The sequence below is a fragment of the Solanum dulcamara genome, chromosome 10, assembly GCF_947179165.1.
Source record: "Solanum dulcamara chromosome 10, daSolDulc1.2, whole genome shotgun sequence".
Classification (NCBI taxonomy): Eukaryota; Viridiplantae; Streptophyta; class Magnoliopsida; order Solanales; family Solanaceae; genus Solanum; species Solanum dulcamara.
The window spans coordinates 15,872,135-15,944,223 of NC_077246.1; the positions used below are offsets into that span (position 1 = coordinate 15,872,135).

General features: G+C 35.0%; 2 protein-coding genes across 2 annotated transcripts; one reads left to right on the forward strand and one right to left on the reverse strand.

Annotated features, from left to right (window-relative positions):
• The first annotated feature begins 21,029 nt into the window (after positions 1-21,029).
• LOC129870723 (ABC transporter D family member 2, chloroplastic) lies at positions 21,030-32,913 on the forward strand. Its single transcript, XM_055945571.1, has 10 exons — positions 21,030-21,368; positions 21,456-21,651; positions 21,747-21,814; positions 22,178-22,504; positions 22,625-22,789; positions 23,640-23,868; positions 26,985-27,223; positions 27,927-28,245; positions 28,543-28,814; positions 32,489-32,913. The coding sequence occupies exons 1-10, from the start codon at positions 21,174-21,176 to the stop codon at positions 32,672-32,674; spliced, it is 2,196 nt and encodes a 731-aa protein (XP_055801546.1). The 5' UTR covers positions 21,030-21,173; the 3' UTR covers positions 32,675-32,913.
• Positions 32,914-33,007: 94 nt separating this feature from the next.
• Positions 33,008-36,873, reverse strand: LOC129870724 (putative clathrin assembly protein At5g57200). The gene is made up of 15 exons (XM_055945572.1): positions 36,793-36,873; positions 36,597-36,666; positions 36,270-36,367; positions 36,030-36,168; positions 35,525-35,652; positions 35,357-35,449; positions 35,230-35,280; positions 35,062-35,127; positions 34,890-34,955; positions 34,705-34,785; positions 34,537-34,617; positions 34,263-34,445; positions 34,012-34,087; positions 33,774-33,895; positions 33,008-33,620 (listed from the first exon to the last, which is right to left on the reverse strand). The coding sequence occupies exons 1-15, from the start codon at positions 36,871-36,873 to the stop codon at positions 33,216-33,218; spliced, it is 1,740 nt and encodes a 579-aa protein (XP_055801547.1). The 3' UTR covers positions 33,008-33,215.
• Between the last annotated feature and the right edge of the window lie 35,216 nt (positions 36,874-72,089).

Here is a 72,089-nt window from a genome sequence, read left to right on the forward strand (position 1 = left end):
TCGCTTCAATCCTAACTTTTAGACAACGAGATGGTGAAAGTGGGCTTGAATTCCTCCGATTGGAACCTTTCCTGTGCTGAAATTTCCTTCTCCCTCCTTTCCCAAGCCTAGAGAAGCCTTCATAGGGTTTTTGGGTTACCCTCACCTCTTTTTGATACTTAGGGACAAGAGGAGAAGATAAGAATTTACGATAATAAGTTTTGCCCCGATCATCTTACTCTAGCGGCTCACATCCCGCTAGAGCGGCGGTGCCGTAGCAGGATTATGTCTGCTCTGATAGGATAGTGTGGGTCTAGATGGCAAAATTTTACAATTTTCTATCTCTCTTAGTAATGATGGTTCGGATTGTTACAAGTCCCTTGATTGTTCTTCTTCAAGTTTAAGATTTTTCATCAAGATTTTTGGAGCTTTTAAGGTATTTAAGGCTAACACAATGTTGGACTAAGTTCGTCCACGTGCCCCTTCATCTTTATTGATTCGAGTTGAGTTGAGTTAGAGTTTTTGAGTTCCTTGAATTGAATTCTTGAGTTATCTATTGTCTTTTGGGGTTCATTGTACTGATTTAAATATGTATTGATGTTTTTCATAGGTTGAGTATTCGATTTGGATGCATGTTCATGTCTTCATTCACGTGAACCCTAATTTAGGATTATATTTGATTTTGAGCAATGATTGTACAAGAGTTTGAGTTTCCACATAAGTTGATTTTCATTATTTTGAACATAAATATTTTGAGCATAAATGATGGTTTTGAGATAGAGTTTTAATAAGTTGTAATTGATTTTGAGAATATTTTTTCTGAAAGAACTTGATGATTTGAGCATGAGCAAAGCCCAAGTTGAATTGAAAGAGTCTTTAAGATTATAACAGTTTTGATCTTGATTTCACTATGCATTATTTTGAGTGGAGATTGCATGTTTTAAAGAGATTTAAAAGAGTTGAGTATTTAATCTCAATGAGTGGACTTGAAAAAGAATAATGATTGAGATGAGATTGAGTTTTGATGAGAGTCCAATGAGACTAGTCAAAAGTTTTGATTGAACTGATTGATTTAAGTTGCATGAGCATAGTGAGTTTTGAGAGTAGTATCGAGCACCGAATTGAGTGAGAGAAAACTCAATAACTACATAGCCAGCGTAGGAGAGGATTGAATCATTTAAGTCGGATGTTTTTCTTTTTATTGTCTTGACAAGATAGGACTTGATTGATTGTGGATCCAAGATTGTTAGATTCTTCCTTGACCTAGGTAAGTATTGTTTAGTTGTACATCACCTACTTATAGGTGGTGGTATTGTTATCGGTTAAAAGAGGCTCCCAAATTGTGCATGAAAGTATATGACATGTTTTGAACAAGTTGCATATTACTGAGTCTTTCTTAAAGCATTGTTATATTTTATACTTGTATATCATATTGAGTTGGGTGAGTTTCATTCTATCTTGAGTACCTTTGATGTATTGTTATTTCATTCTGCCATATTACATGCTCGTACATTCTATGTACTGATATCTATTTGGGTCTGTATCATTTTATGATGCATGGACAGGTATTAGAGATCATCAATAGACGTTTAATTAAAGATCTATTTCTTTCCTGATAATGATAAGACCTCTTTGATTTCGGAAGGATCATATTATTTTATCTATTGCTTATGAGTAGTTTTTTTGAGGTAGCCATGAATCTGTCATTGGCACCGTCTAGAGAGTAGAGGTAGAGGCTTTATAGACTAGATAGTGATGGTTGGTTTCGATGTCTTTAACTCTGATTGGTTTTCTTTCAAATTATGCTTCTGATTTGAATGATTGAGATTGTTGATTGGAATTGCCCACCTAATTGTCTTTTTATTTTAAGTATTCCGCTGATTGAATGAACGAACGGATGTGTAATCAGGCCAAGTGATTCGCTTGGGAGCCAGTGATGATTTTTGAGTGCCGACAACGTCTAGGATACCCACCAGGGCGTGACAGATTAAATAGGAATCTTACTTGTTTTCCCTTAATTATTAAGAAAAAATGTGATGGATGTCCACATATGTCTATTTAGTAATATATTGTTTAAATTTTATTCCTCATAAGTCTGCTTTAATGAATAGATTATTCACCTTTAACATAAGTTGTAAGCTGGATGCCCATTCCTGGTCATCATTTTAGTAGTTTCTACCAAACTTGATATGGTAGTATCTTATGTCTAAATAATGGTCAACCTTTCATAGTGATTAATCTTTATTTTATTTATTTTTTTGTTTCATGTACAACTAGAGAGCTGGAGTTTTCACTTTTAAACTTATTTTTGACCCAAAATCTTAGTTCAACAGCTATTAGGATCATCATAATGCTTGGAGTCTCATAAATTAGGAGTCCAACTTCTCTTAGCCTCTCTATTGTTTTGCTTACGCTGCTTTGACATATTAAATAATTCTTACATGTATTTATGTATCTCTTAAGTTTTGATATATTTAATCCCTTGTTTTTTTTATTTTGAGTTTTATTTGTGTGATAAAATAGTATTTGATAAGAAATTTGATAGTATGTTATAAACTCTTGGCAATATCTTTAGAGTCAAATAATAATAAAAAAAATCTTTTCTTAAAAAATAGGTTGACGTTTAGTTTACTTGTCAAATTTTTTTTTAGATTTTTTAACTTAAGTAAAAACAAAATAAGAAAACCTTTCGATTAGATATCCAAATGTATTTGAAAATAGTTTGAAGGCTAGAATAATTACCTTTAGAAATATATTTTTTTAAAACAAGAAGTGGTTGACCCCATATTTATTTGCAAATTTAATTAATCATGGAATAGGTCCCCAATAATTAGGCCCATTTTTGGTTCTTTAATTGACACCTTTTGTCAATAAATCTGATTTAAAATCATTTTTCAACATAAATATGATTCAAATAACTTAAATTCCTAATACATTATTGCAAGATATCATGTTTGTTAACAGGTTCAAAATGCAAGGTGTATATATATACATATATCATACACACAAGGTATATATTTTACCTTACACTATTTTTACTATACTTGATATATTATTTTATTATTCACAATATATTATTTTCCATATCTACTATCCCTTTTATAAATGTTATTTTGCCCTTTTTATTTTAAATTCCTACACTTTAATACACACATTATTTTACTACATATATATCTATTTTTATTTTGTCCCTACATTTCACCAAACTAACAAGCTCGTATATGTTTTAAACAACATACATGTATATATTTTACCTTATAACATATAAGGTCACAATTCTATATAATATTTTTATTTTTGATAAAACAAAATTCTTTTATTCAGTTATTTTCATTAAATTTCATTTTTAATGATTTTTTTCTCAAATTACATTTACTGTATATCACATATATTACTATATATTTACACACTATCTATTATTTTATTTATTTTCACATCTTAATTCTATGAATAAAATAACAAAATCTCATACCCTTTAAACTCAACTTTTATATATAGAGAAATTATAATTTTTCACATATTTCAAATACATTTTTTTATTCATTTTTACAATAGATATATTACTGTTAATTTTTTTGTAGATATTGTAGATATATATATAACATACCTTGTATTTTTATTTTATTTTTTCTCAAATTAATAAAACTTTTCTTGTTAATATTTTCAAAAGCAAATAAATGAATAAAATATCTCTAATCAACGGAAAAGGGCTTGAAATGCCCTCGAACTATTGAAAATGGTATAAAAATACTCATCATCCATCTATTGGGCCTAAAATACCCTTGACATCCGCCTTTAGGTCCAAAAATGACTTTTACTTTAACGAAAAAGGGCACGAGGAGCATTTTTGTACCATTTTAAATAATTCGGGGGCATTCTAGGCCCTTTTTCTGTATTTAAAATTCTATTAAATAAATTTCATTTATAATTAATTTTAAATAATTAAATTATAATCAGTAAATGGTTGTCATGTATTTAAAAAAATATTCAAATTATTGAATTAAAATTCTCTTAAATAAATTTTGATTTATAATTAATTTTAAATAATTTTAACATTATTTTAATTAAATAATTTGAATAATTATTTTAAACACGTGGCGGCCATCTATTGGTTACAATTTAATTATTTAAAAGTAATCATAAATAAAAATTTCTTTAACATAATTTTAGTTAAATACTTTAAATAATTTTTTTAAACACGTGGCGGCCATCTATTGGTTACAATTTAATTATTTAAAATTAATTATAAATTAAAATTTCTTTAACATAATTTTTATTAAATAATTTGAATAATGTTTTTAAACATATGGCGGTCAACTATTGGTTACAATTTAATTATTTAAAATTAATTATAAATCAAAATTTATTTAACAGAATTTTAATTAAATAATTTGAATAATTGTTTTAAACACGTAGCGGTCATCTATTGATTACAATTTAATTATTTAAAATTAATTATAAATCAAAATTTATTTAACAGAATTTTAATAATGGAAAATGGCCTAAAATGCTTTTGAACTATTGGAAATGGTACAAAAATGTTCATATGCCCTTTTTCGTTAAAAAAATGGTCATGAATTTAAAGGTGGATGTTAATGGCATTTTAGACCCAATAAATAGATGAGGAATATTGTTGTTGTTGCTGTTGTTGTTCCAATAGTTCGAGGGCATTTTAGGTCCTTTTCCGATCATTTTTCTAAAACTAATTTTAAGGACTATCTTCGGATAGGCTCTGAGGGATGCTTAACACTTTTCCCTCAAGTAATCAAAACCCTTACCTAGAATTTCACTGGTTTCGCAAATCAAAACAGAGTTTACATCCACATTTTTAAAAAATGGTTTTCCTAATTTTTTTCTTAAAATTAGGTGGCGGCTCTAAATAATTTTCAAAATCAGAGGTATAGCTACCTTATGTTGCGAACTATTTCGACCAGTTCGAAAATAGGTTGCGACAGTAAATGCATCTGACATTTAAATTGTTATTTTTTGTAAGTGGATGATCTCCTGGACCTCCTGCTCACATATAGGGGTACGTAGATCAAAATGATATAGTGATGAGACTTTCCACTCAATTTCCCTTTTGAGTTCATTTTTCTCTTCTCCTAATTGCGATTTTTTTTGCATCAAACCAACAATATGCAAATCGAGCAGTGAATAAATCTCATGGCAATGGTTCAAGGTAGCGAATTATAAAGGCTGAGTCAAACCCAACATATATGTCTAACCTTCATTGAGGGTCCATCTTAGTGCGTTGTGGTGGTGTTATTGGCATATTAACCGCACAATCAAAAATTCATCGATGAGCTATATTTGGCTCTTGATCAAATACTAATTGTGACGAAGAGTATTTATTATAATTAGTTGGTTTGAGATGAATAAGTGTTGTTGCACGTAAGATAGTATGACCCTAAACAATAGTGGGCTATTTCATTTTCATAAGTAGTGGTCTTGTTATCAATTGTAGACACTTAATAAATGACTCGTAAAGCCATTTTGAGTATGAACATGAGAAACATGATATTTAATTTTTATTTCAACTTGAAAAGCAATAATCATCAAAAGCTTGAAATGTAAATTCTCCAGTACTATCGAGGCGAATAGCCTTAATAGGATAATCTGAAAATTGCGCTCTTAATCTTATTATTTGTGCCAATAATTTCGCAAATGCCAGGTTGTGAGATGATAAAAGATATACATGAGACTAGGGGTGGGCATGGTACGGTATATATCGAATACCATACTAAAACCGAATTTTTTTTATATCGCAGTATGGACATTATGATATTTGGTATGACTTTTAAATTTTTTTGGTATTCAGTATGGTATTTGGTATTTAAAAAATAAATTTTGAAATACCATATACCATACCAAAGTTTTATATTAATATATATGTGTGTATGTGTATGTGTGTTATATTTCAAATTATTTTAAATATAAATATATATATATATATATATATATATATATATATATAAACATATAGTGTTGTCCTAAAGGTGAAAGATAAGACTAATTAGCACTGGAAGAAGATATCAAGGTGAACAATTGTTTACTCTTGAGAGTGCATGTTGACACTCAATTTTGACCGACTTATAACACATTTTCGGACTGCTATTTGATTGAGTGAGTATTTTAAAACTTATCTATTTTTTATTTTTGTGTTTAAGTTTTATCCAATTATTTACATATCTTGGTGTGCATAATTTATAAAAAATTATTATTGTTAATTTCATTAATTTTTTTTATTTGTATAATTATTTAACTATTTTATGAATTCTTAATTTGTGAATAATGATTTTCCGTACATTCAAATTTTAAGTATTTATTTAGTATATTATAATTATTATTATTATTATTGTGATTATTATTATTAGTAGTAGTAGTAGTATCATTTATTAATTTATGTATTATTATGGATTTTTAATTTAGAATAATTTTATATAAGTTCCGAATTTGAATTATTTACTTACTATGTATACATTATATAATATTGTGAAATATATTTCTTTTATATGAAAAGTTATTACTTATTTATTTATTTTATGTGTGTAGCATTTTTATTTTTTTGCTTTTGGTGCATAATGAGCAGCGTCTCTGAAGAGGAGAGTTCAAAATCATTTCGATTTGCTCCTTTACCCGATCATTTCATCGCCTAGTTTTTCTGATAAGCTTGCTGATCTGAGAAATTAAACCGACGGTCTCTCTAGATCTGCTGAGAATCATTATCCAGCGACAGAGATGGCGACTCTCCGACAACAGCTTGCTCTATTCTCTCTCATATCCAGCCTAGATCTATTATTATTTTTTTGGTGTGACTATTGTTTTCCGGTGTGAACAGTATTTTTCGGCAAGAACAATGTTCTCCGGCGTGAACTGTGTTTTTCGGCGGCAACCAGGTGCATTTCGACTGGAGTTGGTACCTCCGATTTCCATATATTCTTTGTTCATACACTTGTCGTTACATTTTTGCTAACTTTAGACCTGTGAATAAATTATTAGTTCATACGTGTTTTCGTGGCTTTGAATAGGAATGGTAGACTAGGGTCATGTTCTCGCTCGGGGACGGGGACGAGGGTAAGGAGGGGTAAGTGGATTAAAAGAACGTCTAGACTAAGGGTAGGTTCTTGGAACATTGGCACGCTAACGGGAAAGTCCATAGAGCTAGTTAAGATTCTTAAGAAGAGAAATATTAATATAGCTTGTGTCTAAGAGACCAAATGGGTAGGTTCTAAATCTAAGAAGGTAGATGGGTATAAGCTTTGGTTCTCCGATAGATCGAAGTATAAGAATGGGGTAGGCATTTTAGTAGACAGTGATTTACGGGATTAGGTGGTGGAGGTTAAGAGAATCAATGATAGGATGATGTAGATTAAGGTGGTCATTGAAGGGATAACTTTGAACATTATTAGTGCCTATGCGTCGCAAGCGGGCCTAGGCGAGGAGGAGAAGAGGCGCTTTTGGGAAGATTTGGATGAGTTAGTGGGAAACATACCGTCTACCAAGAAGCTGGTCGTGGAAGGGGATTTCAATGGGCACATCGAGTCTATTTCGAGGGGGTATGATGATGTGCATGGAGGCTTTGGCTTCGGGGATAGAAATGGAGGAGGAGTTTCACTTTTGGAATTCGCAAGAGCTTTTGGGTTGGTGATAGCCAACTTGAGTTTCCCAAAGAAGGAGGACCACTTGGTAACCTTCCGTAGTACGGTGGCTAAGACTCAGATAGACTTTTTACTCCTTAGGAAGGATGATAAAGGTTTGTGCAAAGACTGTAAGGTCATTTCGATAGACAACCTTACAACCCGACATAAGCTCTTGGTGATAGATTTAGGGATTAGGATGATGAAGAAGAAAAGGGTAGGGGATGATCGACCTAGGATCAAATGGGGGAGTTTGACCATGGCTAGTGCCCTGGAGATGGGAAAGAAATTGAAGGACATGGAGGCTTGGGATAGTAGCGGGGATGCGACCAGTATGTGGATAAGACGGCTAGTTGTATTAGGGTTGTAGCAAGGAAAGTGTTAGGAGTCTTGATAGGTAGTAGTAATCGGCATCGAGGGGACTGGTGGTGGAATGGAGAAGTGAAAGAGAAGGTGGAAGCAAAGAAAATGGCGTACGTAAAATTGATAGAAAGCACGGATGAGGTGGAGAAGTGGATGAATAAAGAACTTTATAAGATAGCGAGGAAGGAGGAGAAGTCGGTGGTTTTGATGGTAAAAATGGCAGCTTCTGAACATCTTTACGCTGAACTAGAAGAGAAAGACGGGGATAGGAAATTGTTTAGGCTAGCCAGGGCGCAAGAGAGGAGGGCACGCGATGTGGATCAAGTGAAGTGCATTAATGACGATCATGGAAAAGTATTAGTAGATGAAACTCTCATTAAGCAGAGATGACAGTCATACTTCCATAAATTCTTGAATGAAGAAGGTGACAGAGAGATTGTGTTGGGAGATTTGGATCATACAGCGAGGCGTCACGATTTTGGGTGTTGTGGGAGTATTACGATCGAAGAGGTTAAGGGTGCTGTGCGTAGGATGCGCTGCGAAAGAGTGACTGGGCCCGATGAGATCCCTGGGGAATTTTAGAAGAGTGCGAGCTCGGTAGGTTTGGAGTGGCTGACTAGGTTATTTAATATCATCTTTGAGACGACAATAATGCTCGAAGAATGGAGGTCGAGAGTAGTGATACCTCTATATAAAAATAAGGAGGATATCCAGAGCTGCAATAATTATAGAGGTATCAAGCTTCTAAGCCATACTATGAAAGTGTGGGAAAGAGTGGTGGAGATGAGGGTGAGGAGAGGCGTGTCTATTTCAGAGAACCAATTTGGATTTATGCTGGAACGCTCAACTACAGAAGCCATCCATCTTATGAGGAGATTGGTGGAGAAGTATAGGGAGAGGAAGAAGGACTTGCATATGGTATTCATTGACCTAGAAAAGGCTTACGATAAAGTGCCACGAGAGGTACCATGGAGATGTTTGGAGGCTAAAGGTGTACTTGTGGAGTACATTAGGGTGATCAAGGACATGTATGAGGGTGCCAAAACTAGGGTAAGGACAGTAGGAGGGGACTCAGAGCACTTTCCAATTGTGATGGAGTTGCATCAAGGATCGGCTCTTAGTCTATTTTTATTTGCCTTGGCGATGGATGGATTGACGCGACAAATTCAAGGAGAGGTGCCATGGTGTATGCTATTTGCGGATGACATAGTCCTGATTGATGAGACTCGTAGTGGTGTTAATGCTAAGCTGGAGGATTGGAGACGTACCTTGGAGTCTAAAGGGTTTAAGCTGAGTAGGACTAATGCAGAGTACTTAGAGTGCAAGTTCAGTGGGACACCCCAGGAGATTGGCATGGAAGTTAGGCTTGGTGCCCAAGCCATCTAAAAGAGAAGTAGTTTCAAGTATCTTGGGTCTATCATGCAAGGCAGCAGGGAGATTGACGATGATGTCACACATCGCATTAGGGCAGGGTGGACAAAATGGAGGCTCGCTTCCGAAGTGCTATATAATAAGAAGGTGCCACCACAACTTAAGGGCAAGTTCTACAAAGTGGTGGTTAGACCGGCTATGTTGTATGGGGCGGAGTGTTGGCCAGTTAAGACCTCTCACATTCAAAAGATGAAAGTTTGCTGAGATGAGAATATTGAGATGGATGTAGGAGCAACAGGATTAGAAATGAGGTTATTCGGGACAAAGTGGGAGTGGCCTCGGTGGAAGACAAGATATGAGAAATGCGACAGAGATGGTTTGGGCATGTGAAGAGGAGAGACATAGGTGACCAGTGCGGAGGTGTGAGAGGTTGGCCATGGATGATTACAGAAGAGGTAGGGGTAAACCGAAGAAGTATTTGGGAGAGGTGATTAGACAGGACATGACACAGTTACAGCTTATGGAGGACATGACCCTAGATAGGAAGGCGTGGAGGACCCACATTAGGGTAGAATGCTAGTTCATAGTCTTGTTATTCTTCCCTATTAGTATGCGTAGTATTGCATTACGATGCTTGCGCTCTAATTTCTATTATTTTTGTTATTATATAATACTTTTTATACTCTATTTTATTTATGACGCTTTTGTTATCTGTTATCTCATAGATCTTTGAATTTCTTAACCATATCTGACCTTTTTATTATGTTTGTATTGAGTCGAGGGTCTCTCAAAAACAGCTGTCCTACCTTGATAGGAGTAAGGTCTGCGTACACTCTACCCTCCCAGACCCCACGATATGGGATTTTACTAGGTTGTTGTTGTTGTTGTTGTATGTGTGTAGCATTTTTATTAATTAAATAGCAATCCATTTAATTTTTCTTCCCAATTATTTAAATCATAGCCCTTTTCACTCAATTTATGTCAATTCTAGCCAATTTTAGTGCAAAACTTATCAGTTCCAACCCATATGAATCTAATATGGCCTAATTTTAAATCTCAATTTTAATCTCATTCGTTCATCCTATATTGATCTATGGCAGTGATTTAATCTATTATTTTTCCTATTTTCAATATACCAAATATCCAAAACCCTAAAACTAATTTTACTCTTCTTCTTCTCAAAAACAAAGATCTCACCCTCTCTCTAAACTCTCCTTGCCACCTCCTCTTTCTCTATACTCTCCTCTCTGGCTCCGCCTTTCCCTCTCTCTCTCTGTACGCCCCTTTCTCCGGTGAAGTCTTATCGTAGAGACAAGCCAGCAATGCTGCCCTTTCTCCCTCACCACACATGCCACCGCCTTCATTCTCTCTTCCTCACTATACCACCACATCTCCTCCCTCTTGCCGGAAAAACCTCCAGCAACCAAACGCCACCCGTGTCTCTTCTTTTCTCCCTTTCCGTCTTCTCTATGATGCTCCGCCAGCGCCGGCGTGAACAAGACAGTCTCCATCGTCGTTCCACCATGACTAGTGGAGACCACCAGTGACGACGAAACCAGCGCCGTCCCTTCTCTCTTTCTCCGATGAAACCCCGAGCACGAATGTCTGACGAGGCTAGCAACCATCGACGCCGTCTCTTACTCCTCTCCTTTCTCCAGTGAAGCACTAGACTCCAGCGAGGTAGACGCTGCCTATAGTGACGATAACAAACACCATGGGTAAGGCTTGGTTGGACAAAGATCAAGATCTTGGCATACTAAAGACGGATCTTGATAGATCCGTCCGTGGTAAGATTCCTTTAAATCTTATTGCAATTACTTGCTACGTCTCTTTGTTTCTTTTCTTCAAATGAACTAAAAGACCTTGCTACTGAACTAGTTATTTCCAACAACATTCTGATTAGTTCATGGACATTTGCTACTGAACTTGTTATTTCCAACAACATTCTGATTAGTTCATGGATATTTTTATTATTTCAGCTTTTGCTAAAGTATAATAACATTAACATTCAATTAGAGCCTCATTACTTCATTACCACTCTGTTTTGAAAGTAATTCATGATATTCTGTACATTTTGTGATTAGTTTTGATCTTTGACTGGTTTAATTGGTTTTAACTGAATAGGAGCTGCTAGTATTTAGATATTTTGATATAAAACTGACTATTCATGAATTTCGGTCTATGTCATTTTCTCAATTAATCTTGCAGTCCGTTGAAATTATAAGAATATGTGTATTTAGCTTAATTATGACATAACTTGATTTGTAAATTAAGTTGAATAATTTCTTTACAATTATTAATAGTGGGTCCTCTTGGCATAACTTTTTGACTTTGAAACATCTTTTTGAATAAATCTCGGATCAAATCTTGGAAAACAGATGTTGTTTGATTTTGTTGACAAAACTTTGAAAATCTTGCTATCTTTTTTGGAAATTAATGGCCCCTCACTGACTTATCTAACAATTTTGAATTAAAATCTTTCCAGCTGTTTTGTTTATTTTCTGGACACAATCACTTATTTTTCATAAGTATAAATTAATAGACCCATCTTTATTTTTTGGGGAACAGACTGAAAAAAGAAGAACACACATGGCACATATAGAGTTGAGAAAGAAGAGAGAAGAAAACATTTTTACTTTACATTTTAACACTTCAATCAAAAACAAAACAAAGAGAAAATATTTCTTGCATACTTTAATATTATGTTTCTAGTTCTTGGCATCACTGTTCAGATTTTTATTTGCTTATTCCTCCTAATTGAAATATCCAGGTTAGTCCCAACTCTTCTTTACATGTATGAATTTATTATTTTTTTTAAAAATGTGTTCTTATCTTTGTTTTATTGCTTTGTTAAGGTAAAATTGTAAATTATGATGTACATCTATATTATTAGTGTATTGCTTGTATTTTTTATTTTATGGTTTAGCAGGGTTTGAACTTTAAAGTTCAACACACGAAGAATTGCGAGGGAAAGTTGAGATGCCATTATTTCGTTTTACATCTCTTATATTATTTTATTCACTTACCTTTTATTTAGTTTGTAATAATATTGTAAACTCTACTCTGCATAATAATAAATAATTGGGGACTGTCTAAAGGGGGAAGTGAACTACATGCTACTTGATATTTTTTATCGTAACTTATTTGTGTACGTCTGGAAGTACGCTAGAGTTTATTTGATTACCTAAAAGCTGTCATATCATCTCTTTATTAGAAAGCATGCCTATATTAATATTATTAAAATACTCATAATATGTGTTTAAATTCTGTCAACAATTATTGCTTTTTTAAAAGCATGCAATTTCTAGTGGTAGACATTATGATTAGGATTTTCATTGTTGTGGTGTTTGGTAATATTTTTAAAATTATTTTTTTTTTAAAAAAAAGGTAAAGTAGTTTATGCTTTAGAAATCTTGACCATAAGTAATTCTTTGTCTATTAAATCATAACTATAGGATCATTCATACAAGTCGCAGTATCATGTCTCGATAATCATACCTATATAAATATCATGGAATTATTCATATAACTTGATTGGATCAGATTAGCACCTTTGTATAAATCTTGCTTCTAATAATTTAATTCTTACCCTTAAATTATTTTTTTAGGAATCATGCTTATAGGATTTTATAAACATTTTTGACATATTAATTTCTATAGAAATCATCTTTATAGGATACTATAATAATTTTAACGTGTTATCCATTAGATATTATGTTCATAGGATTTATTTAATATTCCTTTTTTATCATGTTAAAATCATACATAAATCATGTTTATAGGACTTAATGAATATTTTAGTATTTTATAGGAATTATGCTTATAAGACTATAAATATTTTCATCATGTTAATTCATAAAGAAACTATATCTAAAGGATTTAATGAATGTTTTCAATATATACTTTATTTAGAAACCACTATGGGATTTAATTATATGTTCAACGTGTTAGTCATTTAGATATCATGCTAATAGGATTTTTACGTTAATATCATATAGCAAATCATGTCTATAGGGCTTAATGAATATTTTACTAATTATAAATCATATTTAAATTTTAGCATGTTATTAATATGTAATGAAAATTTTTCCGAAGGTTACTTTAAGCAAAAAATCATGTCTATAGGTTAAAATTGATCTAGTTAGTTAATCATGCCCAAATATTGGTGACATCTATTCTTGTCAATTTAGATGTCATGTTCATAGGATTTAATCTAATATTTTCAGCATTTTAATATGTATAGAAATCATGTTCATAGGATTTTAATAAATATTTATCATGTTAATATACATATAGAAATCATGCCTATAGAATTTTAATGAGTTTTCATATAGAGACTATGCCTATAAGATTTTAATATTTTTTAGTAATATTATAAATTAGAAATCATAGACATGGGATTCTATACTTTCAATATATTGCGTCTATATATTTTAATCAATAACATTTCCAACATGTCATTTAGAAATCATGATTATAAAATTAATGATAATTTTCAGCATGTTTAATAATGGATATCATGCCTTATAATTTCAATCAAATTTTAGCATATTAGTCTATATGAAATCACGTCCATAGATTTTAAATAATTTTCAATATGTTATGTATCTTAGAAATCATGCGTATAGAAAATTATAATAATTTTCAGCATCATATCATGTCATAAAATCATGCTTATAAAGTTTCGTTCATTTTCAACATAGTAATGCACATAAAAATTGTGTCAGGATTTAATAAATATTTTAATACATTATTTATGTAAAATCAATCTAGTGAGCACACATTTATTATGTCAAGACTTTTCGCTATTTATCTGTGTTTTCAAGCATGCTAATTAATTAATCTAGAGACTTACTTGAGATTCTATGTGCTAACTGTTCGTCCTATCTGTTTTGTTTGACGATATGTCTAATTAGGATGTTTATATTTTCTTTAGTCTAAAACCTATCCTAATAGTACGTCCAAAGCCTCTTGGACATTAAGTTGGACGTTAGACACCTTTAAGACGTTAGTTTTTTATTATTTTTTTTAGATTGTTTTAAAATTATAATAATAAATAAACCTAGAAAGGGTATGGGTAGATAGGTTCTTCGGAAATGATGGAAGTTGATCCAAGCAGAAAAACGACAAAACACTCTATTTTTATCTTTCGATTAATAAGCCGATGCTGATCTGAAGAATATAAGTACATAAATATTTATATCCAGTCTATTTTTAAATATTTCCGTTTGTATATATTTGGGGAATTTTAATGTTTTTTTAAAAAAAAAAACTAAAATGATTCCTTTTAGGCATCACTAATTTCTATTATTTCGCTTGCCTTTACTCTGATTTAAATTAGTTGATGGTATTTATTTATCCTGTATTAATTCTAACATTAATTGTTTAGTTTAACTTAATTAAATCCCTTGAAGAGATACTATTTTTATGATCATTTGTTTCATTTAAATGATTTATTTAAATTATCTCTCCTTTATTTAATCATTTTCATACCAAGTCTATTTCTCTTATAAATTATCCTAAATGTTTTAAAGTTTATATTCCTTTCAAATTGTTTAATGCTTCGATTATTGTTAAACACATTTTTCCAAAGTTAGTCAAAATTAGAGTGTCACGCCCCGAGAGGGTACCCTAGGCGTGGCCGGCACTCAGAAACCATTTCTGGCTTCCGAGAGAACCACTTGGTCTCATTACTCATTTGTTCATCAGCGGAAGACTTAATAATACTAATGTGGGCTTGTCATAATCAAAGGAAAAATAGATAATTCTTGGAAGAAATAGTTTCTAAGCAGAACTACTCCGATTACATCATCAAACTCTGTCTATGAAGCCTATAATACTCTTAGATGGTGCCAATGACATGTCCATGGCTACCTCAAAAGAAACATCACACTCAACAATAATAAAAGGATAAGGAGTTCCTTCGAATACAAGAAGGACTCACCAAATAGCTGAAAAGAAATGATCTTCAACGATGTGCCTGTTGAGGATCTCTAACACCTGTATCTGCATCATAAAACGATGCAGGTCGAATGACGTCAGTACGTGGAATGTACGAGTATGTAAAATGGCAGGAAGGTAAGGACAGGTATCAATAAACTCCTCTCGAGAAAACTCAGCTCAAAACTCAACATTATCTCAACATCAATATGTAATGCAAGTTTAAAATATAAAAATAATAGTAATAAACAATGCTTACTCAGTTGGGAGTTTCTCTAACCGACAACCATCATTTATGAGCTAGCGATGATACAACGAAGCGATGTCGTTGCCACATCCATCCAATACCTTGCCAGGGTAAAGGACATCACCATCTTGGATCCATTCATCAAAGTCCTCTTTTTGGGACTTAAGAGGCATAGCCTCTATTCTACGCTGGCTACGTAGTTCTGGGGTTTGAGTAAATTAAACTCTTACCCAACTCGGTGCTCAATACTACTCCCAAAATATGTGCTCATATTAAACTCATCATCTAGTCTCATTGGACTTTAATTTAAATCATCAAACTCATCTCATTTCATGTTCATCAATCATTATACTTCCAAAAATATCATTTTCATCTCATCAAAACATCTTGCTCAAAATATCATTTTCTCAAATTCATTCAAATTCAACTCTTTTGCTCTTTCAAAACTCAAAAAAATACATATATAGTATTAATTCATATAACTCTCTTTTTATCAATAAAAATAATAAAAAGCCAACATCTTTACTCAAAACATGTGTAAAAATATTTATGAACATCAAATCAATTAGGATTCATGGGAAAGTAGCCATGAACAATAATTTCAATAATATAAGAGATAACAATAATAATAATATTAATGCATAAATATATCTAACTCAATAGAAGAAGAATTAATTCATTTAGAATTCAAGATTTGGATAAAACTCAACTATAACTCAATTATAATGAATTTAAATATTGGGCGCATGGACGAACTCAATCCGATGCTATGAAAGCCTTACATACCTTAAATCCGAAGGTTTACTTCGAATTGGAATACTCTTGGATCCCTAGCCTTTTCTTCTCGCCGGAGAGTTTTGTGTACTACCCGGAGTATAAGAATAACCGGAGTAGTATTTTTATACTACTAAAACTAAAACTATATTTGAGAAGAAGTATATAGAGAGAAGAAATGCTTAAGAAAGCTTGATGAATAAAATGAGGAAATAAGGTGGGTATTTATAGGTGGGAAAGAGGGACCTAATAATAAATAAAATAATTATAAAGAAAAATCTGAAAATTTAATGGAATATATTGATGTCATGGATGATGTTAAATGGAGGACAATTTATGTCATGCATGATGTCAAATGCATCTAGATGTTTCCATGGTAGGTAAGATGAGTTCTTTTTAACAGAATACTCGTTTTCGAAGCTGCGTTTGAATAAGATAAATTCCTTATTAGGATTTGGTGTCTTCATAAGAATTGTAGATATGGAAGTCTAGTTTCATATAGTTCAAGAATCAACCAATTTGGAGCAACCTACAGTGAGATATGAATTTTCTTCTATCAACACTCAATTCCGTCACAGCACTATATCTTGCAAAGATTAATTTATTTGACCTACTTATACTCCGAATTTGAAGTTATGTTCTTCATGAAAGTTGTAGGTAAGGATGTTGTGATTACCCAGAAATTTGAATCACCTAATTTGGACCAACCCATGAAGAGTTATGCCCAAAATACAGAGGCTATATTATTTTCATCGAGAATTGAAATACCGACATACAATATTTTAGGGGTTGTTACATAGAGTTTACAAATCGTCGGATAACCGCGCATTAGCGGCCACTTTGAATGATTAACACCTTCTCAAAGTGGAAATAAGAACTCGTACCTTTTTTTCTGAATTTTTAAGACTTAAATCTGTTAGTGTCTTTTAAATTAAGTTGTCTTAATTTCTTTAAAAAAAATTAAGTGGCAATTTTTCTTTTCTAAAATTGATTTTTTTTCTCTATAAAATTGAAATTAATTTTAATCATCTTTTTTTGACATAACAGTGCACACTAAGCCTTGTACAGAACTAGTAGCTAAAATTCAGCTTGAAACATTTTTCAAAATATTTAAGTTATACTTCTTTATTATATGAATATCTATAAGTCAAAGTCAAACTAATTATGGTTACCGAACAACCATACCGTAAAATATCGAAACCGAAATTAAAAATACTGAACCATACCGAGCTAATTGGGTATGGTAATGGTATAGTACTTTTAGATACCGAAAATCAAAGTTACCGTACCGAATCTTTAAATACCATACTGTACTGTACGATGTCCACCCCTACATGAAGCCACCTTGAAGATGCATCTAATAGAATCATAAAATATCTAAACAATTCATTAGGTGGATGAATAGGTCCACATTTATCCCAGTTCTAAAAATTGGGGAATTTGATGCCAACCTTCAGTGATGAATGCCTAACAATTAACTTGCTTTGATAACAAGCAGCACATGAAAATTCATCATTTGTAACAATCTTCAGGTTCATTAATGGCTGCCTAGTTGAATTTTCAAGAATTTGCATCATCATTATTGATCCAGGACCATAACACAAAAGCATTTAAGTCAGTAAACTTCTGGTTTACGATCTAATGTGTTTCGATTGTACTAATTTCTACATAATATAGTCCAGAGGATAAAATTAGTAATTTCTCCAAAACTTATTTCTTGCCTGAGACACACTTGGTTATACCAAGGTATTCAATATTCATTTCATTTAGTGTCTCAATATGATATCCATTTTGGTGGATATTTTTGAAACTTAACAAGTTTCTTGAGAATTTAGAAGAGAACAACACATCTTCTATAATAACTTTTGTCCCCTTAGGTAGAAATATAGTAGCTCTTTCGAAAACTTCAATCAATTTTGAATTATCAGAAATATTAGTAATATTTGCCTTTTCTTTTAAGCAAGTAAGAAAAGTATTTCTTAACTTTGAAATTTGAGGCATATTCATATTTTCTTCAAAAAGAAGGTATAAACAAAGTAAACAATAATTTGATTTCAGCATCTAGTACCAATAACGAGTAACATTTGCCCGATATATTTAGAAAAATAAATTCAAGTTTAGAAATATTAGATATTATTTAAGAAAATAAAGTTCGTACCTTCGATACTTTTCAAAGTATTTGCTCAATGTGTCAGAGACTCGTGTTGATAATGTATTCTAAACGAAAAGACTATAAAGTGAATGCACTAGAGAAAAATATATATAGAGAGATTAATATCTTATTCAACTTCAAACTGATTAATTGAAATGACTTCCTATTTATGGAAGGATTGAAGCTGCCGACAAAGCTGCTTATAGGAACCTGTTTGCAGAGTTGCTTGTAAGCTACTTAAGGAATTTGTTTATAGAGCTGCTTGTAAGTTGTTTTAAAAACCTACTTGTAGAGTTGCTTATATGAGTAATAAATGAACATCCACAATTAAGTGTATTATAACATTGAGAGCCTGTTTGGATGGACTTATTTTAAGTAACTTATAAGATGAAAACTGTCATGACCCCGATCCGCAGTGATTGACACCACACTAACCCTCCGGTAGGTGAATCATTCTAAACAGCTAAAAAAAATAATCACAAAGTATCCCAAATTTAAAGATGTAAAATAGGTGTAAAACAAAGACAAATGTTGAGTTCCCATAAACTCAGAAATCAACTAGTTATCAACCCAGATTATGCGAAAGTAAATACATCCTAGGAACTGAAAGTCTTATGTACCAAAACTCTAACCAAATATCAGTATAAGAAAGGAAAACACTCCCTAAAAGAAGTAACAATACTAAAGCAGTGGTCTGAATATCTGAATCCCGGACGACGGACTAAGACAAATGAGAAAGTCCATGACAGCATGACAGAATAGTTCACTCTTAGACTTAAACAAGATTTTTATTTCTCTAGGCGGGATCTCTCTACAGCCGGCTGAATATGCCTTATACTCAACAAAAAACAGAGAAAGAGTGGTATCAGTACACAAAATAATAGTGCATTGGTAGGATCACGCGCTTATCTAGTAAGCAAATCATAAATAAGTAAATTCAACATAACGAGCATATACATATACAGAATAAGTCAACCAGTTTCATCTTCAATCATATTCAGCAAGCTCACAATCCAATATCTTCAACATACTATAACTTCACACAGGTTCCTCTCAAGGACCTTCAAACAATCAACTTCGTGTCGGAACATGACACCTAATCTAAATATGTGTCGGAATATGACACCCTATCAAAATATGTGTCGGAATGTGACACCCTATCTAATTTATGTGTCAAAACATGACACTCGATCCAAACATACCAAAATCATAAATAAATTCAGTATTTACAGCATTATATCACAAAGAATAGTTTCATTACCAAAACAGGCCAATAAGTGATCATTTCACACATAATCTAGCATATTTTCCTATTCATATACACATATGCATATCATGAAGCAATTTAACAACTATATGAAACACATATGGGAAACAAGACCATCACCTACATCAAATTCAAGCTTCAACAACCTTACAATGCAAGAGCTTTCCCATTCCGAGTTCGTTTCTCTCGTTCTTGGTCTAGAAAACAGTAAATACATATAAATGATCAACACAATGGCCTAACTATCATGAAATAAAATAAAATTCACATTCTAGGCCAAACCCATGATCCTAACCCCACCCTAGGGCTATTTTCTACCATTAATTTTCAGTTCAAATCCTCCCCCAAATGATTACCAACCATAGTTTCTAGGTTCTAGGAATCAAAAGATGAATTTAGGGAGTAAAATCCTTAACTTAAGCATGGAAATCCGTGGAAAATAGATAGAAATCGCCCTACGCCGCCTCATGAAGTCTTAGGAACAGTTTTTTGTAGAAAAAGACCGTTTTAGGGTTTTTTCGACTTAAGTCTCGCGACTGTCCCGCCCTGGCAGGATCATCCCGCTCTGGCGGCAATAATCCCCTTTGGCGGGATAGGCGGAGAAAAAGAGCTCGTAAAGACTCTCCAAGTCTCCCCTTTTATAACATACCATCTTCCCAAGACATATTAAAGTATACCCTTCATGCCAAATTTGATTCCAGAAGTTTTACTCGCTCGAATGCGATTCCGCGAAGCCGTAAATATTTCGTATCGTCTTGGCTATCATCTTATCCAAATAAATCGAAGATTCAATCTCCCACTATTCACCAGGTCACCCTAGAATTCGCCTAACTCAGAATTCATCCAAGTCTGGCCTAGGCTAATTTTTTTCGAAGTTACTACTTGAAGTTTTCTGGCCCGAAATCCTTCTCCATTGGCCTATTCCTAACGACGGGAACAAGTCATTACAAAAACTGTTTATAAGTTTTAAAAAATAAGTAGGTGCAGCCCAACTTATTTTTTTTTGACTTATAAGCTGTTTTCAACTTATAAGTTGCTTAAAGTAAGTCCATCCAAACAAACTCAAAAATTTATTGAGGGTTATTTTAAGTACAAAATAACTCTAAATTGGCTAGCCAAGTACTAAAAAATATTAAAAACAGCTTATAAAAGCCGTTTACTTTTGAATAAATGGTAGCATCCCCACTTTTAAACTAAAATAAAATAAACTAGATAGCTCGAAATTCGTACTACAAAAATGTAGAGTTAATGGGGGAACTAAATGGAATAATGAAAGGAAATATAAAAAGTGGCGTGGCATCATTAGAGCTGCGAAATTCATATGGACCGCGCAAATCAAAGCTATTTTGGATAAGAAAGCCGAGAGTTAACTTGACGGCAATGGAATGAATGTGTGCGCTTGATAAATAGCAAGCAGAAGAAGAGAGCTCATCTACTTCATCAATGGTGACCCAAGCTAAACTAGTAGTAGAATCTACTTTCTTCAACGTCTCCCCTGGTGTTGTTAGCACTTTGGTGGATAACAGTTTGAAGTTCAGTCATCGCTCATCCATAAGGTTTCAGACATTGAGCACTCGACGACGAGTTTCATTATCAACAGCAGCAGCAGCAACTCCGCCAGTTCCACCAGCCATTCAGGTTCATCCTCTTTTTTTTTTTTTTTTTACTGATCTGAAACTATCCAAAATCCAGAGCCTCAATCGATCTATTGCTAAAAATAATCAGGATGAGCAAAGAAAGCCGCCGGATCTTCAAACACTTATGAGTAGGTTCTGGAAGGTTGCTGTACCATATTGGTCCTCTGATGATAAAGTTCAGGCCAGATTGCAGTTGGCTGCTGTTTTTGCCCTTACTTTAGGAACCACTGGTATCAGCGTTGGTTTCAGTTTCCTCGGCCGTGACTTTTATAATGCACTTGCCAGTACGATTTCTTTCGCGATTTTTCCTTTTTTGTTGTTTTCGTTTAAGAATTTATTGTACTAATTATTCCTCCATGCTTGATCTAACTTTGCATAGATAAAGACCAAGAACAGTTCACCAAACAACTGTTATACTACCTTGCTGGTTTTGCTGGTGGTATCCCGGTGAGCTCATTGCTCCATATTTTTTAGGTATAGCTCCTCATAGTCTTTTGCAAATTTTCCGCAACCTAGTTTGGATACTTGGCATTCTGTTTTATAGTCAACGGCACAGTAGTGACAGTATAGATTAAAAGGGTATCATGCCTTCAGTAAAAAGTACACCTTCAAACTTTCTCCGGAAGGGCCACTACCTTTTATCACTATATACATGCATTTACTTTGTGTACTAAATGGAATGAGGTCTTGTGACCTCTACTTCCCTGCTACCACATTTCTAGGTTCCTTTTATGTTATTCTCGTTTATTAGCCATGGAGAAAGGCAACAAGAGTACATTTTCTAGTTTTTGAGCTCTATGTATTTTGCAGTTTTTCGTGTTGAGAGATTATGCACGAGAGAAGTTATCTTTAAGGTGGAGATCTTGGATGACAAGCTATTACATGGAACGATATCTGAAGAATAAGACATTTTACAAAATTCAGTCTCAGTCTACTATCGACAATCCAGATCAGCGAATTGTTGACGATTTAAGTTCCTTTACAGGAACAGCTCTCGCATTTTCATTGACACTCTTCAATGCTGCTATAGACTTGATATCTTTCAGCAATATCTTGTTTGGTATCTACCCACCACTTTTTGTTGTGCTTCTTGCATATTCACTTGGTGGAACAGCTCTCAGTGTCTTCCTTGGAAAGGTGCTTTTTCTGCTGTCATATTTCTTTTGAACCTCACAACAATACAACATTTAGAGAACTTCTAAGTTGCAAGACATTGTTTCTCAATTCTACAAATGATGGGAACTGTGGTTAATTCAGGGATTGGTGAGCCTCAACTTTTTTCAAGAGAAGAAAGAAGCAGATTTCCGCTATGGTCTTGTGCGTGTTCGAGAAAATGCTGAATCAATTGCATTTTATGGAGGCGAGGAGAATGAGATGCAACTACTGTTAAGTCGTTTCAGAAGCGCTTTTGAAAACCTAAATGTACGGAGGCCTTAGCAGTTTGTTTGGTGCTACACCTCTCTCAGTTTTTGCCTGCATTGAAGCATATCATGTGACCTTTGTGATTCAACAGTTGTTTCTATATTACTTCTGTTGCAAAGAATTGTTTTATGTCACACACTGAATAATGGGTTGTCTGAGAACCAATATTAGGTGAAGAAGTTGTAAGTTCTTTTTTTTTTTTTAATCTCAGTTTGTCTAAAACTTGTATAACCTTGTTAGGAGTAAGTTCCATTTTGTTAACATGAAAGATTTGAGAGTACGTCCATATTTTGTAAAAATTGAGGCTTTTCGCGGGCAATTCCCACCCATCATCCTGTTGATCTCAATATTAATACATCTATCAACTATGCCTCACTCCCAAACTAGTTGGGAGTTGTATGAATCCTCTGTAATGTTTCAGCTCTATCTGGGCACATGGATGCTTCCAAGTTTTTCTTCAGCAAAAGGATGCATTCCGATTTCTTGTCATCATATTGACCCTTAAATTGCCTTGTGCTTTTGCCAGCTAGGATTTTTTTCTAAGTAGCTCGCATTTCCAGAGGGTAGGTTAGAAACTTTTAAAGTATGTGTTATGTTGCAGGCAAAGAAGTGATCTATCTGAGTTGTGTCTTTTATATGAGATTTGCAATTCATCATCTCTAATTAATGAGAAGCAGTGCAAAAATCTAACTTCATATACCTCATCTTAGCATTCCCTTTAAACAATATTAACTTTCTTTCGCACATGTTGATGCATTTGAAAATGTTTAATGCTGTATGTTATTTACTTTTATATTTGTTTTCTAAGTGAATTTCAAATTGATTCTCTTGCTTTTTGATAATTTGACAGCAATTGTTGATATCTTCTAGAAACCTGGAGTTCTTCACCAATGGCTACCGCTATCTTATTCAAATTCTTCCTGCGGCAGTTGTTGCACCTATGTACTTCTCTGGAAAAATTGAGTTTGGGGTTATTAATCAATCCGTGTCTGCTTTTAATCATATTCTTGGTGATTTCTCTCTCATTGTCTATCAGTTTCAGGCTATAAGTGCCTTTTCCGCCGTCATTGACCGACTAGGTAAGTTATTTTGTTTCTGGATGGTGCATTCTTCTCCAAATACATGGAAAAGGTTTACAGAATATACTAATATTACATTGTAATCCCTAAGAGGAGCATCTACCGATCCATTTTGTTGGAGGGAGGGAATATACGTGAATATCTGGCAATGTGCAGGATCTTGACTTTTTCTTGGCTGATGTGACATGAATTTGTTTTGATTACACAGGGTTTACATTCTGTGTAGTTTATTCTGCCGTGTTAATTATCTGACCAACCCAATTAGCATCTCAAGCGCCTAATGTTCCCAAATTTTTTCTTTTAGTGCCAAGAGGGATTGTTTTACACTAAGACTCGGACCTTTGGAATTGCCAAAATTGTTACTTGTAGGCTTCTTATAGATGTCGGATAACATGTGATAGGTTACTTGAGAAACTTGACTTTCTCATGAGAGAGCTGTTTCCTTAATTTCTTGTCACCCACAAAATAATTATCATACACCCTACATGAGGCTGTTGAAATGTAGCATTTATCTTGGCCTACCCTAACTACCCTTGGGTTGAGTGGGTAACATGATTTATGGCAATTTGATACGGATTGAAATGAGACAGGCCAAAATGGAAGGATGGATATTGATGATTCATATAGCTGATCCCAACTTCTTTTTCTGGGATTGAGGCAGTTTTTCCCCATTTGATCAGGCTTTAGCCTGTCCCAGCTGTGTAGAACCAAAGCAGTTGGGGTTATAAGGGTTAAAAGCTGATTGGTTACAGTTTTTTAATCAATGTGTTTTATGTTTTTGCAACTCCTGCATGGGCAAGGACTTATTATATGAACTTCTTGTTTCTGCATGATAATTCCCTAGTTGTTTCTTGATATGTACTTGTTTTTTCTCTTTTCATAAGTAAGATGTGTTATTCCATTGAAGTAGCACCAAGAAGGTGTTAATCGTTTATGATGCAAAAGCTTAGTGTCCCTTTATAAATGAAGGGAGAGGGATTGTGATAGAGCGATAACTTCACATACATCTATTATTTTTCACCATAGTACCAGAAAGAATAGATACTTGTTCTATGAATGTGAATATGGACATCTTTACTCTCAAAACATCTTTTGATTTCTCTCAAGCCACAGAACTCAAAAAATGCTATCTGCAATTCTAGCCCAACATTTCTTTTCTGCTCCATTTTTGTCTTGTTTTCTGAGGCATTTCTGTTATTAATTCTTTTTTCTTGTGTTTGTTTTAAGTGATAAAGTAATCTTTGTAGCCCAAAGTTCTTTTCTGCTCCATTTTTGTCTTGTTTTCTCAAACATTTCTATTATTAATTCTTTTTTCTCGTGTTTTTAAGTGCCGAAGTAATCTTATATGTTAAAGTTACCGAAAGGTCCTTCATTTTTTTTAATATCCATTGCAATTTCAAGATTGATTCTTCTCAAATATGATATTTCTATTAAGAACACATCAATATATTCAAATTATGGTCTTCAAGTTTGAATTTATGTTCTATTGTTTTGTAACGGCAACATATTATCTTATTGAAGCAATTTACTTCCGCCTTTTTATTGTAGTATCTAGGGGAAAGGCTCAAACATGCCATTGAACTTTGAGAAAAGGCTTGTTTATGTCTGTTAAATGTTGGGGCTCACCTATGCCACTGCTGTTCAACAAAGTGCCCATTCATCTCATTATTTTTTAACGGTCCGTTTTGATGGTTTTAAACCATTTTTCCATGTGGCCTCTTATTAGAGGTCCACACCACCAAAATTAATGGAGGCATTGTTGGTGTTGCTACTGCTTCGAGAAAAATGGATTCGGCGTAGGTCCACCCATTGCCGCCACTACATGGAAGGGTTTGAGGCTAAATCATGGGAATGCAGATGTTATTTCCCATAGAACTGAAGACGATGAGGAGTTTTACTTTCCAAGAGAATCTTTAGATGGCAGAGAAAGTTCGATCAGAACTGGATCGGCGTCACATAGGGCTTTTGCCACCATTGAGGTGAAGAGTTTTGGTGGGTCGAGCTCATCATCTTCATACTTGTCTTCCAGTTCCACTTCGGGCTCACCGGTTAGGTCTTTTATCACTGAGCATTTCTCCGCTGGTGAGTTTAAGTCCAAAAATTTCACAGTCGAAGTCACTGGATCTACTTCTTGTTCATACTGCTCTGCCACCTCAGTATCCTTATCCTCCGTCTCTGCCGCTAGCAGATTTTATGCCGATATTGGTCATCAACGGGGAATCTGATTCACCATCTCCGCCTAGTTCATCATCTCTGGATAGATATTCAAGCAGAAGTATTGATACTGGTGGGAATAATTAATATTGGCCTCTTGAATTTTGGTGTGAAAAAAATGGTTTTGCAAAACCATCAAACCGGAGCGTTGAAAATTAATGGCATGAATGGGCACTTTGTTGAATGGTTGTGGCATATGTGAGCCTAACTTTTAACGGATGACATAGATGAGCCTTTTATCATAGTTCAATTGCACATATAAGTCTTTTCCCTAATATCTGTACAACTAGGCAAAGGTACAGAAAATTGAAAGTGTTGCCAGCTTGCTTTCGAGCTAAAGCAGAAAGTGGATGCCTTCAATTTTGGAAATGCAAAATGATGACATAGCCGATGTTAATAATGTGGCTAAATGCTTTTGATTAGCAAATTAGGACATTCTGGTGAGAAAGTCTTATTTTAAGAATCTAGGACTAGTGCTGAGGAAAATGCATAGTAAATCAAACTTAATGCTTGAATCCAAGAAGAAATATTGAAGCATTACTGGGATTGGACATAGAATGGTTATGATATACTATGAAGATAATATGCGAATAGGAAAACTAAAATGTTTAATAAATAAAAGAAGCTGAGCTCATAAGGTCTTCGGTAGTTGTATATATAAACTATAATTGCTTTTTCTATAAGATGCTTGAGAGGGATGTTAAATTCAATCTCTTGTCTCTTGTCATATTATGTTATAAGTTCTATGACTTTTCAATTGTTTCTTCCCTGAAATTTTATTTTCTTCAACTTTGTTTCTTCTTTTAGTTCCCCAGTTTTGCTATTTCCATACAACATGACCCACTGCCCTAAAGCGGTAATAAGCATTCAGCAAATCATTTTGACACCTTTAAAATGTGCAGGTGAATTTGATGATGTTTTGGATAGCAGCAACAGAAAAGGCGATCATGACTCCAAGGAAAATATCCAACTTAGTTTTTGTTTAATAAGTTGTTCCAATGGGCTACACACAAATGGATCTATGCCTCTTTCCAAGCGTGTAAAATTACTTCATGTTGAACACTTGACTGTACAGACTCCAAGTGAAGCAACTCTAATTAAGGACTTGTCTTTTGAGATTTTTGAAAAGGATCACTTGTTGGTGAGTTCCGACGTGTCCACTTTCAGCTTTTATGTCATTTGTTGCTCTGTTAGAGAAAGGAAAAATTGTACTGTTAGGGTGATGCATTTTTACACGTCATGGGGCAGAATGCAAGTCCTGAAGCATGGGGTATAAGGTCAACAATTTTTTTTTTAGATATTCCATCCTGTCTTTAAAGCAATAGTCTATGACTCCGCGACTTGCTTAAGGTAATGAGAGATCATTTGCTATTTTTGTTCTACCATTAAGAGAAGAATCATAAGACCTAATCCCAAGCGACACAACATATTCATCTGCACCTAAAAGGAATTCGGTAAGCAAGAGCTTATTTAAAAAAAATATAGATACAATGATCCATTTAACCATCTAGACATACGATATGTGCACATAATAGTATTCAAAGTCTACAACTTCTTAATTAACAATATAATATATTATACAAGTTATAGTCAAATTCATGGGAGAAGTTGAAAAAAATGTTTTATGGGAAAAAAAAGCAGACAATCTATTTGTATAAAGCGTGCATAGATGTTCTTGGGGTGTATTGAGCAAATAGTTCGAGGTGTAAAACGTGCATGGAACAAATACTCCAGTTTTAGAGGCGTTTTACCCCTTTGATAGCTCGGGTGGTTATTGGCTTCCATGCCGCTAGACGAACCCCAATTTGCCTTTTAAATGTTGCTGCTAATGGTTCTTTTAACAGGTTACAGGACCAAGTGGAAGTGGTAAAACTTCATTGCTGAGAGCTGTAGCTGGTCTTTGGAGTTTCGGGAATGGAGCAATCACAGTTTATGTCAGACCTAGAGGAGACCTGGATATGCCGCACTCTCCAGATATGGTTTCTCATCAAGTGACTTCAACTAATGAGACCATAGGGGATTCCACAGGACGTAGAAATACTGAAGGTGTAATTTTTCTTCCTCAAAAACCTTATATGGTTTTGGGAACCCTTCGACAACAGTTGCTGTATCCTACATGGACCGAAGATTCAGATAACTTGTCAGATGATGCTAAACAAAGTGGTATGACATCTCATGATCCATAGCTTAACATCATTTTCTTATGCCGTTACTAAGCCTTAAAGGTTCTCAGTTCTCATTACAGGTCATCATTCCTCTCATCTCTGTAGGCACTTGCTGCTTAATTTTGCTTTGAATTACTTCTTTTGGCTCTTATACAATGTGAACTGCTTTATATCCGATTCCTAAATATACTTGCACGTAGATTTCTATGTGGCGCCCCCATGTTGTTTTACTGGTGGTTGGAATGCTATTTAAAGAGTATGTGTGGTGAATTTTCTCTAACTGACCAATATATAGATTCTTTGCCATTCTTGATACATGCACGGGATGCAAGGTGTGTAAATGAAAGGTCAAAGAAGCCTACATCAGATGATCTAGTACAAGTTCTCAATGACGTATCCCTTGGACACTTGTTATCTCGGTTTGACGGCCTAGATTCAACACATGAGTGGTCGAGCGTTCTTTCCCTAGGCGAGCAACAACGCCTTGCCTTTGGCCGTTTGTTGCTTTCAAAACCAACTTTGGCTCTGTTGGATGAGTCTACTAGTGCTCTTGATGAAGCCAATGAGGTAATTTAATGATCTGCAGATGCTATTTTGTTTTTTGTCTTATTTTGTGGTTCATTTGGTCATGTGGATTGCATTCTTTCAGACTTCAGATTAGCACACTTCGCTTTTCTCGGGTATAGGTGTCACGACCCAAATCCGGATGTGATGACACTTATCCATTCCCACCGGACAAGTCAGCTTAAACCCCAACATTTATGGAATATAATGCGGAAGTAGTTTTTATAGATAGATAAATACACAAAAGCGGAAATCTTAGTCAACTACATACCCCAAAGGATTGGTTGTCACATGTACAAGCTTCTAATACAACAAAAATGAAAGATAAATACAAGTCTCAATGCTTTGTTTCTCAAGTAGAACAAAACATAATAAAAAGAGACGAGAGATCTCCAGCGTCAACAACTACCTCTAAAGTATCCTCGAATAGCTCCAGATGAAGAAAAGGAAACTGTATCACTGTCTGGGTTCGGAACCTACACAAGTGTAGATAGCAAGGAGTGAGTACCAAACAACACGGTACTCAGCAAGCAAGACACTAAACACGGGTAAAACTAAATCGAAACAAGTACTCCTAATACGCCATCCGAACCTTCATAACTACAACCTGTTAGCAGAACAGTCCAATCTATCAGTATATAATTCATGTAGCACGCAGTCAAAGTACATCTCAACAATTCAAATAGGCCAGATAGGTATCAACGGTATCACATCTATATCAGTCACAATTACACAAATATGGGCAAATCCTCAGAGAATCAATTAGATGCAATGCAAATGCAATGAGTGCCCAATGAAATGATGCATGTATGTCCATGCATCCTCCACGGCGTGTGGCATGACCCTGAATTATCATTTAGTATCAATCACGGTGTGTGGCACGTCCCTCGAATATCATAAAGTAACAACCACGGCTCGTGGCATGTCCCTCGAATGTCATAAAGTAACAACCACGGCGTGTGGCACGTCCCTCGAATGTCATAAAGTAACAACCATGGTGTGTGACACGTCCCTCGAATGTCATAAAGTAACAACCACGACGCATGGCACGTTCCTGAATCCTCTTTGTTTCTCTTTCATATTATACCTTAGCCGAAACCATTTGCCATAGGCATAATCATCAAATTGGACTTCAATGATAAGATTCTACCCAATGCATATGAAAATGCTCATGCAATCAATGGGGATATGATGAAGTCCACTACAATACACAATTCATATCAAGAATATCACAATGTAATCTCCCTAAAGAATCAACAATGTCAATCAAATTCAAATATATCACTTCATTAGATCAAATTTCCTTTTTATGATCCCAATAATCAACCATAGGAGTATTCACATTACTCCCCAATGCACGTAGCAAGAAATACAAGGTTTCACAAAGCTTATGAAGGTTTAGAGTTTCACTTGTCTTAGTCTCGACCTCGACTACTCCAAAACTTAAGCCTTGACCTTTTGTCGACTCTTCGAATTGATAAAATTTAATCAAATAATGATTTACCATCAATAACCGAGTCCAACAACACAAAAAATATAAAATTCGAGAAAAAGGTTCAAAACAACTCAAAAATTTGATTCCGGAAACGGGGTCTAAATTTGAATTTATTCAAAAATATTCCTTGAAGTAATTGGAACTCATTGGCAAAAAACATTTCGAAAACGGAGTTGTATTTAACTCATAATCATCAAATTATCAAACTCAAGTTCTTGAACAAAACCCCTTAATTTTAGGAATTTAAAACACTGATTTTGATGTTAAAAACGAGTTCTAATCAATGGGTAATCATGATTATAGCTTAAAATTACTTACCCACTAGTTTTTCCATGAAAATCCTCGTTCAAATCGTTTTCCCCAAGCTCCAAAATCCCCAAAATGGTGGAAATAGGCCTAATCCCCGAACTTGGGGAATTAACACTGTTCATGGGTATATTACCCTCCGCGAACGCGACCAACTTACACCGCAAACGCGGTTGTTACTCCGTGAACGCGGAGAAGGAATTGCTTACACTCCGCAAACGCAGCCTATGGCCTGCGAACAGGGAGCCTACCAGCTTTACCCTAAGAGAATGCGGTCACCATCTCCGCGAACGCGAAGGTTAGACAACAGGCACCCGATGACAGCATTACTCACATAGCACAAATTCACGGATTACACCCTCGGGATTCGTTCGGAATCCCGTGCATACAAATCATAGATGCTACTATACTAATTTCAACGTTCCGGACTTATTGAAATCTCGGAATTCGAATTCGAGTTCTCCTTAACCTGAAATTTGATAAGTCGCAACCAAACTAACTTTGGGCCCTCAAAATACCAATTTGAGCTCGGGACTTTTAAAAATTCAACCAAGACCACTTCTAGGCCTAAAATCATCTCTTGAATCCAACGGAGTAGTCGGAATTCAATTCCGAGCATCCAAACTCCAAATGTTTACCAAAGTCAGCTCTACAATAAAAAATTCAAGAATTTTCAACTTAGGACCTCAAATTCATGTTACAACTCCAAATCTAATTCCGTCAATTCACCTTGAATAAATTCCACATTCCGGAGCTGATGGGATCTACGAAATTCCTTTCGGAGACTTGTAGCTCCGGTTGGTACCAAAAATCACTCTTGAACACTTTAAGCCTTTAAAATCTCAAAACTTTCAAAAACTCAACTTTTCAAAGAATTTCATAAAACCCACTTCGAATACTGATCAAACATGACTCGGGGAAACTACCGGGAGGGGAGTAATACGGTTATTTTGCAAAAATTACAAAATGACCTTTCAGGGTCATTACAATAGGCCTCTGTCCATAGGGGCTGGAATCATATTACAAATAAATCTTGCTGGTCAGTAAAGGCTAATAAGCCACAAAGCTTAAAGGACCTCGTCCCACTGTTCTTAAAGGGGAAGTTGGGAACTCGCTTCAGAACTTGCCTTTGTGTGAGGCAAGCTTGAAGTGCCAGACAACTATCGGAAGTAAAAGTCTAATGGGGCTAATGCCAGATAGGTCGGACGTTTGCCTAGTAAATGCCATACTCCTTAGGGAGACTGTTTAGTCTGTTTCCTGCACTAATCTTTTTTTTTTTTTAAAATGGAAAGAAGATATTTGACTAATATAATATATTTGTATTTATATCTTCTATAAAGAATATAATTCTCTGTGGTTTGTAAAATAGTGACTTAATTTTTTATTTTTTATGTATGAATGTTATTATGCTGAAATATTTGATTCTTCTTGCATTGTTTTTACATATTTTCTATTTTTAAATTTACTTTTATTTTTGTACGTAAAAAGAAAAATATTGTGGGCTTACGCTCCCGTGCTTAAGGCTTATGTTCCTCTCCATGATAGGTAAAACACTCCACCTCCTCTTGTCCTTTGAAATGCTGCTCAGTCTGTTAAGCTTTGAATTTTACTATCTGAAGCAATGTTAGGTTCAAAATGCACTTCAGTTGTAGTCAACATTTGAAAATCATTTGATCTTCTGCATTGACGGATGAAACCTCAAATTTTACCATATGGACATATGTTGCCGTCTCTCCTCTGAAAACATTGAACTTCGTTTCGACAATTAAATGGCATATTCAATTCTTCACTCCATTTATTATTTCTTGTTTCCTTGTGTTAGCTTCCAAATTATTGGAGATGATAGAAAAGCCTTTGTTGTACTTTGTCTCTGCAGGCTCGTCTATATCAGCTAATCCAAGCTGCAGGAATCACGTATATAAGTATTGGCCACCGTAGAACCCTCTACAAATACCATAAAAAGGTCTTACACGTATCTACTGCTGATAGTATGAGTACCCAGCAGAATTGGAGCTTTAAGGACGTAGAGGAGGACCCAATATACTATTTTTCGAAGCAGTAATTTCATGCAAATAATTTTTCCTTTTAGTACATGATACTAATGCTTGGATGTTCCAATCTGCTCGTGATTAAGTTTTCCAGAATTTCATCTTGACTATGCTGTATGGTCAATGGGGACTGGACATGGAAATTATTAGTGAATGCAGTACAACTTTTGAGAAGTACTTGATGAATGTGTCCCAAAATGTCATTTCAACTTTTTCATACAATTAAGTTACGTATGAAATCTTATGAAACAACTTTCTGTTTTCTATATAGTTTTTTTTTTATATGTATGTGATTATATTGATGACTGGTGAAACAAATAGGTAGATTTTATAGAATACCTGACCCCCCAAAAAAATCTAACAGAGTGGATGAGAAAGAGCCTCAAGCTGCTAGACTATAGACATCACACATTAACAAATCCACCACAGAAGTGAATGTAATAATCAATGAAAAGGAGAACATGACTGGTTAAATGTATTAACTTTTGAAGGAGAATGAGAATTCTTCTAGCCAAAAAGAATGAAGAGTATGGTATTTCTTATTGAAGAAGACCTCTAAATCAATGGATGGTTTCCCCGTGGTGGCATGGCACGTTGTGGATAACTGAAGGGATCTCCGAATGGGTTGGAAGATCCCATGTACCACGTTTGTTGAGAATATTGGCCTTGATATTGATGATGTACCATCAACATATTTTGTTGTGGTCGTTGTTGCTGCTGCATCATGTGTTGTTGTTGCATCATTTGGTATTGTTGCTGCTGCTGATCCATCATTTGTACGCTTGTTTGAGGGGCTATGTGGTTTGACATTGCAAAAGGGTCATTGTGATTGACTGAACTTTGTCCAGGCATTTCATACCCATACCCTGCACTATACCCTGCCTGTTGCAGCTGTATTTGCCTCCTAGATGCATCATCTTCATACAAGCTGTCAAGTAATAACTTGTCGAATCCCCCAGCCTGATAAAAGACCGGTAGCGTAACCATGAAATGGTTTTAAAAAAACAAACATGTAGCCATGAAATCAATGCGCATAGTTCTGGGAGTGTAGCCCAATTATGAATTGCCTTTTGATTTCTTACCAACTTATGACCTCAAATAAAGAAGACATACCAATTCTTTATCTGGTGTGATTTTGCTTCTATTGTTACTCGGTTTTGTAAGAAGAGCCAATTCCCATCCTGATGTTTTCCCGGTTTCACCCACTTGATTATTAGCTGATGGATTTTCTTTTCCTGTATGATATTTCAAATACATCAACTCAAAATTAGCATGACACAGAGATTCTATAATGGAGCTAAATTGATATCATAGAATCATCCTCTTGCTTTAGACAATTTATGTGCATTACCAGGTGGAATGATTGCAAGAGCCAATGCATTTCTTTCCTCTAATTCTGCAACTCTTGGATCCACTTGATTCAAGCCCTGTCCACAAAGATTAAAATTCTAAGAATGACAATGTTCCGAGCAAGACTAACACACGAAAAAGGGGATACGGGCCATGCACAAAGATTTGATCTGTCCCCAGTGTGAGGCTAAACAACCATGATCCGACCATCATAATTTTTTGTTTTATATCACCAGAAAGAGAAATGCATACCAGCAAATCAACAGGTTCTTCTCTTGATATCAGTGGTGGTGTTTCTTCCTTTTTAGGCAGTGTTTCCTCTTGTACTTCAGCATGTTTTACTTGACTATTTTTAGCTTCTGGAACTTTGTTTTCACTTGCCTCGGGGACAATTTCTTCAGGCTTTTCAGGTTTCTGCTTGGTTTCTCGATACTCCTGCAGGTAACAAAAAGGCAAACTCTGTGATCAAATTGGTGACGCTAAGTTTCACCTATATGTGACCAAATTGGTGAAGCTAAGTTCTCACCAGCCTCTTATTTGGCATCGAATCCGTTTGAGGTGCTTCCCTAATGTATTCCTCCATGGTTACCAGAAATGACTCTGGAGGCTGCAAATTAAAGAAGAATGAAGATGGATCAAACGAAACTTAATTCATGAATATAGTGCATTATCCAAAAGGGTGACAGAGAGAGACCTGTTTCAATGTAGGAAACTGAAAGGTTCGAGCTATGTCCAAGCCTCTGCAGAAGTCATAAAAATGAGCGAGATGTTCAGCCTACATTAAGTGGGGGAAAAAAATTACTTTAGATATGAAACTTAAGATATCTTATACCATATCTGTAAAAAGTAAAAGATACAAAAGCAAATGAATTTATTAACCTGTTGTCCAGCTCTTTTGTATATGCTGAGAGCTTTTATCGCTTCAGGCTTTGACATCTCAAAAAACTGCAGGAACATGAAGTAGCAAGTGAAGTTCAGAAAGAGGAAGGGAAAAAAGCAAGAGCAATGGTTAATGGAATTGGAGATTTCAAAGAGACAAGGAACATCATACAAAGTCGACAAGATTGATTATCCCATCGTTGATTGCACAATAGATCTTGAAACTTTCTTTCAACACCTACAAAAGAACAATTAGGATCATAAGATTGATAAGCATAATAACAAGAAGTTTCCGGCATGGTCCATTTCTTCAGCTGGAAAAAGTAGTATATTTCTATACCAGAGCCAAGGCATACTGAATGAGAAAGTTATAGCAGGCTCCTCTTTCAGGCTGCAAATTCACAAGAGATCAGAAACAATAATTGGAATAACAATTGAGTTTAATTTATCGCAAAGGTTGTTACTACCTGGCAACCAGTCAAGCGATAAAGGAGTTGTTGTAATGCTGGAAGCTGCTCTAAAAGTTCTTCTCCATTCAAAAGCCTACTTCTACAATGCACCTGATGTGAACTCAGATTATGTACATTGTTTTCATTATGTATCTTGAATGAAAAGAGAATATGCACAAAATGCACCTTATTTATTCCAGCTGAAGTTTTGGTTGATCTTTCTGCCACAATATCATTTTTCAATGTCCTAAAGCACTCGACTCTTTCCTCCAGAAAGAGCGCGTATGTACGTACCCAAGCTGAGCAATCCCAACCTGTGTTTAAAACACAATACATTAGAATACTGAGGTATCTGAAATGACAGCTTGAAATTGTGGTTATATAAGCATAACTTTTAACTTGACCTTAGCTGACATCTATGACTTCCAACTTTACTTGTATAAAGTTGAACAAGTATAAACACGCTTTCTATATGGCATAATACATGTAGGTCACCATGTAGGATGTTGCGTAGAATGTGAATTGCCATGTTAAGACAGTGTATCTACTTGTTCAATTCTGTACAAGTTAAAATGCCTACTTTTGCACATCCAAAGTTGGAGGTGACCAAGTTAAAGGGTATGTTTATGTATTATGCCGGTTATATATCAACTTTTCACCCTATTTATCAACATGAAAACAAGATAGTTACCAAGATGACTTGAGTCATCCTTGAAGTTTGATAGTTGAAAAATATGCCCTCTCTGAGAGCAGCGTAGTAGTTCCTCCTTGAATGAAGGATCACCTTCTCGCAACACCCTATGAATAACAATCAGTGTCTTTATCACAACCTGAAAAATATTTATGAAGTCATTGCTTGAGATTGAGGCATAGTTATCGATTCAAAAAGGAATAAATAATACTAGTTAGTAAATCAACTCAGAAAACTTACAATCCAGTTGCGTGTCTTTGACAATCGTCTAGAAAGTGCATGTATGCAGTAGGCAACATCTGCTCGTGGGCATGTAATCGATGTTGCCACAATAATTCCTGGAATGTTAAGAAACAACCATATTTTAACATCCAATGATAGGAGAAAGATGAATATTTTTGGCAATGCCCTAAGATTAATAGGCAAACAATATTACAACTAAAGCCTCATTTTGGATGTATATATAGTTGATCACAAATATAATGAATTTGGCAAATTAAAAGAGCATAAACAAGAGATCTTGAATTATATAAATAACTTTGGAGAGGAATGTTTCAATAGACTCACTTGCAATATGTCTTTCTTTTGGAGGGCTTTCAACATGATTTGTTGCTTTAACAATAGCAATATCTAAATCCTTCAATTGAAAACAAGAAATAAAAGATCATTCAACGAGAAATGCACATTGATTTAGCTTAGCTTTAATTTTTTTTTTTATGTGCGCGTTTTGAAAACAAATATTTTTCATGTGTATATTGCAAACCTTGAATTCGCTTTTGACCTTGGCTAAGCCAACCTTCGTGGAATCTTTAAGCTTGCCGTATGCTTTTCTAATTTTCTCCATTCAAAATCACTTTTTGGATCAAAAGAGAGAAAGGAGGAGGTTTCTTTATTCTAATTCTAATTATTTGTTTCTCTGGAAATCACAAGACACAATATGCCAATGAATCACATGCATGACACATACTTTCGGTCTTTAAAACTGATTTTTTTTTAATGATGGTTATATGCATGGTTTCTGTTTTAAAAAATGAAGTCGCATGAAAGGAGGGTTGTAAAATGAAAATCGTTTGGTGAATAATGATTATCATCTCTTTGAGTGTATTTTCGTCTTTTTCTTTTACAATTACTTATTTACAATTAATTCATTTTATTAATATATTATTTATTGAAGATTCAATGTGAACATGACATTTTACCACTACACTATTCATTACTTTTGAATAACCACCACCCTTAATCTCCACCGCACAATTATCAATACCAACCTCATGCCAATCACCACCATTATAGCCACACAATGTAATCATCACTGCATACTATCTCCACCATCTTGACCTACACAAGCTATTATCATCATCAACCACTTCCTTAGCCTCCATCTCACAACCACTATATCCAACCACCTTCACTATCAATTGTTAATTACCTCTACATTAGGGATACTAGTTTGGAGACTCCTACTCTTAGGTCAGTGTCAGTAGAAAAAGAGTTTTCTAAGGTATTTTTAATATATATACCTATCAGTTATTCTGTCTGATCGTGATATTAATTTTGAAATTGGCTTTGCCTAAATATGTTCCACCATATTAGCACCAACAAAATTTAACTAACAATTTCAAGACTTAAAGAGCAAGGGGTTCATTATACTTCATGTCTCCCTTGGTTAGTTTGTGTTGTTTGTGAAGATAAAAGATGAGCCTATGCAGATATGTATTAACTATCGAGATTTGAGCAAGGTGACAATAGGGTGGTTAGTGTATTAACTAAGTCTGGTTAATCCGAAAATTGAAACTTAACAACTCAGGTTCTATAGTCAATAGAGGCATAACAAGCATGGAAGTCAAATCACGATCAATTGCAAGTGCAATGCATATGAATCGCAAGAAAAGGACAAGAAATGAGCAAGAAAACTCTCAAGCTGAGCACGCATTAATAAGGTCATTGCTCACTGATGATTTGAGAAAAAGAAAGGAGAAGAGATATAAAACACTCAGTGATTGTTTCTCTTGCCACCATTGGTCGCAGGCGCGACATCACTAGAGGAGAAGAAATCCTCGCAGGAGCGGAGGTCAACTTTTCCATGGATTTAGCCAGAGTGAAGGCCACCTCATAGGCGCGAACTTACCATGATGACGAGGCTCTAAAGGAGCGGCCTGTGCTTACATAACTAGATTTTGCTAGTGTAGCTTGATCACCACAAGAGCAGCTCCACTGAAGCGAGCTAAACTCTTGCGGGAGTGACTTGATCAGTATCTACATCAAAGTCGTACATATGTAACTCTACAAGATCGACTGAGGTAAATTTATTAAAGACTGAGACAGGGCAATTTTTATAAACCTGCTTAGATAAAACTAAATCACTGATAAGAGTAGATATTGAGAAAGGTTCTAACAAGACCTCGGGCCTGACATCAAAATTCATAGTAAGATAAGGAGTCACGAAAGAAAGATTCATTCCAGAATTACAAAGAATAAACATCAAATTGAAAGACTCACAACACGAGTGACCAATTCCAGGGAATTGTCATAATCTTGTCGAGTCTGAAGAGCATAGAACATGTTCTAATGCTGACAACCACTAAAACTAGATAAAATACCCTACTGAGTCAGGTGACCTAAAGAAGTAGTCTAAATCTAATGTCGAGCTCTTATTTTGAAAGATTGATTTCGATCAACATTCTTGGTAAATGAGATCGGATAAAATTTTGTTAGTGTTTGTTAACTTCAGAGCATTGAGTTTGGTCTAATAGGATCTTTGGTTTAGATCTTATAATGGTCGATTTGGTTCTAGGTTGCTTGAATGTTTGCTTGCTTTGAGTTGTTTTGGTGGTAGTATTTTCAAACTCTTCTCACGCTTTTTACAGCCCCGCCTAGGAGTCTTTGGACATTTATTTACATCATTTCTTTGAGGATTTCCTGAATTTATTTCCCACTTCGCGGGAGAACCATTCAAGTCTCCACTCTCAAAGATTGATTTAGTAAATTGTTTCCCCAAGGTATGCGGGTCTCATCCATAAGTTTTTCCACCCATGGAGCCCAAATGTTTTTTCAACTTAGTAGATCAATTTTAAATGGTGAAATCTTATGGGTTTCTATTTTATGATTTCTAATGCATGAATTGTTGTTTATCTAAAGTTTATTTATCTATATTAGTCTATATTGACTCTTAATTCCTTAAAATTGATGATTTTATTTAAAGTCCTTATATGAAGGCATGGAAGGATTTCAAGGTATTTTGGTGGGTTGTTTGAAGATGTATTAATTGATGCATTTCATTACTCTCATGCATGCTAGCATCGTTTTTAAAAGAATTTGAAGGTTGCATGAAATGAACCCACCTAGTTTCATTATGTTGAAATGAAGTTGAATTGAAAGTTGTGACTCCAAAATGAAAGTTTATAAATGCCATGTTGTGATAAAGGGAGTCTTATAAAATGAAAGAATGATTGAATGATGATAAATGAGTTTCTTATCCAAAGAGTGGATTCTATGTGAAAGGACAATTCTCACATATTTGAATCAAATGAAAGGTTTTAATGAGATATTCTATCGAATGATGATTTTATGTCTAAAGTTATATGAATGCTTATGTTATTATGATATTTAAATGTTATTCCATGAGATTTGACCTAGCACCGAATATAGAATGTAGGTGGATACTCTACCTAAGGGGTCCTTAAGTAAAGCCTCATGTTGCATTAACTATATGGCAGCATAGGAGCCCTTGTAGGCTTAGGCTAGTGGATCCACAAAAGCCCTTAAAGTTAAAGTTAAACAAATGATTTAAGTTGACAGAGTTCTACCCGGCGAGTAGTCTCCCCGTGCCAACATAGGGGGTGGTTGGATTTCATGTAATAGCTCACATGGTCTTAAATGTCAGTTACAATCATCTTCCCATAAAATGAATGTTTAAAGGTTATTCACATGAATGATTATGCACGCACTGCACTATGTTTCATAGTACACAAATGTTCTAATGTTTCTCAAATGTTCATTCATGCCTACATACTTAGTACATTCAAAGTACTAATACATACTCTCTTAACTACATGATATCACCATATAGGGACTAACGTTGCTCCACACTCTCTTCCACATAGCTAGATGATTACGTTGAAGGCCTACTTTATTGGTGAGTTCCCATGTTTCGGGAACAACATCCTTTCTTTTTCTAGCTTTGTTATGTAAAGTCTTTTGGGATACTTATCACACTTTTTATTTCTATTTATCGTGAAGGTGAGATAGGGACATGTCTTAGCCCCCGCCAAGTCTAGAGATAGTAGAGGTATTGTTGGACAAATAGAGGATGTAAATGCTGGTAATTACTTGTATTCTTTATCCATTCCCTTAGTCCTATTATTCTCTCTATTTCCGCTTGTTGTTATTGAATGTCATTACCTATGAAAAGCCAAATAAATGCTAAGAGGCTTGGGTGAGGAACATCCAGGTTTCTCATTTTCCGTATCGCGTCTATGTTCGAGGCTTAGGTCGTGATAACTTCCTACATGAGGGGATGATCTGACCACTAGAAGCTTCTCAAAGAGGATTAGGGTCAGACACCCTATCTTTGTTGGACTTCTGAAATAGAGCACTAGATGAATTCTGACCACATTATTTTTGTCTATATAAAGAACGACCACCATTATCGGACCTCAAATGTGAAAAGTCACCACTATCATTCCTCTCCCTTTTTATCTCCCTAGCCTTCTTCTTAAGATTTTCTTTCTTAATTTTCTCGGCATGAGTCATCAACCTCGATATATCCATCTCCTTGATAAAAAATGCGACTCTTCATTCTTTGACCACCATATCCTAAATACCAGAAACAAACTTACTCATATGAGCTCTAGAATTGGCTACCACTTCTGGAGCATATTTGAATAATTGAGTGAACTTTAAAGCATATTTCATCAAACTCATGTTACCTTATTTCAAATTAATGAACTCTTGCATTTTAGCCTCCCTCAACTCTAGGGGAAAGAAGTGAACAAGGAAAGCATTCTTAAACTTTTCCCAATCCAAAGAAACTGCATCAATAGCACTCTCTCCCTTCTATTGGTTGAACCAAACTTGAGCAGCTTCCTTCAATTGTTAAACGGCCAATTTCACCTTCTCCGCTGAAGTCACACCCATGATGTCCACAATTTTTTGAATCCTTCAACAAATTCTTAAAGACCTTCGTCCACCTTAGAACTATGGAATTCCCGAGGATTCGTCCGAATAAATTCTCGAACCTTGTTACATCCGTACCCACATTTGAGGTCACGGGAGCTACAACCTTATGATTGTATTGTGCCTCCATTGCTTGGGCAAGCACTTAAAAAGCAGCCCTTTACTCGGCATGTGAACTTGCTCGGTCAAAAAATCAACATGAGCTTGAGGTTCTTGTTGCTCCTCTTCTTGATCTACATTTCTTTACAATGGAGCTCTTTCTGGATGCATGATTCTGAAATACATAGAACATGAGTTAGAAGAAAACCTTATAGAATTCAATTCTATCGCATGACTTAACTATGATGAAGGAAGTGAAGTTTCTTAAGCGTCTCGTAGCCTCCTATTCATCGATGTGGCGCACTTCACACCCATGAACAAGACTCTACTTGATGCAGATTTGTCAGACACCCTAGGACACTTGTACCTGATGCTTTGATACTAAGTTTGTCTCGACCCAAGCTAGACCCTAGATGTGACATGGCAAATAGGATCCCAAAAAACCCTAAATAAGTATCTTAGCATAAACACGACTTAAGATAATATGAAAATTAACATAAAAATGAAATATCGAAGATAAGTCTTAAAAACAATCTTATCATAGCATTAAGATTAAAGAATTTCAAAATAACACTTGAAAAGTGGAAATAAACTATACTAGTTTGAAATATCCTCTAATGACATAGATGGGGCATAGGACAAGCCCTAGCTCACCACCAATCTAAAAGAAATACTGCTTGAATGAAAATTTCATATGAACGTCCTCAAAACATGAGGACTCACCAAACTATAAAGCTGAGCAAACTCTGTACTAACCATGGGCTTGAGTGGGAGCATCCTGACGTATATTATAAAAAAATATAGGCAAAGGCGTACGCGGTCAGTACTATAGAATGTATCGAGTATGGAGAATGTGCAATGCATTAAATAAAAACATAATAGCAATGACCAAGATAAAACATGATATTATTTTTTAAAACATCCTTATAAATATAAACATGGTCAATGCAAAACTCGTAAGGAAATATAGTCAAAATATAGCATTGTGAGAGAAACCGTTATCCGACATAAACCATGTGAGCTATAACATGGAGTCACCGAAAAGATATTGTCCTACTTGCCAAGGTAAGAACCATACACAAGTTATTGTGGATCTACTAGCTAGGGCCAATTAAGGCAAAGTTCTACGGGGGCACATCGTTTTGGGACTTGGGTAATCACCACTAGTTTAACTAGGTGCTAGGTAAAACTCTCAACGGAATAGCATAACATAATCATATCTTAGTCTTTGAAAAGAGTAATAATCTTTTAAGACCAAATTCATCATAAATACTTAAAAATCATAGGAAAAGCTCCTTTAACAAATCATGATATCATAACATGTTCATAGAGATACTTGTCTAAGCATTAAAAATTATGATAAGCTTGTTCATAGAAAATCACAAAAATATTTCATGATAAGAATACTTTCCAGTCGAAGCAACCTTGATTTCATAAAATCCATATCGATACTTTGTCTAAAAGCATCCTGAAAATCAAAATTCATGAATTCATGATGCATGCATAATTCTCAAACATAGTTCATAATTATAAAAATAGGCATAATGCATGGGTTCATGTGAAATTCATCAAAAATTATGTAATTAAGATCAAATCATGCATAATAAGATCATTGAAATTGAATAAAAACATAATTGATTGAACCCCATGCAAAATCATCAAAACCCTAGAAATTTGGATTGAAATTCATGAAAAAAGTAGGGAAACCTTTGGAATTCCATGGATATAAAAGGATCCATATATGAAATTCCCACATACCTTGATGAATTCAAAACCATATTTTGAAATCTTGATTTTTGAAGTGGTTTTGAAGATAATATTATAAAGAAATGATATACAATAGATTAAAAAACTTACTGACATGAGTTTTCTTAAGAAATTACTCCCAAGTCTCCTCTCCCGAGCTCCCAAACGATTGAAAATTGTAAGATATGAAAAATAGGGAAGGTAATACGAAATGAAGGTTCTAAGAGAAAGTTGAATAGTCAAGTAACCATTTCTGTTTTTGGGATTGAGGGTCAAAATAGGTTACTCTAATTTACTGATTTGATCGAGAAATGAACTAACTAAAAGTTGACCCAAATCTAAATTCCATAATAGACTACATCTTACCATGCTTTAAGATATAAATATAAAAAAATAATCTTATAGATGACAAAGAACTCATTAGAGTTTCTACGTCACTCAAAAGCTTTCCCCTTTTGAATAACCTTCCATCGTTTTCAGCTATCAAACATAGAACTTACAAATCATTACAGGTCTAACTATACCCATATCATTGTTGTGAAATGCGAACCCAAAAATAGGTCAAAAAGTGACCCTCAGGTCTCGACAACAAAATAGAAAACTAACTCTGTCAATATGTTTCCATTGAGGTGTGGAACACATGCCCTAAAGTTCGACATAGATGAAAGTGAATTCGGACCTCAAATGTGTGAAAGTCTACTTCAAAGAATTCAAAATCAAGGAATTTGAGGTACAAAAATGAAGTAAAACACATAATTGAAGCTCAAATACGTAATATAAGGCACAAGGGAAGGAAATTTACCTTGAATAGCAAGAAAAAGACAAGAAATGAGCAAGAAAACTCTCAAGCTGAGCTCGCATTAATAAGGTCGTTGCTCACTGATGATTTGAGAAAAAGAAAGGAGAAGAGATATAAAACACTCAGTGCTTGTTTCTCTTGCCACCCTTGGTCGCAGGCACGACATCACTAGAGTAGAAGAAATCCTTGCAGGAGCGGAGGTCAACTTTTCCATGGATTTAACCAGAGCAAAGGCCACCTTGTAGGAATGAACTCGCCATGATGATGAGGCTCTATAGGCGCGGCCCTTTCTTACATAACTAGCTTTTGCTAGTGCAGCTTGATCACCATAGGAGCGGCTCTACCGAAGCAAGCTAAACTCCTACAAAAGTGTCTTTATTAGCATCTTGGGATAAAAATCCCAAGTCTCCAACGAACCCTTATGATTCATTCGGAGTTCTGCAAATGCAAACTAAACATCCTACAACAAACGACATTTCAAACTCAATGAAATTGATGAAACAACAAACGCAGAGCGTTTCAACAAAGTAAATACTACCACCAAAACAACTCAAAACAAGCAAACAATCAAGCAACCCAGAATCAACTTGATAACTACAGGATCTGAACGAAAGATCCTATTAGACCAAACTCAAAGCTCTGAAGTTAAAAATACCAACAAAATTCTTATCCGATCTCATTTACAAAGAATGTTGATCGAAGTGAACTCTTTCAATACAAGAGCTTCAAAATGGGTAAAACTAACCTAAAACTCTTTCGATCACTTTGAGAAGCATGTCACTTATCCCTACAAGTCAAAATAAAATATATAAGCTACAGAAAGGGAAAAAATAGTCAAGTCACATAAAAATACAAAAATGACCCCGAGGGTCATTACACCAAGACAATAAGAATGGAAAACTAAATTAGAGTTACTATTTTTTGGGGGGGTGGGGATGGAAACACAGAGATTGTAGGAGTTTTGAATTATGATTGTAGGAATTTTGAATTATGATATTAAACACAGAGCCTCTTAAGGATAAACAAGGAAAAAAGGCACATAATACAAAACAAACTAAAATATACGGTATTAAGAGAAATTTAGCAGCTCAGTTGGTTGACTACCTGAATTTTTTCCTTGTTGGTAAGATTTTGATTTCGTTCTTTGTAATCCCCTCCATAGTTTCCCTTTTCAATAATAATAAAAAGGGTATTAAAATAAATTACACGAACATGAAAACAAATAATCAATATTCAAAGAAGAAATAGACGGTGTTACCTTATTTACTAGTTCTTAAATAGTTTCGTCTATATTTTGTGATATTTTAATCTCCTTTGTTATTTTGGACCAATTTATGATAAAAGTCCTCTCAGATCTTCGTGTTTTTATCCAAACTTTACAGTAATGTACAAAGGAGAAATATAAAAAGTAAAAAAGGGTTCGAAAAAGAAAAGATATATTGATTCACGTATGAAATAATCAGGGCTTGAGAAGGTTGTTAAGGTTTATAAGATGAAAGAGAGACAAAGATGAGAGTTGGAGGCGATTGAAGGATATATAATTGAATTAGGGTTTAAAAATAGTTGTGCGAGTCAAATAAATAGCGAAGGAGAGAAGTGTGGGCCGTCCAGTTATATTGTATGAACGACGGAGATTTAAAAGGATCAAATGGGTTGAGTTCTGGGTTTTTTATCGGGTCACGAATTGGATCAATTTAGGGGTTCAAATTGTTGCGAATGTTCGCTAAAATTGGCATTATTTGGCTAATTTTTGAAAAAGAAATTGGCAATTGAATTAAGGGTTATTATTTAAATACCAAAAAAATAAAATACTACCATGATAATATTAAATGATGCTGATAAAATCATAAAACAAATAATTTGTAATAATAAATGTCATATAAAATACTTTATTTAATTTAGTTAAATTCATTATGATAAATGCATATGTAGTTTTTTGAAAAATTGTAGATGCAATTAAAATTTTCAAAAAAAGATATAATAATAGGTAATATAGTGAATATTATTTCTTTAAAATAATACAAGTGATAAAACGCTACGTAAAATTATGAGTAAATTAACCAAAGAAAGTAGGAAATTTAATTTGTTATTGTTGCAATATATTCAATGTTGTTGCTAGCCCAAGAGTACTTTTGGCAACAAGAAAAAGTTGGTATAAATATTGTTACGAAAAGTTACTCTACCAATAAAAACTATTGTTGTTAAAAACTAACTTACGCAACAAAAATAGTTATTGCCAAAAATAGAATTTGTTGGTAAAAACTCATGGTTGTGGCTTATGCGATTATTTATCAACAAAACATATTGTTGCAAGAAATTAATATTTATAAGGTGAGTTAGAAAATTAGATTTCTATTACAAATTAATTGATTCATTGAATGCTCTCTTTTCAATTGCATTGAGTGTCTAGTTGCTTGCATAAAATTTGCTTTTTTAACTTGTTTAGATGAAATTTTCTTAACATACAATATTTGGAAGTTAAATTGCAATTATATTTAAAATTCACTAAAATATTTTGAATAATAGAAATTGATATAATATTAGATCAATTATATATTTAGTATTTTATTTGTATTTTATATTTATTATTTTTTAAGCAAAGACTAATTTATATATCTAGATGTTGAGAAAATAAACAGACTTATCTATTTAGTATTCAAATTTTAATACAATATTTTAATATCGGACGTATATTTGAATTCAAACTCTAAATCATAAAGTACCTCTTAATGTTCAGATGTGTATTTGTCACGATCCGAAAACTCGATCATGATAGCATTACCAAATCCCACCGGTAGGTAAGCCAACTCATGGCCCAAAAGGACAAGTAACAGGACTAGTGGGCAGAAGTCCAACATCAAAGGAAAAAAACATAACAAGAAAAAACATAGCGGAAGAGAAGAAATTACATAACCATGTACAACAATACAAGATCTAATCTCAAGACCTGGTGAATGAAGGTACAAAGCTACTAAAACAAATACATACTTCAAAATAAGCAAAATAAGCATAGACTTATCTCGAATACAAAAGACTAGACAAAAACTATATACAAATGGAGATGAGTCAAACTAGGACATCATTTGGTCACCCTCAATCTCCGAATATCCCAGTTGCTATGCACAAGATCAACACTATCGGTTGGTGCTCGGATCTGTATAAGGAAAAATAGATGTAGAGTGTATCATGAGTACCAAAAACAACAGATTTCCACTAGGCATCATAGGTCGAATGAGCTTGAAAAGTAAATACATAATGCAAAGAGAGGAGTAAAACTGTATCAAGAAGGTAAAAGAAAGGAACAATAGTGATAAGCCTAACCATACGCCTCAATAATCCAACACAAGGATGAAAGATAAAGTAAAATAGCTACATATAACCTAACTGACCCCATAAGCCCAAAAGGTACACTCGTGAGCAGTTGAAATGAAAATAACCATAATGTACCCCCATAATCTTGGTGGGTACAAAAAAGAGTTAAAGTTATCCCTAGCTATGACTAGATATTTTTTAAAACTAGAGAGACCGAAACCCGGACACAAACTGTGGCTAAGGAACCCCAGAGAACCCAATAGGACCATACTGTTAGGACTTAAACCCAAATTGAAGTGATGCATCAGGACTTAAACCATGGCTAATAGCTCATTCGACATTCAAACCTGACTAAGTGACATGTTAGGACAATAATCAGGGCTAAAAGAATATTCAAGAATCAAGCCTTATAAAGCACTTTGGAATATCCCACATCTACCATTTTACCATCTTAAGGGGATATCGTGGATCAAAACCCAACCTCGGAGTCACAAATGACTTACTCCTAGCTCAGAACTCAAGCTCAATACCAAACAATCAACTAAGGCCCAAATTCACAACTGAATAACATTGGGGCCATAGCATGGGGAGATTATTGACGGAAATTTAATAAGGGTAGAGTTTTCGTCGAGCTAAGATTCCGAACTAATAGACCAAGGTCTTCCACATCACTCTACAGGAAGATAGAACCGTCCAAACCAATATCAGAGGATTTTGTAAGGCATAACGGCTCCAAATAGCGGAACTATGGCAATTGCTAGCCTAAGCCTAGGCTAAGGTCAAGAACAAACTGTAGTTAACATTATGACATGTATACAACTCAACACAATAAGATAGGTATCACATGCAAGGTAAAAATATGTTTATTTACCTGAAAATACCAAAAAATTAGCTAAGGCAAGAATGATATCGTTTAAATAGGGATCATGGTAAAAAAATCCTTCTACAACTAGCTAAAAATTTACATACTATCTCAAGCAAACTCTAAGGTCAGAAAGATGTGGCCTACATTGATGTTGATCACACGCTCCAAAATCTATTAAACCAGAGCTTTTTCCCTTCTAAGACTTATCTAATTGATGCCACTCTATCAAATTAATGATCACATGTCAATATGGTCATTTTGACACCTAAATTGCTATAATTGAAAATAGGTGTAAGACCCAGTAAGTTAGAAATTCAACACGACAAAGGAAGATTGAGGAAAACTCTTCTGGTGAGACTGTTGGTCTTTCACGAGGTCCTTCATGAGACGTATTCCTTTCCACTACCCATGGAGGTTCCCTATGGGAAGTTTCAAGAAATGGGAAATTTAGAGTTTAGGTACATGATGCTTTTTATGGTCCGTAAAAAGGTCTATAAGACATAGACTAGCTCGTAGAAGTGGGTCGGAGTGATTTAGTAGAGGTTGACTTAATGGGCTATTTCTATGGACCGTGGTGGGCTCTACGGACTGTAGAAGGGTCCGTAGATCACACCACTAGACTTGGGAACCTGGAAGGGAGGTTATACATCCCGTGGTAAGTTCCACGAGTTGTAGACCCCATCGTAAAAGGGAAGCTTTATTTTTTTGGTTTGAGGTGCCTTTCACGGCTCTTGTAGCATTCCACGAACCATAGAAGCCATCAATGGAACCTATGCGACAGTAATTTTAAAAGGGCAGACTCCCCCCCTCTTGTAAATTAAGGTTTGGATGATTTTAGGCCTTTTTTCATAAATTATAAATACCCAACCCTCCAAATTTCCCATATTCCCTCATTCACTTAGAAAATTTCTACGCTAAGACTTGAATCATTCTTAATATGTGTATAAGGTTGTATGGAGTGATTCTTAATGGTACATAAGTTTTAAAGTCAATTATTTAGAGTGAAAATAGATTGGAGATGAATTAAGGTCACACAATCCTATATCACAAAGTTAAGTTGAAAGCATCCTTACCGATTGAATTTCGATATAAGATTTTATTTGGGTGAACTTCAAACAATCATATCTCCTAGAATATAAAGAGTTAGATGACCCATGACCTATCAAATTAAAGAACTATGAATCCTCTTTCCAATGCCATAAAGATTGACTCATTTAGAGTTGTAGTAAAAGGTCATGCCCATTTTAGTGAAGCCTTTTTAGACAGGCAAACCTTCACGGACACCTCTACGGCCAGTGAAAGTCTTCACGGACCGTATAGCCTCTATGAAGGGCTTGTTGCAAAAATATTTAGACATATTTTGCACGTCTTCCAAGGTTATTTTGGTCCTTTTCAAAGATTTTCAACCCTATTCTAAGTCATTTTTGGGTATTTTAAAGGAGTATATTATTGAACTAACTAGTTTTCCTCTCATAATCATAAATCTAAGCATCTAGTCTCAAGAAACTCTCTCAATATTCACCTAGGGTTCTTCTTCTCCAATTAATCTAGGATTTTAAGAGCTCAAGTATCATTTTCAAATTAATATCTAAGGATCATGGAGGTGTGTTGGGAATTCATCCATGGATCCTATTCCACTCGTGGGTCATGAAGGTTTCTCCCTTTTTCTATCAATTTCAATTCAATGGTTCTAAGGTTTTGATGATTTAGCATTGAGTTCATTAAGTTATGATGTTACTCATCTTCAATGATCTTATTGTGAATGAATTGATGTTAATATCATGTTTCCAAGGATTTTTACATGAACCCATGCATTATGACTATTTTATGACTATGAGCTAAGATTTGACATTATGCATGCATCATGAATTTATGAACTATGATTTAAGGATGCTTCTAGGTGAAGTATCAATACGAATTTTATGCATAGCTTATCATGATTTTGTAGCTTTATATATCTTTATGAATATGTTATGATGTCAAGGTATGTTGAAGGAACTATCTTATGATTTTCAAGTATTTATGATAAACTTGGAATTATTAGATTCTTACCATCTTCAAAGCTTATGATATATTATGTATGATATTCCTTTGAGAGTTGACTTAGCACCGAGTGGACCTTAGGATAAAGACTCACCTATTAGTAGAGGCGGAGTTCTTTAGAATCAATCTCATTGTCCCATAACTATGTGCCACCGTAGGAGAAAGGATCACCCGTTAGTAGATGTTTGATTTATTAGGAAGGGTCAACCATTAGTTGAGGCTTTAGTCCTTAGTAGATTAGTGGATTCACTTAGGCGATGTTATGGTTCTTACCTTGGCAAGTATGATTACTTCATGGGTTTTAGTCCTTGGTAGCTTAGTGGATTCACTTAGCTCAGGGTTGATTACTTCTTGATTTTATGTATTTTGATATGTGTTGTATTAATTTTGGGTTGTTAGATCTCCCTACCTACTCTATTCATGCTAGCTTAAGTCTCATTCGAAAATAAATGTTCTAAATGAGGGATATTGTAAGACCCCGTAAGTTGGAAAGTCAAAACTATAAAGGAAGACTGAGGAAAACTCTTTTAGTATGGCTGTTGGTCTTCTACGAGGTCCTTTATTGAATGTATTCCTTTCCATGACCCGTGAAGGTCCCTCATGGAAAGCTTCAAGAAATGGGAAATTTAGAGTTAAGGTTCACGAGTGATTTTATGATCCGTGAAAAGATCTACGAGTCGTAGATTGTCTCGTAGAAGAGGATGTGAGTGATTTAGGATAGGGTCGACTTTAGGGGCTATTCCTATGGACCATGGCAGGCTTTATGGACTGTAGAAGGGTCCGTAGATCATACCACTAGACTTAGGATCCTGGACAGGAGGTTATACAGCCCATGGTGAGTTCCACGAGCCGTAGACCCCATCATAAAAGAGGAGAATTAGTGTTTTGGTTTGCAGTGACTTCCATGAGGCCTTTCACGGCTCATGTATCATTCCACGGACTGTAGAAGCCATCCGCGGAACCTGTGCAGCAAAAAGTTTAAAAGGGAATTTCAGAATTCTCTCCCTCCCACTCTTTTAAATTAAGGTTTGGACATTTTTAGGCCTTTTTCCATAAACTATAAATACCCAACCCTCTAAATTTCCCCTATTCCGTCATTCACCTCAAAAACTAAGCTAAGACCCAAATCATTCTTCATATTCTTATAGGGTTGTACCGAGTGATTCCTAATTGTGCATAGGTTTTAGGGTCAATTATTTAGTGTGGCAGTAGATTTGGAGATGAATTAAGGTCACAAGAATCCTCTAGCACAAAGTTAAGTTGAAAGCTTCCTTGCCGATTGAGTTTCAATATAAGATTTTACTTGGGTCAACTTCAAATAATCATATCTCCTAGAATATAAAGAGTTAGGTTACCCATAACCTATCAAAATAAAGTTCTATTAATCCTCTTTACAACTCCACCAAGTGTTCATCATTTTTTGTTTGGAGTAAAAATATATGCATATTGAAGTGAAGCCTTGTTAGACAGGTAAACCTTCACGGACACCTATATGGCCAGTGAAAGTCTTCACGTACCGTATAGCCTTCCATGAAGGGCTTGCTGCAAAATATTTCAAACATGTTTTGCACGCTTTTCAAGGTTATTTTGGTATTTTTCTATGCTTTTCAACCCTATTCTAAGTCATTCTTTGATATTTTAATGGAGTATATCATTCAACTAACTGGTTTTTCTCTCATAATCATCTATCTAAACATCCTACTCTCAAGAACCTCTTTCAGTACTCACCTAGGGCTCTTCTTCTCCAATCAAGCTAGGATTTCAAGAGCTCAACTCTCCTTTTTCAATTTAATAGAGAAGCATTATTGAGGTATGTTGGGAATTCATCCATGGATCTTATTCCACCCTTGGAGTCCCAAAGATTTCTCTCTTTTTCTATCAATTTCAATTTAATGATTCTAGGATTTTGATGATTTAGCATTGGGTTCATTCAGTTATGATTTTACTCATCTTCAATGATCTTATTATGAATGAATTGATGTTAATACCATGTTTCCAAGGATTTTCACATGAACCCATGCATTATGACTATTTTGTGACTATGAGCTAAGATTTGAGATTATGCATGCATCATGAATTTATGAACTGTGATATAAGGATGCTTTAGGTGAAGTATCACTATGATTTTTATGTGAAGTTTATCATGATTTGGAGCTTTAGATAAGTATTTGTATGAATATGTTATGATGTCATGGTATGTTGAAGGAACTATTCTTATGATTTTCAAGAATTTATGATAATCTTGATATTATTATATTCTTATCATCTTCAAAGATTATGATATATTATGTATGATATTCCGTTGAGAGTTGACTTAGAACCAAGTGGACCTTGGGATATAGACTCACCTGTTAGTAGAGGCGGAGTTCTTTAGAATCAATCTCATTGTCCCATTACTATGTGCCACCGTAGGAGAAAGGATCACCCATTAGTAGAGGTTTGATTCCTTAGGAAGGGTCACCCATTAGTTAAAGCTTTAGTCCTTAGTAGCTTAGTGGATCCACTTAGGCGATGTTACGGTTCTTACCTTGGCAAGTATGGACCCTCGCTTTCCACTGTACGAGAAAAACACCAAACTCCATGTTATAACTCACATGGTTTATGTTGGTTAATTGTATCTCTCACTATGATTTATGATTCTCTCACTATGTTATGTTTTGACTTTTGATTTTCTTACAAGTTTGTATTTACCATGTATTATATTTCTCGTGATGTTTTAAAGGTTTTTAACTATGTTTAACTTGGTCATTACATTATATTATTATACGACATCCATTAAATATTCTCAATACTTAGTACATTCAATGTACTAACACATACTCTTGCCTACATTATCTCATAATGTAGGATCCACCTCTTATCCTCCCGCATGCATCTAATTGGTGATCTACTCAGAGTTAGCTTTTGGTGAGTCCTTATTATTGAGGGCTAACTCGTCATATTATTTCTCTATTTTTAGACTTATGTTATTTCATTATGTTTGGTGAGCTAGGATCTTGTCCTATGCCCCGTCTCAAGTTAATAGAGGCATGTCTAGACTATATGAGTATGTTTAATTCATTTGACATTTACATTCGATTTATCCAATTATCGAGATTTATTATATTGAAACTTTCCGTATTTTAATTTATCTTCTATTTCATGCCTGAAATTGTAATACTATATATGCTAAGAGGCTTGGTTAGTCCTTTAAAATTTTAATCGCCGTGTCACACCTAAGTCCTAGCTTGGTTATGACAATTGAGCTAAAAATAAGCAAAAATTAGCATTAAGGAACCCATAAAAGGAAACCCAAAATTGACTTTGTCAATAGGTCCTATCCAGCTCAAGGAGCTTGTGCCCCAAAAATGGGCACAATCACATCTTTAAAATTACATGAAATAAATCATGTACCAAAATTGAGAATTCTCAAATAAAGAGATAAAACAAAGGAGATTGAAGGGAACTTAAGGGTTTAAATGCGTGAAGATGAGCCAACCAAAGACACAAGGCACTCTCCCAGTTAAACCTAATAATTAACAATAAACTCCCACAAGAATCAAGCTCTAGAGGTACTTCTATCAAGGAAAATAAAGAAAAAGAGATGCTGAAAATCTAATATAACTACCAGTTAATTTAGCCTTCGCGAATGCGGGATCCAGGTCCGCAAATAAGGAGGTCAACTTGAACAGGACACTAATGACCCTTCTATGAAAATGTAGATCCTTGTCTGCAAGTGTATGGGTCGAGGTCCCATCTCTCTACTAATACTAAGTCGAACCTGTGAATGCGGTGGTCCATTTCATAGACTTCCACGAATGTAGCTCAAGGCCTGCAAATACGAAGCACAAGGCATGGTGCAATAGCAAAGGCTACACTAGCCCAAATTTGGATTTGGCAAAATGCCCCTGATTCATTCATGTAACACCTTGAAAGTGTAAAACATGGTTAAAATAAGCAAGTGCAGGATCTGGAGTAGGGTGCAGGTTTAACATTCCACGAGGCTATTCACGAAGCATATAAGGTTCCACGGTCTATGGAAGGAGCTTGAGAAATAGGAAAATTTTAAAGTTAGTACCATGGATGGTCTTATGGCCCGTAAATGGATCTATGAACTGTAGACCCATCTGTGGATCATCCATCAGAAAATTGGAAATCTTGAAGTTTCAATTATTGGTCAATGACCAATAAGGATTGACCGTGGTTGGTGGTATGGACCGTGGAAGGCTCGGTAGACCACACCATCATACTTTAGGAAATTTTGCTAAGGAAGGTTGTATGGGAGGTTAGTATAACCCGTGTAATGAACCACATGCCGTAGACCTGTGTTTGGTGAGAAAGATCTAAAACTTGAACCTTCGGAGGTTTGACAGGAAGAGAGCATATATAGACCTCGTAATGATTTACAGTCTATAGAAAGGGGTCATCGATTTGATTTCAGATATTAGATTTATGCCTTTTTGCTTTTGTAGATGATTTCATGGACTATAGAAGGGTTCACGATCCGTGGATGGTATTGTGAAAGGTGATTCGACAGTTTTTATTCAGGGGTATTTGGGTCTTTTTCTTCTCTCTTAATTTCTATACTAGGTCATTTTAGGATTATTTTGAAGAGTATAATTGATCCCTAAGTCTCATAAGCTCCCTATTCACTCTCATTCTCCCAAATTAGTTTTCTTCTCCGTCAAGTTTTCTCTCAATTCAAGAACAAGGGTGTCAATCTCCAAGTCTACTCTTCCAAGATCAAGGCTAGGGTTCATTCAAGTGTGAAAACTTTATCTATGGGTTCTTTTTAACCCGTTGAATCCCAAAGAAACCTCCATTCTCCATTTATAATTCTACCCAATTTCTAGGGTTTCATGATTTTCTTGTGGGTTCAAGTTTATTTTTTATTATCAATCTTATTATGCATGATATGATCATATTTCAATATTTTCAAGGTTATTTTCATGAAACCATGCTATACAAGTATTTTATGATTATTAACTAATCTATATTGATATGCATGCTTGATGATTTAATGAGTTTATGAATCGAAGATGCTTTTAGATAAATTATAAAGTATGTTTTATGAAACTATATGCTTTTGATTGAAGTATTCTCATTATGAAAGATTTTCATGATTTAGATTCTTTAGATAAGTGTATCTTATGAGTATATTATAAAATCATGATTTAAAGGAGTTATTCTTATGATATGAGTTTATGAATGATTTGGTGTTACTAGATTCTTACCATTTCAAAGATTATAAGTGTGATATGATTATGGATATTTTCTGTTAGGAGTTTATTTAGCACCGAGTGGACCTTAGGATGAAGTCTCGCCCGTTATAGAGGCAGAATTATTTAGTATAAATTGCCTTGTCCTAGAACTTTGTGCCACCATAGGACTAAAAAGGGTCACTTGTGAGTTGAAGCCTGATTCCTTAGTATGTCATCTCTGAGTTGAGGTTGACTTTAGATATTGGATCCACTTAGTCTTAAGATAAATGCCCTTACCTTGGCAAGTGATACACTCTCTTTTCAGTGTGGAAGACGGACACTAGACTCCATATTATAGCTAAAATGATTTATGTTGGTTAAACGTATCTCCCACAGAAGACTTACGTTATGGTTATGACTTTTTTAGAATGTTGCATTGAGCTTGTAGTTGTTTTATGAACTCATCTTATCAGATTATGTCATGTTTTACTTGGCCATTGCATGAGCATGTTTTCAGATTATCATGTCTTTATGATATGTTTTTGAATGTTCTTCATACTTAGTATATTCTATAGTATTGACCACATACTTTTGCCTATATTATCTCATAATATAGGTTCTGGCACACATCCTCCGGACCGCAGTTAGTACGGGATCCTATCAGCTCTGCACTACTTGGTGAGTCCTCATGGTTCATGGACGTACCACATATGAGTAGGGTTGTTCACAGTTTTGGTTAGAACTAAAACCAAACCGAAAATTTAACCAAATCGAATAAAAAAACCGACATTTGGTTTGGTTTGGTTTTAAATTTGAATAACCGATAATATTTGGTTTGGTTATGGTTATAGGAAAAAATAACCGAAAAAATAACCGAACCAAACCGATAATTATATAAATAAAATTTATAATTATTTATATGTATAATATTAGTTTTTCATAAATAATTAAAGATATTTTATACCTTTTAATTATTAATTTAATATTAATCTACTTATTTTTAAGACCCAACAATCCAAGCCCAACTCTCAAACCCAATTATAAATTCTAATAAACACTAAACAACAGTCCAAGTCCAACAATCCAAGCCCATTAGCCCAACTCTCAAGCCCAATTCTAAATCCTCAATTCTAAATCCTAAATTCCTAATAAGCACTAAGTACTTAAGCAGTAGGCAGCAACATAAGGTAAAAATTAAAACTTTAAAACCCTAGTATCTGTTTTTCTTTTACATTTCAGTTCCTTTCACGTTGGTTTCTCACAAAGTCATAGACTAAGAGTGAAGGCTCAAGAGCAACCTCAACTCCTCAACCCCAAGTACAAGATTGTCAAATTTTGTGAAGGTTTGTAAGAAGTTTTTCAAATTTTAAATTGATTTTAAGTTGTTTTCTTTTTTGTTTCGAATGTTTAAGTTGTTTCCTTTTCTGTTTTGAACCTCTGTGGGCCATGAGGAAAAAAGAGCTTCATAAGAATTTGAAAAATGTAGAGAGAGAATATTTGAATTATCTCGGCTAGTAATAAACCGAATAACCAAACCAAACCGAACCAAACCGACAATAACTAAATCCGTGGTTATTATTTTACTTGGTTTGGTTATGGTTTTAGATATTTAATAACAGATTAAATTGGTTTGGTTATGGTTTTAATCAATAACTGACCCAAACCGAACCATGAACACCCCTACATATGAGTTCTTGTGTTTATTTCAGACTATACTTTAGTTATCAAATTATTCTACTGATCTAGGGACATGCCCTAGAAAATAACCTATGTTAGTATAGGCTTTCAGACAAAAGAGTTCGCTTTATGAAAATGTGTCTTTAGTTATTGTCTTTTGTTATATGAGACTCTTTAGACTATTCTTGTTTTACTTTTTTTTCCAGTTATGTATGTTATCTTTATGACATGTAGTTTAATTGAAGGTCTCTCGAAACTCTAGGTACTATGTCATATCGTAGTGGTTGTCACGACCCAGACTAGACCATAGATGTGACACAATGATCGAAACACCAAAGGGGCTCCAACCAATCCTCTTGACATATCATAAACATACATATGGTAAACTAAAATGTAAATAACATAGGAAAGAGTCTCAAAATATGAATCATAAAAGTGTAGTAGTACAACAACATAGACACAACATAATTTGTCCAACAAATGCCTCTACTAATTAATACGGGTGGGGGCTAAGACATGTCCCTAGATCACCCTAAATATGAATTTAGCAAAAGTATTTAAAATGGAACGAACTCATAACTCACCCTCGATAGATGATGACTCACCAATCTTCGCAGGATAGCAACCCAACTAGCCACCTGTGGAAGGAATATGATCCTCGATCCCTACATTATAAGAAAATATAGGTAATAAATATGCGTTAGTACATTTGAATGTACTAAGTATGTGGGTATGCCATGCTATATAAATCATAGAATGCAATAATCAAATAACATACCTAATAAAAGAGGATAAGTAAATCCATAATGATCAAAGTATTTAGAGACATAAGTAGAAAATACATAGGTGGGATAGAACCATAACCAACAATAAAACTAAGTGAGCTATAACATGGGATCCCAATGTCTTCCCATACAATAGAAGAAAGGGGATTCTACTTGTCAAGGTAGACTCTACCCCGATAGTCGGATCCAAACATGTGCAATATGTGGATCCACTACCTAGGCCATAAAGGCAAATCCTACTGTGGCACATAGTTATGAGACTAGAGACTTTACGTAAGAACCCTGTAGGTCAAGCTCCCACCTCAAGCCTCATTCGATTCTAAGTCAAATCTCACAGAATACATAACATAGTAATCTTATTTAACATATATTCATATACTTGTTCATAGGTTTCAAAACTCATATAGTAGCTCATTTCATATCGTAATTGCAATATGAGTAAAAGCCTTTCAATATTACAAATAATACTTGCATATTTCATGTCATTAGGTCCCTAGGTCACCAATTAAGGATCCTAAGTCATCTCTTTCATAACTTGTATGAGAATCATATCTTGATCATAATTGAAATCTGTAAATATAGATTATACTTGAAGTTAGGGTAGAAACTTGTATACATAGTCAATTTGATTGAAAATAATGAAATAGGATTGAAAACATGCATGTCATACTAATCTTATCAACCCATACATAATTCATGAAAATAATATTAATTAGATAAGTAATTCAATGAAATATCATAATATTCATCGTAAGTAAGGAAACCCAATGCAATCATTGAAATTAAGGCTTTTGAATTGAAAATCATAAGAATAAATTGAGAAGAGCCTCGGGACTCCATGGGTGAAAGTAAACCATGGATCAATCCTTATATACCTTGGTGAATTGACCTTGGAATTGAGAGAAGAAGACTTCTTTTTGTAGAAACCCTAGCCAAAAGCCTTGATAAAGGAGATGATATCTTGATGGAACCCTGGGTGAGAAGTCTTAAAATGTTTGAGAGTTAATGAGGGAATGAAAAGGGTTCTAAGAGTATTTAAGAGGGTTTAACATTAGGAATATAGTCCTAAAAACATCCACATACATTAGTAAAATATAGATAAATGACCTAACTACCCTTCACTAAACCTAGTCGGGAGAATCAGTGAATGTCTTTCTACGAGTCGTAGGTGAGTTAACGAATATAGGGACGACTCGTCCTACAGGTCCTAAAAAATTCTAAAATTTGAGGTCTTTGAAGTTTGCATACGACTTGTGTTTATGAGTCATCATCCCCTCTAAGACTCGTACTATTGAGTCGTAGAGTGGGTTCTGAAACTTGATAGTTACATGAGTTCAGACCCTGCACTACGACACCCTCCTATGAGTCGTAGACTTATTCATGAGTCATCAAATGACTTATAGTCCTACACGTTTGACTTATCCATTTTCCAGCCTCAGTCATCACCTGCATGAATCATCTCTACGACTCGTAAGAGTCCCTACGAGTCACAGACCAATTCATAGACTCAGAAACTATCCAAATTTTCCTTGAATTCTCTTTCATTCGACTTTTCAACTTTGGGGTCTTATAGGGGTAGTATTGGATCATGACAAATTTGGCATTTGGGGCATCAGGTTTAAGAATCTTGGGTGTCTGATAGGCTACGTGAAATAGATTCTACTTCATGGGTGTGAAGCGTACCACATTTATGAATAGGAAGCTTTGAGAAGATTAAGAAACTTCACTTTTTCATGATCCTATTGTGCCATGGGTTTTAACTCTAGTTAATATTCTAACTCATGCCTCACGTGTTCAAAATATATCTTCTTAAAAAAAGATTAGTCAGATGAGTGATCAAGATAGTAACCCTTCCGCACTAATCAATCCGCCATCTAGTATCGATATTTCTAATTCAGGGTTTCATAATACCATCCATCTATTGGCTCAAGCTATGATCACTCAATTGAATCAACAAATGGTAGTTCCTGCAAATCCTAGTGGTAAGAAGAGAAGAAGGGAGAGCAAAAAGATATTTTCAGAGAATGCTAACTCTAACCACCAGAAGAATGGTAATGAGGAAACATCTTATTCTTATTCTAGGAAGGTTGATAGGAAGGAAAAATCCTACTATGCATGCAACAAGTATGGACAGAACCATACAAGATATTGTTTATCTAGTTCTATTGCATGTGTTGGTTGTGGTAAGACTGGTCATAATTTGAGGGATTGCTCTTCGATTGCTAGAAATGGTAGTGATAGTAGTCAGTGAACTCAGCCTTACCCTTTATCAGGTCGCCCGACTCAGTAAGGTACCTTATTTAGTTCTAGTAGAGGATAGCACCAAGGCAGGTTTTATACTCTTCAGACTTGACAAGATGAAGATGATTCCCCTAATGTGGTCACTGGTATATTATGAGTCTTTCAGTTTGATGTTTGTGCCTTGTTAGATCCATGAGAGAAACTTTATTTCGTGACTCCTTATGTTGCTATGAGATTCGATGCCAGTCTTAAAATCGTAAAAGAGCCTTTCCAAGTCTCTACTCATATTAGTGACTAAGTTTTAGCTAAACGAGTACATAGAAATTGACGGGTCTCAATTTCTTAGAAAAATCACATCATTTGAGCTAGTAGAGCTAGAAATGCTTGATTTTAATGTCAATCCTGACATGGATTGGCTATATGCTTGTTATGCTTCTGTTGACTATAGAACTAGAGTCGTAAAGTTTTAGTTTTCTAATGAGTCAATCATTGAATGAAAAGGTAGTACCTCAATGCCTATATGTCGAGTTTTTCTTACCTTAAGTCAAAGAAGATAATTTTCAAAGGTTGTATCTATCATCTAATTTAGATCAAGGATACTAGTTCTAAAACCCAAGCTCTTCAGTCAGTTCCAGTGGTGCATAAAATCCTAGAAGTGTTTCCCAAAGATCTTTTCTGAGTCCCTCTTGAAAGCTAGGAATTGACCTTAGTATAAACCTTCTTTTGGATACTTGGCCGATTGTTATCCCTCCTTTAGAGTGGGACCAGTTGAGCTTTAAGAGTTGAAGATCAGTTAAAGGACCTTCTAGATAAGGGTTTCATTAGACCCAACATATTTCTATAGGGTGCTCCAGATCTCTTTGTGTGTAAGAAAGATGGTTTAGATGGTTAATAGTCTATTGTGAGGTTTCCAGGTTTGGTTTGGCTGTGTGTTGATGCGACATGATAAGGTCATAACTTATGCTTCTACGAAACTCAAAGTTCATAAAAGAACCACCCGACTCATGACCTTGAGTTGGTGGCGGTTCTTTTGCCTTGAAGATTTGGAGGTTGTATCTCTATGGTGTTCATGTGGATGTGTTCATCGATCATAAAAGATTCTCCAAAATGTGATTAATCAAAAGGATTTGAATCTTCGCCAAAGAAGGTGGTTTGAATTATTGAAGGATTATGGTATGATTGTTTTGTACCATCCAAGTAAAGCTAATGTAGTGAAAGATGCTCTTAGTAGATTTTCCATGAATGGTATTTCTCATGAGGGCGATAAGTAAAAGAAGATTGTTCGTGATGTTCTTAGGCTTACATTTGGGAGTTCATTCAATTGATTCCAAAGAAAGTGGGTGTTGTTGTTCAGAATGTTCATGATCATCTATGTCGATGGATGTTAAGTCAAAACAAGTAAGGATCCAATCTTGGTTGAACCAAAGGAAGCGGTTCTAAAATAGACTATTAGGATTTTCTCCCAAGGGGGGAATGGTGTGGTTCGTTATCAAGATGGTTGTGTGTTCCAAATGATGATTGAGCTTGATTATAATAACCGTTATTACTCGAGTATTCAGATGGCTCCGTTTGAGGTTCTTTATGATAGGAGGTTTATATCTCCTATTGGTTGGTTTGAAGTTCAAGAGTTCACTTTGATAGGGCTTAAGTTAGTTTATGAAGCTATGGAAAAGGTTTGACTTAATAGAGATAGATTGAGGATGGCTCAAAGTCCACAAAAATCTTATGTGGGTGTGAGAAGAAGAGAGACTGAATTTGAATTTGATGATTGTGTTTGTTTGAAAATTTCACTATGAAGGATGGGATGAGATTTGGTAAGAAAAGGAAGCTCAGTCCTAGATATGTTGGCATTTATTAGATTTTGAGGCATTTTCGCAAGATGGCATATAAGTTGGATTTGCCCTCCGAATTGGAATTAGTGCATCCCATGTTTTGTGTTTACATGTTGAAAAAGTGTATTGGTGATCCTACTTTAATTGTGACATTGGAAAATATTGGTGTTAAAGAGAGTCTCTCTTACGGAGAGGTCTCAGTTAAGATTCTAGACCATCATGTTCATAATTTAAGGAAGAAAGAAGTTGCTTCAGTAAAAATTCTTTGGAGAAACCAGTTAGTTGAGGGTGCTACTTGGGAGGTAGAAGATGATATGATGTCCAAGTACCCCCCCCCCCCCTCCCTTTTCTTTTGTTTCAGTTTCAGCTTGAGGTATTAGTTCCTCTTGTGTACTCTTTTGGGATTCCTACATTTCAGGTATTCTCATGTTTCCCCATGCATGCATATTCATAAAATAAATTTTTAAGTTTGTGTTTTAGCTTGGAGTTGATTACTACCCAGTTTTATGCATTTAATATGTTTTTCATTCATGTTGGGTTATTAGATCTCTTTTTGACTCTATTCATGTTTGGTTGACTCCAATCGAGGACAATATTCCAATGGGGGAGATATTGTAACACCTCAAAAATATAAAAGTTGGTTAAAATTAGAAAGTGTAGGATCTGGTGTAGGTTGCAGATTTTTGGCATTCCACGAGGCCATTCACGGACTGCATAAGGTTCCATAGTCCGTGAAAGGCACCCGTGGAAGGAGCCTGGTAAATAGGAAATTTCCTAAGTCAGGACTACAGATGGTCTTATGGACCGTAAATAGATCCAAGTACCATAGACCCGTCCGTAGATCACTCATCTAAAAATTGGAAATTATGAAGTATTAATGATTGGTCCACGACCATCCAGGAAGAATCGTGGTTGGTTCCATAGACCGTGGAAGGATCCATAGACCACACCACCATACTTATCAAATTTCTGCTAAGGAAGGTTGTACAAGAGGTTTGTACGGTCTGTGTAAGAAACCACAGACCATAGACCTGTCTGTGGTGGGAAAGATCTGAAACTTGAAGCCTCATAGGTTTGACAGGATGAGAGCATATACGAATTTTGGAATGGTTTATTTTCCATGGAATGGAGATCGTATACTTGACTTCATAGATTGGATTAATACCCCTTCGCTTCTATGGATGATTTCACAGATCGTAGAAGGGTTCACGATCTGTGGATGGTGCCATGAAAGGATGTTTGATGGTTTTTATTCAATGGTATTTGAGTCTTTTCCTACTCTTTTAGTTCCTATACTAGGTCATTTTAAGCTTGTTTTGAAGAGTATAACTGATACCTAAGTCTCCTAAACTCCCAATTCACTCTCATTCTCCCTAATATAGTTTTATTCTCTATCAAGTTTCTTCTCAAGCTAAGAACAAGAGTGTCAATCTCCAAGTCTACTCTTCCAAGATCAAGGCTAGGGTTCATTTAAGGTATCTGGGAACTTCAACAATGGGTTCTTATTCACCCATTGAATTCCAAAGAAACATCCATTCTCCATTTATGATTCTACCCAATTTCTAGGGTTTCTTGATTTTCTAGTAGGTTCAAGTTTATTTTTTATTATTGATCTTATTATGCATGATATGATCATATTTCAATATTTTCAAGGTTATTTTCATGAATTCATGTTATATAAGTATTTTATGATTATGAAATAAGCTATGTTGATATGCATGCATGATGATTTAAAGAGTTTATGAGTCAAGGATGCTTTTATATAAAACATCAAGTATGTTTTATGAAATCATATGCTTCCAATTGAAGTATTCTCATTATGAAAGATTTTTATGATTTAGATGCTTTAGATAAGTGTCTGTTATGAGTATCTTATGAAATCATGATTTAAAGGAGCTATTCTTATTATATGAGTTTATGAATGATTTAGTATTACTAGATTCTTACCATTTTAAAGATCATTAATATGATATAATTATGCATGTTTTCCATTGGATGATTACTTAGCATCGATTAGACCTTGGGATGAAGGCTCACCCAATAGTAGAGGTGGACTTCTTTAGTAGCAATCCCCTTTTTCTAGAACTACATTCCATTGTAGGAGTAAAAAGGGTCACTCATGAGTTGAGGCTTGATTCTTTAGGTTGTCACTCGTGAGTTCAGGCTGATTTTAGCTAGTTGATCCACCTAGGCTTAAGATAAATGTCCTTACCTTGGCAAGTGGGACACTCTTTTTGGTATGGGTGATGGACACTAGACTTCATAATATAGATCACATGGTTTATGTCGAGTAATAGTATCTCTCACAAAAGACTTATGTATGGTTATGACTTTTTCAGAATATTGCATTGACCTTGTATATGTTTTATGAACTCGGCTTACAAGATTATGTCATGTTTTACTTGGTCATTGCATGAGCATATTTTCAGACTTATCATTTCATTATGGTATACTTTTGTATGTTCTCCATACCCAATACATTTCGTACTGATCGTATACTTATGTCTATATTGTGTCATAATATAGGTTCTGATGCACATCCTTCGGGCCGCGGTTAGTATAGGATCCTATCAGCTTTGCACTACTTGGTGAGTCCTCATGGTTTGAAGACGTACCACTTATGAGTTCTTGTGTTTATTTCAGGCTATACTTCAGTTTTTAGATTATTCAAGTGAGTTAGGGACATGTCTTAACAACTCACCTATGTTAGTAGAGGCTTTTAGACATAAGAGTTAGCTTTCCGCAAATATGTCTTCTTATATTGTCTTTTCTATATGAGACTTCTTAGGCTATTCTTGTTTTACTTCCTGTTTTCAGTTATGTATGTTATATTTATGCCATGTAGTTTATCCATGTAGTTTAGCTTAGGGTCTCTCGGAACTCTAGGTACCATGTCACGTCTAAGGGGTAGTCTTAGGTTGTAACCATTTGGAACCCCGTGCACGCAAACAAACTATGATACCCCACCAAATTCGATATTTTAGACTTAACAAAGATGTCAAAACTTCTATTAGAAGTGGCTTCGACAAAAAGTAGATCCTACACCCAAAACTCTATTTTAGCCCTAAGCCACAAGGTTGCTCAAAATGAGTCTAGAAGCCTCGGGATTCAAACCAAAGGTCCATCTAGCCCAAAATTAATGTTTTGCAGCTATCAGAACTATGATAATTGAATTTTGGGGTCATTTACCTGATGTTTTGACCAAAGTAAACCGTTCACACTTTAAAAGCTCCAAAATACAGAAACTTGCATAAAAATCAAATGAACGACTAGGTGGCTGAACTGTTAGTCCTAGAAAGTGATAAATTACTTAGGGTCGCTATAGAAAAACTCTAAATGATAATACACTGATATGGAGAAAATGACCTAGCCAGTCATTACAATATCTATAACTAAAAGGACTTCGTCCCTAAAAGTAAATGGTCAAGAAATACATGAAGGCTTGAACATATGGGATACTGAACTCACATCTCGTGTTTGGACTTCCAGGTAACTTCCTTGATCGAATGATGTCTTCACTAAATCTTAGCAATATAAATATCTCTTGAACACAACCATCACATATCTTTAGCTAACACAACAACTAGCTCATCCACAAAGGTCAAACGATCATCAAATTGGACTGAAGCCCATCTAAGAACATGAGACTCCTGGGGAATATACCGATGAAGCATAGAAACATGGAAAAATGAATGAATATATGAAAATATGGGAGGTAAGGCCACTCATAATCAACATCCCCAACAATCTGGAGAATCAAAAATGATCTTATATACTTGAGACTAAGCTTTCCCCTCCCCCCAAATCTCATCACGCGCTTCATGGGAGACACTCAAAGCAATAATCGATCACCAACTCTAAATCTCAAAGGCCCGTGCCTATGGTCAGCGTAACTCTTATGCCTACTATGTGCTCATATAAGCTTATCCTGAATTACCCAAACTCTGTCCAAAGTCTCCTAAAGCAAATCAGTATCATGTGGCCTAGGCTCTAAAGCCTCAAACTAACCAACTAGATAACAACAATGCCTACCATATAGGGCCTCAAATAGAGCCATCTGAATACTCGAATGGTAGATATTGTTATATGGAAACTCTGATAAGGCTAAGAATTGATCCCACAAACCTCCAAAATCCAACACATATGCTCATTGCATATCTACCAAAACTTGAATAGTACATTCTGAGTGTCTATCGATCTGCAGATGAAATGTTGTGCTAAGGTCAATTCGAGTATCCAACTCCTCTTGATATGCCCCATAGACGCTAAAAGTGAACAGAGAACCTCTATCAGATATAATAGACATAGGCACCTCATAGAAACAAACTACCTCTGCAATATAAACACGAGCTAACCTCTTGACACTGATAAAAGACTGAACGGGAATGAAATGTGCTGACTTGGTCAACTGATTGATGATGAACTAAAAAATATCAATACCCTAAGAAGTCTGAGGCAAGCCCATAATGAAATCCATGGTGATGTGTTCCCGTTTCAACTCTAGAATGGGTAATTTTTAAACTTCACCACTAGGTCTCAAATAACCGGCCTTCACTTGTTAACAACACAAGCAATGGGACATATAGTATGCAATATCACTCCTCATACCGCCCCACCAGTGGTGTTGTCTTAAATCGTGATACATATTTGTTGTGACTGGATAAATAAAATATTTGAAGTCATGGGCCTTATGAAGAATCAATTTCATTAAGTCCCCAACTCTAGGAATGAAAATACGGTCATCAGACCTTAGCATATCATCTGCATCTAAGGTGGCTTGCCTAGTGTTACCTCACAACACCTGATCTTACATATCTACTAAGATTTATCCTAAAACTACCAACCACAAATCTACTTTAATAATGACGACTGAACTCCAATATAGGCAATCCGCCTAGAATCTAAAATATCAAGGTAAGTCATCCTATTACCTAAAGACTGAATGTCCAATGACAAAGGTCACTCCAAACCTGAAAGGAAGGCTAGACTTCCTCTGACATAAGGCATTTACTACCACATTTGTCTTACCTGGATGATATACAATAGAGAGGTCATAGTCCTTCAAAAGCACAATCCACCTATGTTGCCTCGAATTCAGCCCTTTCTTTCTTATAATGTGCTATGAACTTATGTGATTGGTATAAATCTCACATCGGATCCCATATAAGTAATGCCTCCAAATCTTAAGCACAAAAACTATCGTCGCCAACTCCAAGTCATGAGTGGGGTAGGTGTTCGCATTCACCTTAAGCTTTCTTGACACATATATAATTATACGACCTTTTTCTATCAATACATAACCTAAACTAATGTCGAATGCATCATAATATACTGTGAACCCTGATAATTCTCAATTACACCTCTTAAAAGAGATATAGATGATTGTTAGCAGTATATTTTGCCCAACTAAGAGTCGGGATTGAACCTACAGGGAATACGTTGAAACAATTCTATTAGCTATCATTATTCAGTTACAGTTATTATTTCCCAAAAATAAAGATAAATAACAAAACAGTGGGGGGTTTGGTTGTGTTTCAGAAACAAAATAATAATGTGGTGACAAATAAACATGATTGAAACTGTAAACTATATAAAGACTAGACTAGGATTGTGTTCCCCATGACTTGTAAGTTAATAGGCTAGTCGTATTCATGATATTGTTCAATGCATTGCATGCAAAATCTAGCAAATTAGGTAACACCTAATTCACTACCCTGTCCTTCTTAGACGTATCCCATTCATATCCTCTCGATCTCAGAATGTATACTATACTAACCCTCACCCTGGATCTCAGAGTACTATTTCCTCCCGGTCTTAAGTAACTTAGACAAAGTTTATCCCTTCTTTCGAAGCCAGACTCTTCGAATTACTGTTGTGATAGTCTTTTAATAATAGATGCCTCCATTTAGGCCAAGAAATGAATACAAAAAAGTTCTTAATGCGCGCACTCACTAAGAAATAATTTTTAATAAAGAAATTACAATCCATGCAAACACAATTCACAAATATCATTCCTATATTTTTCTATTCTAGTTAAGTCGTCATGGTTCCCACAACCCTAGTTGTGGGATTAGACTTGCATAATTATGATGAATAACTCAATAAAAGATGAACAAATCATGTAGTAGAAGGCTTACAAATAACAATGAATCAGACTCACAATTGAAGAATAAGACTTAGATTCAAATCACCAAAACTAGAACTCAAAGAATCCGAGTTGTGTGTTCTTCTTCTATATCTGTCCAAGTTCGTATGGTAGATGACAATTCCTCCAACAATGGAGTTTAGGTCATGTAATGTATCCTCTAAATAGTAAGAAAAATGTGTAAAAAGTATAGGAAAAGTGTACCTAAAAAGTATAACACAAGAGGGTATTTATAGAAACCTAAAACTAATCCTAAACGAACTAGGAAACCAACTTGGATTTGGACTCGGATGGCACTGGACTAGCACCACCACTCAAAAGGGAAATCAAGATAAGTCATAGGTGTTGCAATCAAAGAGAAACCCTCAACAAATCATTTATAGTTATTGTCTAACCCAATGAAGCTCTAAATCTCAGTTATCGAGGTAGATTTATCCCAATCATGAATAGCCTCAATCATTTTTGGGCCAACCATAATGCTATCCTTAGACACCACGTGCCTTGAAAATTCTACAAAATCAAGACAAAACTCACACTTTGAGAATTTGGCATAAATCCATTGATCTCTCAAAGTCTAAAGATCATTCCTAAAATATTGCGCGTGCTCATACCTGCTTCGTGAGTATACAAGAATGTCATCAATGAATATAATTATGAAGGAGGCTATATATGGTCTAAAGAAATGCATCATCAAGTCCATGAATGCTTCTAGGGCATTAGTCAACCCAAAAGACATCACTAAGAACTCATAATATTTGTAACGAGTCCTAAATGTTGTCTTAGGAATGTCTGCCACCCTAATCTGTATTTGATTAACCTGATCTCAAATCAATCTTAAAAATACTATAGCACCCTAAAGCTGATCAAACAAGTCATCAATATGAGGAATAGGGTACTTATATTTCACTTTCACTTTGTTCAACTGCATGTAGCAAATACACAGATGCATAGACTCATCTTTTTTCTTTACAAATAGAGTAGGAGATCCCGTAGAAGAAATACTTGGTCTAATAAATCCCTTAGTTAAGAGCACCTGAGGTTGAATATTGAGCTCTTTAAGCTCTACATGGTCCATACAATAAGGAAGAATAGATATAAGACGGGTGCCCAACTCAAATTCAATGGAAAAATTAATATCCCGCTAAAGAGGAAGGCCAGGTAGATTGGTAGAAAAGACATCCATAAATTCACGTATAATAGGAAATGAATCAACTTAAGGACCCTCACTACTAACATTATGCAAATAAGACAAATAGGCTAGCAACCGCTGGATACTATCCTCTGAGCCCGAACATAAGAAATAACCCCAGTCAGCATGTGAATAAAAGAGCCCCTACCACACCACCCTAGGGATACCAGGCATGTCTAAGTAAGGGTCCAAGTGAACCAATGTAAGACCAATGGTAGGGGGATAACCAGTCAATGCCTAGAATAATATCAAAGTATAGCATATCCAAAACTATAAGGTCAGCTCGAGTTTCACACTAATGGATAATCATCAAACATGATCTATACACCTGATCCACTACTAAAGACTTATCCACTAGGGTCAAAATACATAATGGCGCTAATAAAGTCTCAGAAGATAAACCCACATGGGAAGAATAATAAACAGAAACATATGAATATGTAGAACACAGAACAAATAAAGTTGAGGAAAGTTGATGGTACATAAGAATCGTACCAGTGATGACAACTTTTAATGCCTCAGCCTCCACCCTCACTAGAGCTGTATAAATGTAGACATGTCCAACTCTTAACTCAGCATCTGATCTACCTTCCATCCTACCTAATCAAGACCCTCCTTGAATCTCCTGGTGACTATGTCTGCAACCCTGACCCTAAGCACTGCCTCTAGCTAGAGGTGATGTTTCTAAAATTGGTTATGTTGTATGTGGAGTAGGCTTAATTATCCCTCGTTAGGGACACTCTCTAGAACATTGGTCAAGCTTTCCACACTCTAAACAACCCTAAGAAGAATGATCAAGAATTGATTGAGATAAAATGGATTAGATTATAATTCATCTATATAAAAATATGTAAAAAAATGGATTTGGTAAGATATGCTGAGGTAAAATATTTTTGTTGGATTGTAGTTTTGATGATTTAAAAAATTAAGATCTGGTATGGGACATGATCCCAAGTTAGAATCAAATTACTATGTGCAACTAAAAGGGACAGCCAACAAATAGTACACTATTGTAATCATTTGTGATTGCTCGGGCTATGTCAGTGTGGTAGGTCTCCTGGCCAATAGAATCGCTCCAAGATGACATAATCATTCTATATTATGTCTCACTTGTATTTGCATAAACAATCTATCAAGAAGTCAAATCTCACACAACTAAAAGGCAAGAACACTTTCACTCTCAAGAAATAGAAATGAAGGAACAATAATAGAGCTCAAGTTTGTCAGTGTGTGCTATTTCTAAATTTTATTTCTTCACTCATTTAATGTAAATCAGGTCCTAATATATAAAGGAGCTTGGTGTTTTCTTTGAATCTATTTTTGCCCATTTTGAGATTCGTAGCTAGAGTTAGCTAGTATGAGCTATTGTTGAAATCTATATCAGCTAGAGTTCGTTGGTGTAGTGGGCAACAAAGGTGTTGCTTAGTGATTGAATATTCTAGGTCTCTTAGTAAAGGGGAAGATATTAAGAGTTTAATCCTTAGGAGTTTAATAGTTTGTAATCGTTCTTTGCTCCTTGTTTGATATGGAATTTGGATGAAATCCTGTGAGATAGACCATGTTTTTTCCTTCCTGAGCAAGGAGATTTCCACGTAAAATACTTGTATTTTTACTTTTTATGTTATTTATTGCTCTTGCTATGGTAAGGGACCAGGTTGATAGTCTTAGTGGTAGAGCGTACATATCATCAATTGGTATCAAAGAAAGACTCTCTATAAGGTTAACACCTAGAGAGAATCTCGTGATAATGGATACTCCTACTAATCTCGAAGAAGGACAATCAACAACTCAACCTCCTTATATTAATGGTCAATTCTATGGATGGTAGAAGACTAGAATGCATAATTATATCATGACTGAAGATAGTAAACTGTAGGACATTGTGTTAGATAGACAACATTTTCCTATGAATGAAATAAAAAAAGGCGAGATTACTAGACTTTTTCCCAAGACACGAAGGGAATACAATGAAGCTGACAGAAAAAAAGTAGAGAAGAACTATAGATCAAACAAGTTGCTTGTTTGTGGCATAGAACCTGATGAATATAACAGGATTTTTTCTTGTGAATCAGCAAAAGAAATCATGAATTGTTTAAGGACTGATCATGAAGGTACTATTCAAGTGAAAGAGTCAAAAGTGGACATGCTAACCACTAAACATGAAAATTTCACTATGAAGGAAAGAGAGTCTATTCATGAGATGCATACCAGGCTTTCATCTATTACAAATGAACTAAGGTGTTTGTGAGAACCTATTAATACTAGTAAGTAGGTCAAAAAGGTGTTGAGAGTACTTTCCAAATCTTGAGAAAGCAAGGTTGATAAAAATAACTAAAGAAAAGGATTTGAAAACCCTTACCATGGATGAGTTGATTGGTAATCTTCAAACTTATGAGCTCAACAAGCAACAAGATTCGTCTAAGAAGGAAACAATGAAAGATAAATCTCTAGAACTCAAGGTTTCTCCCACTTATGACAGTGAGAAAGATGAAGACATGGCATATCTAGCTCACAGGTTCAAAAAGATAGTGAGAAAGTAAGGAAGATTCATGAATAAAGGTAACTCAAGTTGGTCAGTTATTGTTATTGATCTATGTCACAAGTGTGGCAAACTAGGATACTTTATCATAGATTGTCCCATGCAAAAATTGGAATACAAATACTATGTGATGTATGGAGGTGACAAGGATAAGAAGAGGGACCAGGCCCCTAAAAAATCCAAAACAAGAGCTGGAGAATATCAGATAGTGGAGAAGGCCCTAGCTGTTTGAGGAAACTCCTCAAATTAATTAAAGTAATCTGAGCATCCTGAAGCTATTTCCATGTTGGCTATCAGAGGTGATGAAGATGCATTCAATTCATTATTTGCATTCATGGCAAAGTTAGATGATGAAGAGGTAACTCGTGATGACTTTAAACAAAACTTGAATACTTATTCTTCTAGAAAATTACATGGCCTAGCTGCAGTGTTG

What these genes read in the sequence shown, in the direction of transcription:
- LOC129870723 (XM_055945571.1), top strand. Translation starts at nt 21,174, where the DNA reads ATGGTGACCCAAGCTAAACTAGTAGTAGAATCTACTTTCTTCAACGTC. An exon ending in TCAGTGTCTTCCTTGGAAAG is followed by an intron (nt 22,505 to 22,624) that starts GTGCTTTTTCTG and finishes TGGTTAATTCAG; the next exon opens with GGATTGGTGAGCCTCAACTT. An exon ending in AGATGATGCTAAACAAAGTG is followed by an intron (nt 28,246 to 28,542) that starts GTATGACATCTC and finishes ACCAATATATAG; the next exon opens with ATTCTTTGCCATTCTTGATA.
- LOC129870724 (XM_055945572.1), bottom strand. Translation starts at nt 36,873, where the DNA reads ATGGAGAAAATTAGAAAAGCATACGGCAAGCTTAAAGATTCCACGAAG. An exon ending in AGGTCAAAAGCGAATTCAAG is followed by an intron (nt 36,667 to 36,792) that starts GTTTGCAATATA and finishes TTTCAATTGAAG; the next exon opens with GATTTAGATATTGCTATTGT. An exon ending in AGTTTCCTACATTGAAACAG is followed by an intron (nt 34,618 to 34,704) that starts GTCTCTCTCTGT and finishes TTTAATTTGCAG; the next exon opens with CCTCCAGAGTCATTTCTGGT.